Source organism: Castanea sativa, chromosome 9 (genome assembly GCF_040712315.1).
Source record: "Castanea sativa cultivar Marrone di Chiusa Pesio chromosome 9, ASM4071231v1".
Taxonomy (NCBI): domain Eukaryota; kingdom Viridiplantae; phylum Streptophyta; class Magnoliopsida; order Fagales; family Fagaceae; genus Castanea; species Castanea sativa.
In genome coordinates, this window is record NC_134021.1 from 24,088,219 (window position 1) to 24,160,307 (window position 72,089).

Below are 72,089 nucleotides of genomic sequence, written 5' to 3' on the forward strand. Positions count from 1 at the left end.
AAATTTATGCAATTATATTTGAAACCTAAAAACCCTAGTTTAAGAGAGAATATTAGAAAAGGGGGATAAGAAATTTGAGAGTGTGAGAAAGTGTCTCTTGAAAGCGTCAAAGAGTGTGCTGAATTTAGAGACCCAGTCCCTATTTATAGAGGTTGGAATGCTTGAAAAATAAGCAATGATGCCTAGAATGCAAATCAGGACACGTCCTTCTATGAAAAAGTCGAAAAGGATGTGTTAAAAAGTCGAAAAGGATGTGTTTGATCGTCACCTGAACTCTGTCGGACCAAAAAGCTAAAGTGTGCCATTCGGCACTTTGAAAGTGCCGATCGGCACTTCAAAAGTGCCGAATGGCACTCTTGAATGCCAATCATGCTTTCAAGATCAGGTGCCTTTTGGACTCATTTTTTAGGGTTTTCCCACATCAGGACATGCACTTAGACTCATTCTCAATTCGTATTTTAATTTTTGAACTCTTTTCTAGACAATTCAAGTATTTTTAGTAACAATTATCTTGTAGATAAGTACCCTAAAATAAATCTTGATAAAGTTTAGATTATCTACAATTTTATTGTTATTCAATTATCCCCTTTATTTCTATGCAAGCAATCCTATTTTAAACACTAATTATCAACCAATCACAAAATTATTTAATTAATTTTAATTGTTTAACCAATTAGAATTAATTTAAATTAATCATGCGTGGTCAACTCTACCTAGACACAATGCATGCTGACCGTGCAAATTTGATCATGTGATATCTTTTGATCCGACGATCCAATTTGGAAATTGGACATATCGTTACGACCGTTAAAGCCTCAAGATCATTTTTATGATATGCAATGAATAAATTAATGCATGTGATGCAATGATGATTTTTAGGGCACATGGAAGGTCATTCCAGTCATCTTCATTGATTAAATTATGGGTGCAAAATCAAGTGTATACATCCATCCATAACAAACAAGGTTCAAACATCTATGAAAAACTCAGGCGTTGGACTTAGTCCTAGATACAGTATAAAAACGAAAAAATAAAAACCAATTTATCTATAATATATTATAAAAGTTGGATTCCACAATTGGTAGATGCATACAATGATTACATGTGTCGCTATCTCAAAGCATACTGTGATGACACAAGACATTCCCTTCCTTTATTTTGTATGATTTTGACAAACTATATCACGTGACATTAAAGATAATGCTAGAAATACAAATTATTTTACAAAAATTTTTACAAACTACTGATGTGGTAAATGATTATTGATAAATGAAAAGGTCATATTAATGGTGGGCCTTGATGGAAACCAATAAGAGGTTGGCCACATCAGTGTTTTGTAAAAATATTGTAAAATAGTTTGTGTCTGTATCATTACTCATAATAATTGGTATATGTAACTTTTATTGATGATGTGTCTGTTATGTATCAATATATTTCTTAAAATACATTCAAAAATTTATCGTGAGCTTTATGCTAATTACACCCAAATTAATATGCCCATACAATGATTACATATGTCGCTATCTCAAAGCATATTGCGATGACACAAGTCATTCTCTTCCTTTATTTTGTATGATTTTGACAAACTATACCACATGACATTAAAGATAATGCTAGAGATACAAATACAAACTATTTTACAAAAATTTTTACAAACTGCTAATGTGGTGAATGATTATTGATAAATAAAAAAATAATATTAATCGTGGGTCTTGATGGAAACCAATAAGAGGTTGGCCACATCAGTATTTTGTAAAAATATTATAAAATAGTTTGTGTCTGTATCATTACTCATAATAATTTGTATATGTAAATTTTATTGACAGTGTGTCTATTATGTATCAATATATTTCTTAAAATACATTAAAAAATTTACCGTGAGCTTTATTTTAATTACACCCAAATTAATATGCCCATCAAGTATCCACAATTAGCTACTTAAATGGCCATTCGCTTCTCTCTTTCATTTTTATTTTCTTAATTTTGGTTATCCATTTTGTTGTTAGAATTATTGCCTAATTAAATTGATGCTATGAGGATCACAATTATATAAAGACAATTAATTTATTACTTAACAGTTCATGGTAGTCCAAGTAAACAAAATGTTGTTGGTAAAAAATGTATGACAATTACTCTATTCCTTATTCTTTTCTCAATTCAACCGCGTTTTTTTCCTCATTTAATAAACCATTACCCATAGACTCTTCTATTTCCTCTTCCTTTGTTTGTTTGTTTGTTTGTTTGTTTTTATTTTATTTTATTTTATTTTTTATACAAGATAGAATTCTACTCTAACCTAATCTAAGTGTATATGTGTATGGAGCTCCCTCCTAGAAACTTAAACCTCGGCCCTTGCCCCCCACACCCCATAAGCATTTATACTTGTGGAGTGACCACCGCACCAAGGGTGCGCGCTGGTTCCTCTTCCTTTATCAAGGCTACACGCTTATACCTTTTAGGAATTAACCTTCACGACCCACAATACACATAATATTCACCCAAAATTATTAGAACCAACCATTGCTATTCTCCATAACACTTCTCATTTTGATACACACGCACACTTCTTCTTCAAATACTCCGTTTCTTTTGCCATCAAATTCTATGTGAAGTTGTTATGGGAGCAAAAATAGTGAAGGAGAGATGGTTCTTCTTAGGGTCATGAAAGGTATTCTCTCTCTGTTTCTCTATTGATTCCAGTTTGTAAATATCTAATATTGTTTGTAAATACCTATACATTGGTTGAATATTATGATTTCTCAAGATAAACTGTTAAGGTAAGATTCTAACGATAGTTAATTTTTTATATATAGGTGAAATGTTAATTTAATCAAATGTTAATTATTTATTGATAATTTGATAGTTGGGATTTGAACCTTAGATGTTAACTTTTTTATTTTTATTTTTTATATTATTATTGTTGCCATTCATATAATTGGTTAATTTTTATTTGAATTTCACTTGTCAATATATAGTTGGGATTTGTATTTCACATGTCAATATATAATTGTGCTCAAGTGTACTCAATAATAAATTAAAATGGGATTAAACAAAATAATAATAAAAAATTTCTTTATATAATAATAGATGATACAATTTCAAATAATTAATTTTTTTTTAAATGTGTCGACTTATATATATATATATAACAACTAGTAGAAAAAAACAATACATGAAGTCACCACGTAATGTCTTTCATTGAACAATTGGATATTACATTAAATAGCAAAATAACATTACAAGGTTTTGGTCCTAAATACAATCTAGAATTGTAGGTTCAAGTCCTAGTTACATTCTACAAAATGTGAAAAATTACATAGATAAGAAACTAGTATAAGAACCCTTGATCTAAGTTTGGAGGCTAAGTTACAAAATAGGAAATGATTAGACACCCACCTTGCTCATGAAATTGGTCTTCTAGGCTACTAATGTGACCTAGAGTAAACCAAAGGAAAGATGGAACTGATTTAGAGAAAACATGAATAATAGAAAGTAGATGAAGAGATAAAATAGGGCTATAGAGAATGATTTTCTAAAATAGATATATTAATTTGTAAAAGATAATCTACATTAGATCATACTTAACATAAGACTACTGGCTCAGATTAAGACTTATTGACTAACTAAAATTCTATACAAACTACAGCATAAAGCACTAAACAATAAACTGGCCAAGACTTCAAAAAAACATTAAAGACAGCTTTGAAAAATCATACCTAGCTATCTACATTAGTCTCCCTTGGTTTCAAAAAACTCGACCTTGAGTTCAAGTTCAATTTCTTCCCTTGATCTATTAGATGTCCAATCATTCATTTCCATCATTTTTTTCCTCAACGATAAAAGTGGAACCAACATGCTACTTGTCAATCTTTTCTCACTCATGATAAAGCCTGCTGAACGAATTCTCATTTGTAATTTGTTTTTCCATGAGACTAATGCTAATAACAAATCATCATATTCATCCATTAATCCTAGATTTTATTTCCTCTTTGATTTACATAGTACAAAATCTTCACTTTTTTTTTAGAACAAAGACCCTTATGATGTGTTTGGTAGAGTAGATTTTAGGGAGGATGAAAAAAAAAAAAAGAGAGAGAAAATGAGGAGGGAAAACTTTTTAGAGAGTGTTTGGTTGGAAAGGGGAGGGGGAAAAAAAAGGGTGAGGCTCAGGTGTTTTCTTCCTGGGCCCACCATAAAGTTTTTTTATTCAAAATGAGGAGAAAACTATTGGGGGAGTTTGATTTATTAATTTGACCAAAATGTCCATGTGTTTTGTCCAGGTAGTACCATTGTTTTAAAAACTGGATCGGACTAGTCGGTTCGACCGGTTCAACTGGGAACTGGGAGCTAGTTCGGTCCGGTAAAACCCCTAAAACTAGTGAAAACTAGTCAAAAATTGGTCAAAAACTAAGTTGAATTAGAAATTTTGAAAAAAACGGTTCGGCTCTCGGTTTGGTTTTTAAAACCATGGGTAGTACGTTGACCTTTTTTTTTTGCTACTAGACGTTTTTTTTTAAATTTATTTTTTATGGGGTGTGGCGTAATAGTTCTTTTTATTATTTTTTTCTTTTTTTTCTTTTGTTTAACTATAAGTGATTTTTTTTCCTAGATATGATTTTTATTTTTTAATAAATTGGGATTTTTTTTGTCACTTTTTTGTTTTAATTGGGTATTATTTTTTAATAAGGGTATATAAGTAAATTTATACAAACTTTTTTTTTTCCCATTCTTTCACTTTTTCACTCCCAACGGAACAAAAGTGAGGGAAAGTAAAGTGAGGGAAAGTAAAATCTTTTTTATCCTCCCATTATTTTTTATTCTCTCACTTTTCTACCACTCCAATCAAACTGACCCTTAATCTCCATTGAAGGACCAAAAATCAATATCAAATTTATTGATGATGCCAAAAAATTATAAGTAAATCGCACAGTCCCTATGTGCTTTAGAAAAAACCTACGAAACAAAGAAGAAGAAGACCTCACAGAGAGTACCAGTGTTGTACTGACCAAACACGCTCCGAATGTTAAGTTAGAGAACTTTTACAACTTTAAAGTGCCAAAGCTGGGGTAAATCATATGTACCTTAGTTTATGAGGGCTTTGAGGTTTTTATAGTAGCGTAGAGCTAATATTCATTTCTTGGCAGAGAGGGTTTTTCCTTGTAAGGAAGATCCTCATTAATACACGCATTTTGCGAGATCTTTTCCTCGCAGGGATTCCTTTGATTGGCTTTATGCATGATACATAAGACATTTCCGTACTCAGACATTTGTGGAGATCACGCTAAGCCACGTTGAATCCGTCGGCCTCTTCACCTTGTCGGTCACCCGCCTTGTCCAAAGACATCCCGTCAGCTTCATGGAGACTCTGTCAGACTCCTTTGGCCGTCAGTCATATGGTATCGTTGCTTTGGACTTCGTCTATTTGTATAAGGGCGATGGATCCAGAGGACCTGTCGGCATCCATCGGCTTCTCTTACGTGTCATGTCTTGAATCTCATTATGAGAGTACCCTTATCATTTATCATTATGAAATATATATTTGTCAACCCTAAGTAAATTTACTTGTAGATTTTGCTCCTCAAGAGGCAAAGTCTTGACACCTAATTGCTTTATGGCTACAACAATGAATCTTACCGTTGAATAATTATGTTTTGTAAAATCAACAACTTTTTATATTTGAACAAAGAAAGTCTCATCATCATATTCCTCAACTTGCTGTTTCCACAATTCATAATCTTCATTAGGGTACATATCATAGATTGGTGGAGAATTTCAATCCGCAATAGTATCTTCTTTAGAGCATTTTTCACCATTCTCCAAATATGTTAGGAATACAATAATCTATTGAACTCACAGCAATAGAAGAATAAAGTAAAATGTACATCAAAATGTGAAATAATTAATAAGTGTGTTTGACAATTTATAACCTAGTTTTTGCTTAAATTACCTACTATTTTCTATTTATAAGTCCCACACCACTTTCTATCTGAGTTTTATTTCAAAAATTTCAAAGCTTTTGATAAATCAGGACCGTCTGATATCAAAAAACACCGGTTCGGCCGGTTCTGACGCCAAAACACTGTCTGCGTCGTTTCCTCAGACAAAAAACGACGTGGTTTTGTTCCAGAATAAAAACTGTGTCGTTTCCCACGCCGTCTCACTCTTCAACCCCAAACCCAATCCATTTCCAAACCCTACTCTCTCCTCAACTCTCTCTTCAACTTTCATCTTCGCAGCTTCAAAGGAATTAGGGTTTCCACTGTAAGGAATTTCCTCTCTTTTCTTTGCTGTGGCTTCTCATACACACTTCAACTTCAATTCAAATATCTCAGTATTTATCATTTCCTGAATATGATTTTTATGCTTTTGACTTGCATTGCATTGTGGTCTTAATATGAGGAATTTTTTGTTGTTGAAGTGGTGGTGGAATCTTCACTGATTATGGGCATTTACAAATGTATTTGTAGTGGTTGGCATTTCATTTTCTCTATTATGGGAAATTGGGAATATGAACAATATTGGGTTTTTCTTGAAGTGCAGGATTATTTAATCCGATACTAATATTTTGGTGCTTCAACCATGTCATGCGAAAGTAACTAATATTGGAACCCAGATTGCTAGAAACTGGAGAGTGAGATTGTTCATTTTTGTTTGGGATGCACACTTTGTAATTTGTACTTAAGACATTAGTACTTTGTATACTCAGTGATTAATACTCAATAAGGGATGCGCTTTGTGATTAGTGCTTAATAGATTGATTTACTTGGTGCACAACCTTACTCTTAAAAACGTGACAAATTGTTCATTTGTTTGTGATTTTGTTGGGAACTATTTGTTGGTGAAATGGTTGTTGTTGGTCTGCAATTGTTGAGTGAATTGGATTTTGCCTCCGCCTCATGCTTCTACAATTGGGTCTAATAGTAATATATTTGTGAGGGAATTTGGAATATGGTTCCTTGTTTTCTGATGTGGGGAATTTGGAGGGAGAGGAATGCACGGACATTTGAAGGAACCAAGAGGTTGATTCAAGACTTAAAGATGTCTTTCCTCCAAACCTTTTTTGGGTGGACAAATGCTTCGGGGAATTTTCTTTTATATTCTTTGTCTGATTTGCTTGATAGATGTAGTCTTTATATTTCTTAGTTTTATTTTTGTTCTTTTGCCACCTTAGTACACGTCCTGTGTGCTTTGGCCTTTTGTATTTTTTTCTCTTTCAATAATGTTTATTACTTATATATATAAATTTGTGAGGGGAATGTGATCCAACATGAAATCATGTAACTGAAGAGGTTTATTGAAGTATTATTATCTCTCTAGTTTATTGAAATATTATTCTTTTTCTTAATGGGGTTGATGAATTCCAAATTCTTTTTTTGGATAAGTAATGCAATTTTATCGATATCATTAAAAGAGTCTCCCAAGTATATAGTTGGGGCTAAATAATCAAACATGCAAATTACTTGAATCTATCAAATAAAAAACAGAACATAAAGGCCGACAATGCAGAGCTGATATCCAGTTCAATAAAGTTTGAAAGAAAAATAATTTGGGATTAGGCATAGCTCTCTCTGTGTCCTCGAAACTTTGATTGTTCCTCTCTCTCCAAATGTACCACATTAAACAATGCAAGGCAAGTTGATGAATTCCATTAATATGAGCATCAAACCATGCCATCTTTGAATACTTGTACTGGAGATCTTGCTGTGTTTGTTGTTAGATATTCTAGGACAGTTGGAGTCTGCTCTAAAAGTTTTTAGGGCTCACAACTATGCTTTTTATTATCTGGGAAACTTATATTTTTATGTTAGCTTAACCTCAAGGGCTTGGCTAAGTGGTTCTTAAGGTCTCATGATATCCGTGAGATCTTGGATTCAAAATCTCTTGCCAGCATCTTGGGGCCACCCCTAAGGGATATCTATCTATAATAACCTGGTGTGTGTGGAATGGGGGGACTGCACATGTCGAAAGGAATAGTTAGATACTCGAAGAATTCTGGATACCCTTGTTTATCAAAAAAAAAAAAAAAATTATGTTAGCTTGAGCCAATTTCTCCTTATAATAACCCTGTGTGTGTGGGACAGGAGGACTGCACATGTCGAAAGGAATAGTCAGATACTTAAAGAAGTCTGGATACCCTTGTTTATTAAAAAAAAGATTTTTATGTTAGCTTGAGCCAATTACTGTTGGTTCAGCATTGAACCAATTCAAAGATCTTAGCTTTTCTTGTCTGAAATTACTCACTCGAGCTGGGAAAGTTTTTATGGTTATAAATTTGTAAAAAATATAGAAATTTTTTGAGAGCATATTATAATCCAAATAACAAGTATGGGTCCTGTCAAGCTATATATTGTTGACTAATCTTCCAAAAAACTGTTTCATTATGAAGATTTCAAGTTAAAAGTGTGTGATGGGTTTGATATCATGCTTGAATTATTTGACTGGGGGAAAGTCTCATTTGCTTCTACATGAGCTGCCTTTGGTCATTGTTATTGATTGATTAATTGATTTCTTTTGGAGTTTCTCCCTTCTTTCTCTCTCATGATATGTTGTAGTACCTCCTTTCGTCTCTTGATGGAGTATCTTTATTTTATGTGCTTGAGATTACCAAGACGTTAATGGTAGTTTTTTATTTCAGCTTTTGAGGAGCAGATGGCGTCAACTTTCACAGCCATGTCTTCAGTTGGCTCCTTGGCTGCTCCAGGTTGCCGTGTTATGGACAAGAAATTTGCTTCTTCTTCAGACAAGTTATCATCTTCTGCTTCCATTTCTTCGTTCTCATTTGCTAGGAGACAAAATGTGATGTCACAAAGAAATCGCTCTCCCAAGATTTGTGCCATGGCAAAGGAATTGCATTTCAACAAGGACGGCTCAGCTATTAAGAAGCTTCAAGTGAGTTTCTCATTAAGACTATGTTGGGTGTTGATTTATTGCGATGGGTTTTTGACTTTTGTAATTTGTTTTTTCTAGTTTCTACAATCTATCACTTGTTTTGTTTCAGACTGGTGTGAACAAGCTTGCAGATTTAGTTGGTGTTACTCTTGGTCCAAAAGGAAGGAATGTTGTTCTGGAAAGCAAGTATGGCTCCCCAAAAATTGTTAACGATGGTGTTACCGTGGCCAAAGAGGTTAGTTTCTATTCCTTTTTTTATGGTGATAAGGTGTTTATTGAACTTCAAGAAAGACATTTCCTTTTTTAGTTGGAATTTGTTGGTGTCAGATACTTGATTTCCATTATTGTTGAAACTAAGGATCAAATGAACTTAACATGCCTAGCAAAATTCTGATGAATAAATTTTTATGCAATGCTATTCATCTTCTTACAATTTCTCCCTTTTATGTATTTTTTTTGCTCAATCTATTATGAAACCAATACCATCTTGTGTGAGATATTGATGTATTTTGGTCTTTCCCCTCTGAAGGTTGAGTTGGAGGACCCAGTGGAGAACATTGGTGCTAAGTTAGTGAGGCAAGCGGCTGCCAAGACTAATGATTTGGCTGGTGATGGAACAACAACGTCTGTTGTTCTAGCACAAGGTCTTATTGCTGAGGGTGTCAAGGTTTGTATTTTGATTTATGGGGCACTATGTTGTTTGAAAATGTCAAAATCCTGTTTAGTTCACTTCATAAAAGAGACAACAATGAAGAGAAAGCCATATTATCTTTGTTCCCTATTTTTCATTTCTCTCTCTTCATTTAGGAAATAGGAACATAGTAGAAAGATACAGAAAACGTTTTTTTTTTTTTTCAATTTTTTTAATAAGTGATGATTTCCTAATCTCATCAAAATGATATAAAATTCCAGGTGGTAGCTGCTGGTGCAAACCCTGTTTTAATTACTCGAGGCATTGAGAAGACCGCAAAAGCTCTTGTGTCTGAGCTTAAGTTGATGTCAAAGGAGGTAATGTATGTCTAATTGAGTTTTCCGGTTTCAAGCATCAAGATTGTGTCCCACCATATTTTTTGTGCTTGGTTTAGTCAGTTTCTAATAATGTCTCTTAATAACAATGACATCGGTCTGCAGGTTGAAGACAGCGAGCTGTCTGATGTAGCAGCAGTTAGTGCCGGAAACAACCATGAAGTAGGAAATATGATAGCTGAAGCCATGAGTAAGGTGGGTCGTAAGGGTGTGGTGACCCTAGAAGAGGGAAAAAGTGCCGAGAACAGCCTTTATGTTGTTGAAGGAATGCAATTTGATCGTGGTTACATTTCACCTTACTTTGTCACAGATAGTGAGAAAATGGCAGTTGAATATGATAATTGCAAGGTGTGAATTCTATCAAAGCTGACCTGTTTTGTATTTTTAGCTTTTATGAGTTTATCCCTCCTGCAAATATTGACATTGGCAGTAATATATGGTGGCTTTGATAATTGATGTGTGTGTGTTTTAATGCAGTTGCTTCTTGTTGATAAGAAAATAACAAATGCAAGGGATCTTATTAACGTTCTTGAGGATGCTATCAGAGGTGGATACCCAATTGTGTTAATTGCAGAAGACATTGAACAAGAAGCTCTAGCAACTTTGGTTGTGAACAAGCTGAGGGGAGCTCTGAAGATTGCTGCACTGAAAGCTCCTGGTTTTGGAGAGCGCAAGAGCCAGTACCTTGATGACATTGCTATTCTCACTGGAGGTATGTTCACATCATCTTCTCTTTTGGGTTAACCTATCTCTGGTTCTATTCCTTGCTGGTCGCTCTATATTAAATCGTCAAGTGTTTCACTGTTTCAGTGTATTCTTCAGTGCTATTTTTGTCACATATTGAGAGATTTCTTCATCTGGCTTGCAGGAACTGTAATCAGGGAAGAGGTGGGGCTTACGTTAGACAAAGCTGAGAAGGAGGTTCTTGGCCATGCTTCTAAGGTGGTGCTTACCAAGGATACTACAACAATTGTTGGTGATGGAAGCACACAGGAAGCGGTAAACAAGAGAGTTGCGCAGATTAGAAATCTTATTGAGGTATCTATCTTCCGTCCTCTCTCTCTCACACACAAATAAGCAGTGTGTGTGGGGTTCATTCTGACTGTTTCAGGCCAACTAAGTTGACATTCTCTTGCAGGCTGCAGAGCAAGATTACGAGAAGGAAAAACTGAATGAAAGAATTGCGAAATTATCAGGTGGAGTTGCTGTGATCCAGGTAAGTTACCAAAAGTAATTGTAATTATCATCCTTGTTTTTTTTTTTTTTTTGGGTTGAGTGAAAATCTGAATTTTTGAACTTCCTACTGAACACAAGGTTGGTGCACAAACTGAGACAGAGCTCAAAGAAAAGAAACTGAGAGTCGAAGATGCTCTTAATGCAACAAAGGTAACATATGTTACAATTGGAAAGTACACCAGTACAAATAGGTTTTAGGTTAAAGGCAAGTCCCTTAGCAGTTTACAATTTCAATGATTTCCAGGCTGCTGTTGAGGAAGGTATTGTAGTCGGCGGTGGATGCACCCTGCTCAGACTTGCATCAAAGGTGGATGCTATCAGGGACAGCCTTGACAATGATGAAGAAAAGGTAAGCTATTTACTGAAGGTTTAAGTCTTGGCTTTGGTAAAATTGTGGAAGTAATGTCTAAGCTATAGTAGTCATAAACTTGGTTGAAATCTCACCAATTTGTAGATATTGTTAAATTTAAGATGAGCATGTTCTTTTGATCTCTTTAGATAGCTTTTTAGTCTGAAGCTGTTTGGATTAATTGCAGGTTGGAGCAGATATTGTCAAAAGAGCTTTGAGTTACCCTTTGAAATTGATTGCCAAGAATGCTGGTGTTAATGGAAGTGTGGTTAGTGAGAAGGTATTCTTACCATTCTTGTCATTTTGTTCTCTCGAGTTTTTTTTTTTTATAATTTTTTTTTTTAATGTTGTATTGTACTGACGGTATATTGTTTTCTTTAGGTGCTTTCCAGTGACAATTTTAAATATGGATATAATGCGGCCACAGGAAAATATGAAGATTTAATGGCTGCTGGAATTATTGATCCAACTAAGGTGAGTACCCCATATAGAACTTTACAAGAGAAGCATGAGATGGTTTTGACCTGCATTACATGTTCCTATTTTGGAAGGTTTTGGTAGTTGAATTTTAAGCAATTCATGATGAAATACATGCCAGTATCTTGCTAATGTGTTATGAGTGCGCAATCATATGAAGTGCTGATAGAGTACCTTGTGACAGTGTCTTAGAGGTCTTGGTTTTCTCTCCTAAAATCATGTTTCTGCTCTAATGCCCAATTTCATTGAGGAGAATGGGGTCTATTTTGTATCCATTATGTTTAATGTTAAGAACAGAAATAGAAACAGAAAATAAGGACTCAGTTATTCCTTCTGGTTAGGAGTATTGATATGACCCTTCTTTTGTGGTATCTGTTTAAATATGTAAGTGGTTTAGCTTCAGTTCTTTTGGTATAGTTAGCATGTGGGTTTACCGGGTTCCAAGATGAATGTTGATCAAGTGAATTAGTGTTTACTACATGGATGGTTCAAGTATTGATATGACCCATCCTTTTGTGGTATCTGTTTAAATATGTGAGCAGTTTAGTTAGCATGTGGGTTTACTGGGTTCAAGACGCGTGTTGATCAAGTCAATTATTACTTGTCATTTTTTTGAAAGTCTGGTAACTCTTGAAGCCATTTACTTTTAAATCTGAAACTTTTGCATTCTCTTACTTCAGGTGGTTAGATGTTGCCTTGAGCATGCTTCCTCAGTGGCAAAAACATTCTTGATGTCAGATTGTGTAGTTGTTGAAATCAAGGAGCCTGAACAAGTGCCTGCTGGCAACCCCATGGACAACTCAGGTCTGTAGTTGCTAATTTGAAACTATTAACTCTGCCAATGTTCCTCTGCTTCTCCCTTTCAAAAGTTGGTACTTACTAAATGTCTTTTTTTTTTCCCAGGATATGGCTACTAAGGTTGATTGACAATAGAGCTTTGCAATCAGCATTATGAGATGTAAGGGGAAAGTGAGAAGTGCAACCTGTGTGGTTAGCTAAAGAGATGTTAGTTTTATAGTAGCAGATGAGCAGACTTTTTTTTGTTTGTTTGTAAATTTAATTATTTGACAGCAAAAGACATAACAGTCTAGTGAGGTCAGCTTTCTGGAGTATGGCATGTTTTCAAGGTTTGAGAGTTAGGGCTGGCTCATAGGCTTAGGCCACTTGGGCCATTGCCTAGGGCCCCCAATTAGAAAAAGGCCCCAAGGTTTGAGAGTAATGCCATTTACATGAACAATCTTAGGCCCTTAATGCCTTCGACTTGTGGAAGATTTCCAGCATGATGATTGTCACTATTCTCCTTTTTGTTCAACTTGGCATTGAATTGTTTTTGCACATTGCACATCTCTCTCTCTCTCTCTCTCTCTCTCTCTTTTTAATGTTTAGGGTCTCATATGTTTCTTGATTCTTTCCCAAATTTTTATGTCCAAGAGCCTAAACTTGTGCCACAATTCCTGGTTGCTATTCTAATCTTGCCCTGCAACTGCAAGGCAATAGATGCACGCCTTATGGTTGGGTGAAATTATTCCCTAGGTGCAGTCTATTATAGGTTCTAAAACAAATAAGGCACAATAGAATAGATTGGTTGAGTGGATTAAGGGGAGAAATAATTTGGTTTGGTCGTAGGACCAAATCACAAATAATTTTGATGAGAGAATTAAATAGTTTCTTGAATGGACAAAGTTTAGTTACAAAATTAGTTGCAGCTTAAAGTTACAGTCTTATTCAATATCTTTTCATTAGAGGTGAATTTTGACAAATCCACTATTGGATTATACTTTATTCTTATATCTTTCATGTTTGTAAAATTTTTAGAAAATTAAAAATCAATAGTTATGTCATTAATAAATTATTTAAATTACAAATTTCAATAGTTTAAAATTATGCACAAAATATAAACTTATAAATCATATAGTAAATAATATCCGATTGATACAAAATTTGACATGTGTATTAAAAGTGTAAAGAACATGCAATTTAATGATTAGATTTTTGAAATATATGGTAATATTTATTTTATTGAATAAGGTTGTAGCTTTAGGTTATAATCAATCTTGTAGTTAAATTTTGTCATTCTTGAATTATAGTTAATTGATTAATCATTTTTTCTTTTTATAATGAGGGGCGGGGGGGGGGGGGGGGGAATTAATCAGCAGTAGCAATAAATATTGCCAACTAAATCCTTAAATATTATTATTCACAAATGGCAAGTAGAATAAGATCATATTAAAGCCTTTTCTTTTTCTTTTTATCATTTACACATAATTGGTATCAGAGCCTGTGCTTTGTAATCAGTTTCACTCTCCTTTGATTAGTATACTTTGATTATTGTCCTGATTAGTATACTCTGTGATTTACAGTTGACACAATAAGTGGAACCTCTGTATTTATCACATTAGAACACTGGATTTGATAATCAAGTATAACACTAAGGGGTTGTTCTCAAAGTATCAAAGAACCTATTTTTCTTGAGTTATCTTGTGGACGTGAGCCTAGAAGTGGCGTTTTAGTCCTGTCAGACCTTAGGAAAACAGTTCTTCTTTTTAGAAACTATCATGGCTAGTTCATCCTCAGCGGTTACAGATACCATTACAACTACGTGTGATCTTTCTCTTCGTAAATCCACTGCAAATAGACTAGACTACTTGTATGAAATCTCCCATGTACCTGAAGATAGTAAAATTCCTATTATTGATTTCCCTATTGTAAATCCTTACACAGTCTTTGATAAACCTCAAAATACCTTCAAAAAATCCATAAAAAAGTTTTTAGGTCCTTCTCATCCTTCTAGTGTAAAAGAATATGTCCAAACTTCTAAGTTTGACCAGTTCAACATTCCAGCTAGTGAAAAAGAAAACTTTATCACCCTTGCCCTTCCTCGAGAGTTTGTAATTCCATGGCAGAAACAAGGTTACACTCACCTTCATTTTGGTGCAGTAAGACTAGCACTCACATTTCATGGCAGAAAAGGACTCCCTATAGCTTCTAGAATTTCTCTTCTTGATTCTAGATTTTTGGAATACCATAATGCAGTTATAGGAACTGTCCAAACCACCCTTAATGCGAGAACAGTCTTTGTCACCATTTTCCCCAATTTTAATATGTCTCTTAAAGACCCTCACCTTTGTGATACTCTTAAAGTCCAAGTTCAGATCACAGGAGCCTCACAAGTGCATGATACTTTTGCAGCCACACTTCATTATCAGCTTGCTTACAGACTCCAAAATCATGCTTTTGACATAGCTATACCAGAGATAGCCCAGTCTAATGATGCTCTTTTAATCCAAGTTGACCCAGGCATGATGCCTATGTGCACATTTGTTCCAAGACAGTTGAATAAAGAGCAGATGACAAAACTCTTTCCAGAATTATGGATCACAAAATATGAGAATCTTCATCAGGCGGCTCAGCCAATCCAGTCCAACACTCCTTTCTTCATCAAAAAACAAAATGGTGAAGTTGAAGTTAGATTTATGGCAGCCACACCAGAAAAAGAAAAAGTGACAGTCTTTCCTACTCCAATGGCTATGATCCAACCAGTCTCATATGAAGGTCTTCCAGGTCTTCAAATCAAAGCATTTCGAGAAGATGGAAAACCTTGCTATAAAGGAAAATCATCCTCCGGCCATATATGGTGGGATGTTTGTGATTGTCTTGATTGTCAAGAAGAAGAAGTTGTTGAAGAAAAGTAGAAAAGACGAAAGAAAAAGTCTTCCCAGCAGCTTCTTAAAGAAAGATATGACGCAGGAGATCCAGAAGTTGACCTCCTTGGAGAACTCTCTGGAAAGTTTGATTACTATGTTCTCTATCCCAGATCCAGAAAGCCAAAAACTCCATCCCTTTCTCCATGCAGAGAGAATCATGATCAAAACCAACAAAACCAGAAACCACCACTAATTCCATATTACCAGAAAGTCCTCCCCCAAATACCAAAATGTCAACCCAAGCCTCCCAGTCAAACCTATACACAAAAGATCTTACCTTGTTACATGTTTGACCATGCTTCACCCTCCTATTCACAAAATTTTCCTTCTCTTGAAAGTTTTAACCATCCACAAGTCAATGTTAAACATGTTTGGAAAATCAAAAACCCTGTTGGAACCAATCCAGATGGAACCAAAAAACAAGTCTCCTCAGCTGAAGCAGCTCTAAATTGGCAAGCAGAAAATGCTGTTGCACAAAACCAGGTCCTTTCAAAGATCCTTAATAATCAACAAAAGATGACTGAAGCGGTAACTCATACCTTCTCATCTTCAACTTCTCTTATTGAAGACTTGAAGAAAAAAATACAGTCAGTTGAACAAGAATTGGCAACGATTGCCTCCACAGTAAAAGGTTTGTCTGTCTCCTTTCCCCTCATTGGGCAAAAAGAAAAAGAAAGAAAAAAATTGTTGATGCAACTCTAGTCTATGGAAAATTCACAAAAGGTGGCTACCCAAGCTCTTCCAGTGCAAGTCTACATGCCTTACCAACTGCATCAATCATTGTATAAAGATCTGTCCATACCTTTAACCTCCCAATTTCCCCCAGTCTCCCCCTACCAGAACCTCCAACCATTAACCATGACACATCCTGCTCATAATCCTTTTAAACCAAGTGGAATTTTGCCTAGCATAATAAGCCCGACACCACCACTCCAACTAGAACCTCAAACCAAACCACAAAATGAACCTCTTCTCATCAAAAAAGACAAAGAGCCGTTATACCAACCACTAGATCCAACTATTGATGCTTCTTCTAGACCCCCAGATATGAATATGTTGGCCATAAACTCTGATCCCCCAAACCCGATTTCATCATTTCATGGTGTACAGTTGAACTCCAAGCTCCAAATAATACTGTTGCACAGATCATTGCCAAGTTTGTCGTAAGACTTACAGGAAAATTGAGACAATGGTGGATTAATCTTGAAGAATACAAGCAAAGACAAGTAGCCCAGTGTAACATTCTAAAAGATTTTTTCACAATCATTCATAATGAATTCCTTGGCTCACTGGCCCATTACACTGAAGTAGCAAGAGAAGAATTCTTACTGATGAAATGTTGCTCTTTTGAAAGAAAAGATTTGGAAAAACATTTTGATCGAATGTCAAACTGGTACTACTCTTTTAATGGAATGGATGATGTCAATTCCAAGCACACTTTCCTTAACTCATTCCCAGAACCATTAGGTGATGAAACCCTCCGCATGATGAACCTTCAAAAAATCACCCTGCAGCAAGCCTCCTTAGGAGAAATCTATCAGCATGTGCTCATTGCTCTTGAAAAACTCTGCAATCAAAGAAAGTTTCTTTTAGAAATTGACAAGGTTCACAGCAAGCTTAAAGACAATTGTTAAAGGAAAGGTTTGCAGATCAAGTGTTATGACAAAAATTGTGCTTGTCCAACCAAGAGAAGAGATCATTTCAAAAAGTATTCTTGGAAGAAGAAACATCCTTAACAGAAGAAAAAGTTTTTTAGAAAAAAGAAATGGAAGTTCCTCAGAAGAAAGCAGTTCAAAGGAAAAACTTCAAAAGTTTGTTTTGTATGTAGAAGGCCCGGTCATTTTGCAAAAAATTGTCCAAAAAGAGAAAAAGCAGCAAAGCTTTTAGAGCAAGCCCAAATTCATGCAGACGACACCCCATTTTTAGATGTTGAATCACTCTTCTCACTGGATGATGATTACTCTCCCCAAGCCTTGGCAGTTATGGCTTATTATACCTCAAAGATGAGTCCGATTCAAACAATACTGATGATTCAGACCCAGAAATCCAAACCATATACACATCTCAGCCTCTTATAACTCCAATAACTGGCCCCACACCAATAGCTCAAGTTCACATCCTCCTTGATACTTATTCCAGACCCATCCCGATAATAGCTTTGTTTGATACAAGAGCAGCAGCAACAATTCTCCATCCTAAGATATTACCCGAAAACTTTTGGCTACCTCATCATCAGATGTTCAGAGCAGCCAATAGAGAAACATTTCTGATCACCCAGAAAAGTAAGCCCATTAGCATTCGAATTTTTCCAATTCTTACCATTAGACACCAAGCCCTTGGATCCTCACTCACAGGCAGAGACCTTCTCATAGGATTTGACCTCCTTCACCAGATAGCTAGTCTCAGATGGTCCTCAAAAGGACTTTTGCATAAACAACACCTTCTCACCTGGACCCAGGTATCTCATTTGTTCTCAATAAATCCCTTTGACTCTTTGAGATCCCAGATTATTAATGAATATTGTGCAACCACTCACTCTGAATTCCTCCTTAAAAATCCAAATCCTTTGTGGAAAAATTCATCTTTTTTCATAACCTTTCCCTTCAAAAAGAATGAAGATGTTAACCTCACAAAAGCTAGTCATAGAGGAATGAATCCAGAACATTTGTCCTTGGCTAAACAGGAGTTATCCACCATTCTTTCCGAAAACCTTATTGAATCCACAACTTCTCCATGGGCGTGTGAAGCTTTCTATGTTAACAAGCATGCAGAACAAGTTCGAGGAAAGCTTAGATTGGTAATCAATTACCAAGATCTTAATCATTTCCTTGTAGATGACAAGTTTCCTTTGCCAAACAAAAGTGCCATTTTCCAAAATCTCTCCAATGCCAAAGTATTCTCAAAGTTTGATCTCAAAGCAGGATTCTGGCAATTAGGAATCCATTCAGAAGAAAGATACAAGACAGCATTTTGCATCCCAGACCACCATTATCTATGGACTGTAATGCCTTTTGGCCTAAAAAATGCTCCATCTCAATTCCAAAAAGCAATGGTAACGCTGTTCCAACCGCTTTTGTCAAATGCATTGATCTATGTAGATGATATTCTCCTATTTTCAAAAGATGTAGCATCCCATGAACCATTGCTTACTAAATTCTACAATTTAGTAAAACTCAAAGGATAATGCTTTCAGAGAAGAAAATGGTCATAGGAGTATCTTCTATTGACTTCTTGGGCGTAAACATTTCAGATAGAAAGTACACTTTGCAGCCTCACATAGCAGTTTCTCTTAGTGAATTTCCAGACATGCTCACCAGCACCAAACAGATCCAGCAGTTTCTTGGAATTGTTAACTATATGTCAGATTTCATCCCAAAAATCTCCAGACATAGGGATTGTTTGTATAAATTGTTGAAAAAATCTCCCCTAGAATGGAATCCAGTTCATACAGAAGCAGTCCAACAATTGAAAAAATTAGCAGAAAAACTTCCCCCTTTGTAGATTTCAGGAACAGGCAAAAGAGTTCTACAAACAGATGCAAGTGATGAGTATTGGGCAGCAGCTCTCTTTGAAGAAATTGATGGCAAAAGAAATATTTGTGGATATAAAAGTGGTGCATTCAAACCTTCAGAGCTTCATTACCATTCTACTTTCAAAGAAATCCTAGCAGTCAAACATGGTATTGAAAAGCTCCAGTTTCACTTCCTTGGCCACAACTTTCTTGTAGAAATGGACATGTCCTCTTTTCCTAAAATGCTCCAATTCAAAAGAAAAATGCTCCCACATCCTCAGTTACTCAGATGGTCAAATTGGTTTTCACAACGGTCTTTCCAAGTCAAACACATTAAATGTACAAATAACCTTATCACTGATTACCTTTCTAGAAAACCTCCAGTCCTTCATATCACAATAATTCCTCCACCCTTATGTGTATATCCAATAATAGATCCATCCTCATCCTCAGGCCCTTCTACTTTAGCCCCTAATGATATCATGAACATGGTAGAAACCCTTCCCCCAAAAATAAAAGACCAAATAAAGACCTTGACCCTTTAAGCCAGATCCAAAAGAATCATTAGAGTATTCCATGATTACCTCAAAGAACACCAACGTCATTTCCTTGCCCTTTTCCCAAACATTGAGCAACCATGGAAAACTCCATTTGCATTTTGGCTAACAAACTGGACTGTTGTACACTACCTTTACATGTGGTACTTACTTAATGAGTACTACTTGTGCCTCCATTTTGAACCAGAATTTTATTCATACATTTTCCCTCGAGAAAATAAATATTTTCCAAATTCTGGTATGAAATTTTGAAAAATGATGCTCATGATGGCCAATGGTTCAAGTATTCCAGAATCGATCACCCCCGTTTTGGTCGCAAAATTACCTCTGCATGCATAGTAACCAAGCTAAACTCCAAAAATAATGTTCACGCAGAAAGAATTTTCCACTTTCCAGATATACATTGGGTAACTAATGCTGATGGTACTCTTCACACACATGTGGACGTGTCTTGGATATCTTGTCACTATTCCCTCACAATGGCAGAATCTCTCAATCAGGAAATCTTACCAGACATAGTACCAGCCAACCCAGATGTTTGCAGACAGCAATGGCCACATGAAGACCATTGGGAAATGCCTAATCCTTTATTTGGCTATGATGACCCTTACTACCATAACCATGATCCTGATGCAGATGTCGATGAAGAATGGTTTCAAGGTAGAGATGGGTAGGATGACTAAAGATAGATATATAAGAAATATATATTCAAAAAAAAAAAAGTGTTAGGAGCCCTAATTTTTTACTTTTCAAAGTTACTATTTTGGCTTTTCTTCCTTTCCTTCTAATTATTTTGCCGTAGCTATTCCTTTAACATTACAACTATTGTATAATATCTTTCGTACTTTTCCACAACATGATGATCTATTGTCAGCAATATATCTGGAAGCGAATATTTTCTGCACTGCCATCCTTACATCCGGAAGACAATTGTCACTTCAGTTCCAGGACCCCCACTCCTTTGGACACATGTCAAGAACAACTCGGCCCTTACAACTCAAAGATTATCCTCTGAATGTAAAATATTTTTGTCTCTTTTGTAATTTATTGCCTATAAATAGGCCTCTTGTTTCCTTAGTTCGGCAGAGTTAGAGAATTAGAGAGGAAAAAGAGAGTTAGAAAGAGTTAGTAGCTTGTGTAATATTTCCTAGTTTATGTCTTCTAGTCCTGTAAAAAGCTTGTTTAATCTAATAATATCTATCAGTTTGTTGTATCTTGTTCTATGTTCTATTCTATGCTTTCAGTTTATTTTCTATAGCATCTTAGTAATATATGTCATTAATAAGCGTCCATGATCTTCTTACACTCTCATTGTCCAGTTAGTTTGTTCGTTTTTTAGTTATTGTTTATAGTTTACGTGTCTTCGTCCTTACTCCCTTTTTTTGTCTGAGTAGCTTCCTTGTTCATCCTTACTCCCCTTTTTTTAAGTTTGTCCGTCCTGATAAAGTTTTCTTTTTCACTAGCTGGCAATTAGGAATCCATCCAGAAGAAAGATACCCTTTTACAATTGTCTTTAACAATAAAGAGCAATTAACAATTATTATGGAAAAGAAACGGTAGGTTCAAATCTCATTGTATTTATTAAAAGAAAAAAAAAATCAACAATAACAGCAGCATAGACTTCATCCAAGCATGATAATTCTTAACTTGAACTTGCTAGGAAATTTTGACATTTGACCTCTTCAATCATGTCATATAAATCAAAGTTATAAATGCTATATCGTATCAATCATATTGGTTAGATTTTTCGTACAAACCAGTAATCCTATAAACTTAATCTCTTTAAAAGATTTCGATTAAAATACTAAATTATTTCAGCATGTTTAGATTGACACAAAATTATATATATTTTTTGTAATTTTTTTAAACATGGAGGAATAATTTCTTTTGAATTGGGTGCTTTATATATATAGTAAATCCCAACTCCAACATTCTTCTCTGGTGATTATCTATCTTCCTTCCTAGCTTTGTTGCTTTATTAGTTCTGGCTACATGGGACCCCACTGACTACCCCCTAAGCTTTATGTTCATTAAGTTGTGTTTCTTCGTAAAGAGATACTGTACGTGTTCATCAACTCAAAATAATTTCATTACTAATTACTACTTGGGAGGTCGCCTAAGGGAAAAGATGGAACTCTGAGGAAGGAATATCACCAATATTCTTGTGGATGTGTGAAAAATGAAAAGTAAAGCACAGTGTGATTGTCATTTTGAGACAAAATTCCAAATTTCACTCAAGCAACCTAGAGGAAGAGTCGTTTTGTGTCTAATAAAAAAGTGACATGTGGCAAAAAGTTGCCAAACTGTCATCATCTACATTGGAATGAGGGGCAACTGATGAGCATAAATCATCTACTTTTAATTGTACAAAAGATCTTGTCCACTTTTGTATAAACGAAGCAAGGAGGGATGATCATCATCAAGTTGGAAAGGAATAATTTGTTATTGTATTCAACCCACTTTCCTTGAATGTAGACATGAATCCAAAAGCATGTAGATTTCAGTTAGTTCAATTAGTAAAGTATTTTATCGTTGAATAAGAGATTTGAGATTCAAACTTTGCCTACACCAAATCTTACTCTAATGATAAGAACAATCATAATGGAATAGACGCTATAGATGGACTTCTATTGTATTTATAAATTTTTAAAAAAAAATGCTTGGCCTTCGCCCACAATTGTAGCCATACCTTTCACACCCTAATTACAAGCAATGGTTGAAATCATGGGGAGTAATGGTTAGCAAAAGCTCTATATAAGCACCATACATTTTCACAGCTAAGAATGAGAAAATTGTATCTCTGGTTTCTCACATTGATACACTTTCAAATTCTATTATTATCAGTATTAATTTGAATATCAAAAAAGTTTTGACTGATATCACATCGATATCACTCCAAGTTAACTTGTAATTTTTGACATTACTGTATATCTTTAGTGTGATGGTCACTTCACAAATATAAGTATTTGTGGGGTATGGGAGGTAAGGACCGAGATTCAAATTTCTAGGAAGAAACTTTACACACATTTACACTTAGATTATGTTAGAGTATAAATTCTATTTAGTATAAAAAAAAATTTTAAAAAAAACTTGTAATTTTTGACAGCTCTTTCAAAACACATTTGAAAGAGTGACCCACCAAAATTCTCTGTATTAGCAATTAAGATTTTTGCATCATCAATTAATAATAACATTTTTGACAGGTCTTTCAAAACACGTTTGAAAGAGTGAACCACCAAAATGCTTTTCATCGTCATTAATTATTATTATTATTATTTTTCCTTTTGGTAAACACTTTGCATCAATAATTAATAATCACGTAATGAATAGTGAAAGCATAAAGCTAGAAAACAAATCTTGACAAAGACTTTTTAGTTTTTAGAACGTAGACAAGCCGTAAACGTGGTGGACCTTCATATGCCCCTTCATTCATTCTTTTACAACAGGCACATAATTCCAAATTTCCAATAGCCTAGTGCGAATTGGCCCAATTCCCTTTACTTTTCACTTTCTACACTTTATTTTCAATTGGACCGTCAGTTCTAATGCCAACAATATTTCTTCTAAAAGTGTCCCATAAAAAAAAAATATATATTTCTTCTAAAAGTGGGTAGGTCACCTGACCTCTCGCATTTTAGCATCCAATTATTCTTGACTTGCCATCAATTACATGGACCCCAATCTGTATTTAATGCCCTCTTATTGACTAGGAATTGAAAGACTTAGAATCCACCTGCTCATCCATCAATTCAATTGACCATTAATTCATGTATGAATCCCAATTTAATGTTAGCTATTGACCCAAGCATTGAACTTGCTAAGGTCCTCCTCCCCCTATCCCCAAGGCAAAGGGCAAGTAGGGGCTTTTTTTTTTTTTTTTTTCTTCCTCTCTCTCTCTCTCTCTCTCACACTAGAAATTATTTGGATGTACAGGTAGTTATATAATAGGAGTCTTGTCTTTTAAATTTCCCTGCACTATTATTTGCAGATTTATTCTTTGGAATTTTGTTCTGCAACAAAATACTTTGGCTGATTTTACCCAACTTGGAGCCAATCGCATGCATTAGTGAAACTATTTAGAAGCAATAATGATGACTCCACAATCCACATATCCATCTACAAAGAAAGAAAAAGGAAAATGGACTATATCTAGCATAAAAACATTATGATGACTCCACATAATTTTTAGGGCCCAAATTTACTTTTGAGAAAGCACATTATTGTCTTTGCGTGTCTCGTACTGCTTGAACATCTCTTCCTTCACTTTCCGGGCAAAGTATCTTCTTCAACTCATTAATAATAATTACTATTTAGTGCAGCACATTATAAAAGATAATCTTAAAAAAATCATTAAATCTTAAAATATATATATATATATATATATATATATATATATATATATATATATAAAGGGGTAAATGAATTGAACTCTCAACTTATCAAATAAAAAAAATGGTTGATTATTTAATATTTAATAAATGTGTCAAACTTAAGCCTGTGTTTAGGCCCAACTACAAAGTCCAAAGATAATATTATGTTTGTGAACAAGCTCTTGAGTATAAGGTTTAGTTATAAGTTACAATTAAATATAAAAGCCTATTTTGTAATAATGTTAGTAATTAAAAATTTTCTATTTAATTAGTTTATATAATATAATTGTATATTATTAGCATAGATATGTTAAGGGGTTAAAAATATTTAGTCTTCCTGTCTAAATATATGGAAAAAGTATAAATTTTTTTTTGGAGAAATAATTACGATATGCTGCTAAACCTAACCCTAACCCTTTCCCCCCTAAACCCTCAAACACTTTGTACATGGGGATGTGTCAATTCAGATACAAGGCCTTAGGCGGAAAAAATATAAGTTGATCAAGCAGATTGTGAACAGGCTTTAGCTTGTTCAATAAAAGAATGAAACAAATTTGAATGTGTAATACAACTTGATGATAAGCTCGAGCTCAATTTGTGTTTTAAAAAAATGAAGTTTGAACTTTTAATCTTGAATGTGTTTGATGTAGTTACCAATTTTTTTAAAAGAAAGTTTATGGAAACAACAAAATCTCACAATAATCTTGTTATGAGTTGTGATGGGCCACGTGTAATATTTTTGTTTTATTTTATTTATTGTCTTATGGTACATCTCAACTAGTGCCTTATTATTATTATTATTATTATTATTATTATTATTATTAATTTTTTTTAACGTAATTACAATAGAAGTTTAACTTATAACGTTTACTTTATAAAAGCATGATAAGATTTTATTGTGTTGAAACTATTTTTTTACTAAAACTTTTTATTTATTTTTTATCTGAGACAGAAATCCTACTTTAGTATAATTTAAGTGTATGCGTGTGAAATTCTCTCTTAGAAACTTGAACATCGGCCTTTGCCCCACCCTATCCCACAAAAATTTATATTTGTGAGTGACTATCATGTCAATGGTGCGCGATGATTCTCGCTACAACTTTGACTACAAAGTCCATTTTAAAATTTAATATTGATGGGTTAAGATAGCTTGATCCGGTTAATTAATTCACTTACCCAAATTGATTAATTAGGTTCAATTGCATGCAAAACGTGAAGGCATCAACAAATTACTAAATAACCTAAATGCAACAGAATTAAATTGACAAGGTGTTTTGTTGACAAATGGAGAAAATTTTTTACAAGGCAAAAACCCCACCGGGTGATTTTAAGGTCACCACTTCTAAGAATCTACTAATCAACAATCAAGCGATTACAAGTATAAGGAATCTTACCAACTACCCTGGCCTATCCCGAAATACTAACTTACAGTTGAATCTTCGCTCTAATACCCAATTGGATTTGATCTTGTAGTAGCCTTCTTTTCCTTAATGCACAAATCTCCAATCTATGACTAACCCTTTGCATGGATTTTAGTACGTGACTAACTCCAGTAACTTGAATGATGTTGTTGGCTGCAAAGTTCTTTACTTCATCAAAGATCTGGAAGCACTTGGTCACGAAACCCTATAATATACAAACACAATAGTTTCTCACAGAGAAAAAAAACATCTCTTGGATTCTATATCTGTGTATTGACGGTTTTCAAAACAAGCCTTATATATGTTTAGGGTTGTGAGAAAAGAAATCCTAAACAAATACAAAAACCTGGGCCAAAATTCAGATCTAAAAAACTAAAAATCATAGTTCTCGATAGATCGAATTATTTATCAAGCTTCACATTAAGTCTTGATAGCAGACATCTATCAAGCTATCTATCGAGATTTAATGAACAGCTTTTCTTCATTTGTTTCTTAGACCAATCTTCATGTTTTTTAACACAAACACTTGATATGCTTGAACAACATATTTCTTGATGTATCAAACCCATCTTAAATTTATAAAATTATAAGTAAAGTGCATTTTCTCAAATGATCAGTCAATTACATAAAAATATAACCCTAACAAATATCATGCATATCTATATGTCATGTGTGCGTTGGCATGGTGTCACTTAACAAATGGGGACTTTAATATATCAGAAGATCCCAAGAAAAGAAAAGAAAAAAAAAAACGAAAAAACTCTAGTTTAAATCATAAACTTTTGGTAATTAACTAATCGTAAAATGTTGTGTCATTGACTAGTTCTTTTTTTTATTTTTTTATTTTTTTTTTATTTTAAATTGACCACGTATGGGTGTATTAAATAGACCGTTCGAAGAATTTTCTGAGAGGACCACAGTCCACAAGTATGCCTTTCATGGTGATTTTAAGTCATTCCAAAATTAAACAATGCGTAAAACATTCTCTCTGCTTTTTATTCTTTCTTTCACACAGATATTTTTGCCCGTGCTCAATGCTCAACCCATGATAATGATTTGTTTATAACTTTAACTTTTTCCTTTAAAGTTTCTTTTTCTGCCTAAAACATAAAATAAACCATTGTGCTACGCAAGTAACAACAATAATAGAATATATAGGTAACAGCACTTGCATCCGTGCTTTTTATTTATTTATTTATTATTTTTTAAGGTTGTGTGGTTGTTTGTGGTTTGGTTGTGCATGGAGGCCGAAAATTAGTTTTGTGTTTTTTGTGTTTGGTTTCAAAGCATAAGAAAATCTTGTTGAATGTTTGTGTTTTGTAAATTTTTATGAGCATGTCTTTTTATTTTGTAAATCTGAGTGATTTTATGGGTTTGGTTGCTAAGAAAATGCATGAAAAGAAAAGTAAATTTTTAATTTTTAATTTTTTGGGCAAGCTTAGTTGGGGAAGAAAATGAAGAACACATAGTTCTGAGTTGTTCATGTTCTTCCAAAAAAAAAAAAAAAATTAGATTAGAAATTTTTATATTACTTTTATCTGAGGTGGCTTTTAAAAAAAATTATATTGCAGATGTAGCATTTTTTAAAATGTAAATAATTTATTTAATATTATTTTAATGGACAAGTCAGTATTTACTGTTAGACTGTTTGCCACGTAGGATAATTCTATTAAATGAGTAACAGTTATGACTAAAACGGAATGCATTTTTCAAAATGAGGACTAAAAATAGTGAAAATAAAAGATAAAAATTAAAGTGAGAATCACATAAAAATGTAGGGACGAAAATATAATTTTCGCGTAAAATAAATTGGTAAAATTAGTAAAGCAGTATTTGAAAATACTAAATATATATATATATATATATTTTTTTTTTTTTTCACCACCTAATTCTCTTTAGAATGATTAAAATACTAAACGTATCAGATGCATATATCTCTGACACAGATATCCCACACATGGAACGCGTGAGAGTGAGAACCATATCTCAGTAACATTGAGACATGGGTCTCATGAGTGTGGCGCAAGAGATCCGTTCGAAATGATATTTCTCGTGGATTGTAATTCCCCAAAACTCAAGGTGTCCGTCTAATTTAGACCATAATTTAAAGGTAGCTAGGCACAAACTAAGCTCATTTCTAAACCTTTCAATTAAAGAAGCAAACGCCAAATTCCTCACCATGGCCAAGATCAAGATCAAGACCAAGACCAAGACCCTCCTCATTCTCCTCACCATTTTTTCTATCTCAACCCTCATCACCGCCAAAAAAAACCATGGCTTCTCAAGAATCTTATCTCCGGCTAAACTCGGTCTAAAGCGTGAGAAACTGAGCCACCTCCACTTCTACTTCCACGACATAGTCAGTGGGAAAAACGCCACGGCGGTGAGAGTCGCCGAGGCTCCGATGACAAAGACATCACTCACAGGTTTCGGAGCCGTTGTTATGATCGACGACCCTTTGACTATGAAGCCCCAGCTGAGCTCAAAACCCGTTGGCCGAGCTCAAGGAATCTATGCTTCTGCTTCGCAAACTGACGTGGGGTTGTTAATGGTGCTCAACTTTGCTTTCACTGAAGGCAAGTATAATGGCAGTACTCTCAGTGTGTTGGGGCGCAACACTGTGTTCTCCGATGTCAGGGAAATGCCTATCGTTGGTGGGAGTGGGCTTTTCCGATTCGCACGTGGGTATGCTCATGCTCATACTCACACACTTGACTTTAAAACTGGTGATGCTGTTGTGGAGTATAATGTTTACGTCTTTCATTATTGATGTGTGTTTTTTACTCCTTTTTATTTTATTTTTATTTTTGTACGGCTAATACTTTAATTATCAACTCTCTTTTTTTTTTTTTTGGGGGTAAACCAAGCAAGTATCATACAACTAAGGCACCACAAGTCTATTACAAAAATAGTCAGTTTTATCACTAGCTAGGAGGTCTTCCACCACTAGCGGTGGATTATACAAAATAAGGTGGTCTGAATGCAAATTAGCTCCCAACTTAGCTAATCTGTTAGCACACCTATTTGCCTCCCTAAAAACATGCGCCACTGTACAGTTAAGGAACGTCTTCATAAAGAATTAGAAGGCTTTGGGAATTAACTAGTATTACAAAAGGAAAGTTGAGGATTTTGTATCGGTAGTCTGAGAATGATTATGATGTTTATGTGTGGTTTGGTTTCACCATTTGATGTTTATTCATGAAGAGATTAATAAAGGGTAGAAAACTTGAAATCCCCTCTCCCATTTTGTTTTACAAAAAAATAAATTAAAATTTTTCCTATTAATATCCTTATCTTGATTCATGTGATAGTTTTGAGATATTTATATAATATGTGATTTTTTGGTTCATGTGATAGTTCCGTAATAATTATATCATATGTGGATTTTCGGTTCATGTGATTTGAACATTAAATTCTCTTCTTTAACTATTTCCTTATATTGGAAAACAAAAATTTTTACATCTCACAAATTATGAATAATAACATAACATCCCACAAGTCATGACTTCCATTTGTTCTTTCTGCCCGTGTTAAACGTTGTAATGTTTATTGGAGCCAAACTGTGTTAGGGAATGACTGTTTGTGGGTGTCAATCAATCCATTTGTTAAGCGCTTGAAGTCTCGGTTATGAGAACGAACAAATTCAATAAAAAATGTGGTGTAAAACTTTTATTTATGAAATATTAAAATTCATATGAAGGAATTCCCATTAAATTACATATTTTGTTTGGTATTATGAAGATAGAACTCATTAAATTACCTAATATGATAAAATTTTAAAACCCAAAGGCAAATTTGCTATTGCAATGTATGTCACCTACGAGGCGGCCATAACCATGCTCCCCGTTAACAATGACTGTCAAAGACTTTTCCAGCACAATCTTAGTCAGATCCTCCTTTGCTTCTTTCCCATACTTACGGCATTCAAGTCAATGCGCACGTGAGAGTTGGGAGATAACCATGCTTACACGTTCAATTGTAGCAGTACTATATATCAGTATATATTGATATATAGCAGTATAATATTTAATGTAGAGTGTAAAAGATAAACTAAAAGTAAAAGTATAAGAGGGGTGAAATATACCAAGAATCACTTTGTCCGTCATGTTTTTAACAAGAACAGGAGGAATTGTAGCTATTTCTTGATATTTCTTGTTTTAAGTCGAAGTTATCATTTCAATTGTAGCAGTACTCAGTACAATATATATATCACGTAGAAAACATAACATTTTAAGGAATAAAAATGAGGGATGAAAAAAAAAAAAAAACCTTGAATTTTGCAGAGAAGTAATGAAACGTAAATCTAACTTTGGAAGCACAACTATCAAACAAAGATATAAGGTTGGAAATAGATTGGCATAAATTAGAAGTACATAATGATATTTGAATCTTACTACTTAAATTACTTTTTTGCCTATTCATAACAATCAATAACAATTTACCACTTAAAATTTGTTGTGAAAATGTTGTAGACATATCTCTTTGTGTTATTCTTTAAAGAACCATTACATCGGTTCATTTGTCTATGTGACACATATATGAGCAATGAATGAGACACAGATATATTATATATATGAACAATGAATGAGACACATTTTTGTAGGATTCTCCTCTCAAAATAGATATATTATATATATGAACAATGAATGAGACACATTTTTGTAGGATTCTCCTCTCAAGAATTGTTGAGTAATAAGTATTGTATTGAGATTGAAGTAGTGTCATTATTATGGTTCACCAAAATTAAGAAAGTTTAATTGGACATTTGACGAATTGAAATCCAATTTGGATTCTAATTGGATTTTTCCCCAAATTTTGGCTTTATATATAGCCAAGTAGGTAAGCATATGCACAAATGCAATTAAAAACAATCATAATTACACACATATATGAGTTTAAATTATACTTTTTTTTTTTTTTTTAGATAACAGATAAAAAAATTTTATTCACAAGTAAATAATCCGTGTACAAAGTAAGAAACCAAGGCACACATCCCAGGCTAGCTAGTAGCCATACAATGAAAGAAAAAGACTAGGCTACCTCTCGACTAAACCAGAAAAAAAAAAAAATGCCGAGAAAAAACAAGCCTAGATCGTAGAACCTGCTGCCTCATATTCATGTGTTTTCTTGAGTAGCCGAAAGCTTCTGATATGTCCCTAACAGTGCTAAAGCTCCATCCAAAATGATCTTTGGTTGTGTCTGAATTTTCTCAAAATATGCTTTGTTTCTTGCATTCCAAATTGCCCAAGACATAGTGGCCCACTGTTCCAGCTCCTTATTTGATAGTTTCTCCACCATCTGGCCAAACAGCTGGAAAAAATCTTGCACCCCATTGCTGCATTTCTGCACTCTTCCTCTTTGAGTTAAGGATGTTGGGGCCATTTTTCGTTCATAGCCACGTGTTGTCCTTTGGAAGGGTGACCTTGCTAGACCTGAATTTGTCTAGAAAGTTGAGTCAGGAGCTCTACATTGGGCTGCATAGTCTAATGACTTTCAGTGTATTTTTAGGTTTAGAAATGGGTAAAACTCAAAGTCTAAGAACTATGATAATGGTAAAAATAAAGTAAATAATAAATTTTGAATAATAGCTTTGATTAATGGTTATAATAATAGTTGAAATAAAGTAATATTTATTTAGCATAATTGCATTGCTTAAGTTATGAGTTAAGGTTCTTAATAACTTATATTGAGTGATGTCCAATATTAGGGAATAATTAATTGTCATATGTCCAACAATGGGATGAGTCCAAAATAGTTCATATCCAACTGTGGTACAGTTCATGTTTAACATAATAAGATATGTTTAGTAAGAGTTTATGTTCAAATATTATAAGTCCAGCAAAGGTTTATGTTCAAATAATATATATGTCTAGCAGAAGTTTATGTTCAAATAATATATGTCCAACAGAGGTTTATGTTTAAATAATATATGTCCAGCAATGACAGATCAATTTATTATTATATGTGTTTATTAGTGAAACACTAGTGAAATCATGTATTAAATAGTAACATCTATTAAAGTAATTTGTATTTAAATGTGAAGTAATCATGTATTCAATAATATAAATTTAGAGATATGGAAACATAATCACTTATCTTTGTATAATTTTTGTAGCTCCAGCTGTATAGTATTAGTGAGCTGATAACATTCTAGCAGAATGATTCCGACGGTGGAGGGGTAATATGTCATGATAAATCCTTCCATAATGACTTTAAGATTGAAGGGGAAAAATGGGTGCAACTAGAGGGAGAGATAATATGTCCAGCAGAGTGCAGATGCCGGTTAAGTTTGTCCCCTTTATCATGCACTTAAATGAATTTTCCCTTGATAATGCTATGTACAACAAACAGGGACTAGCTATGTACAACAAACATTAGCATAAATATTATTCTTTATTGCCAAACATGGTCAGAGTTTGATCAATATAATCTCTCAAAATCTAGAACATTATGTTATTATTATTATTAGGGTAAATTCCACTAATATACCCTGAGGTTTGGGCTAATACCAACCAAAACTAAAACTTTTCAAAAGTAGCCAATTTGGTTCCTAAAGCCAACTTAATCTCTAAACAGTTAGTTATTTTTTCTCAATTGCTTTAGTGACTAAATTAGCTTTAAAGACCAAATTGGTTAGTTTGAAAAATCTTGAACTTAGTTGGCATTAACCCAACCCTTAGGAGTGTGAATAGAATCTATCTTTATTATATTATTATTATTATTATTTGGTTCCTAAAACCAACTTAATCCCTAAATAGTTAGTTATTTTTTCTCAATTGTTTTAGTGACTAAATTAGTTTTAAAGACCAAATTGGTTAGTTGTGAAAAATCTTGAACTTAGTTGGCATTAGCCCAACTCTTAGGAGTGTGAATTGAATCTATCTTATTATTATTATTATTATTATTATTATTAAAAGGATTAATGTGTTGATTTCTTTCAAAAGAAGATACTATAAGTCCTTTTAGGAACGACAAATTTAGTTTAAACTGAAATTTTTTTGTTGAAAGTATTGTAAATAAAGTTAGAAGATAGTTAAAATAGTATAGTGAAACTCATAAATAGTACAAAAATAAACTCAATCTAATAAAAATAAGCCAAGCAAACAAAAAATTTGGCTTTTAAAGTCAATGCGAAACGCAGCCTATGTATCATTTCTCTGGGGTGAATTGTAATTCCTCGAAACTCAAGGTGTCCGTCTAATTTAGACCACAATATAAAGGTAATTGCTAGGCACAAACTAAGCTCATTTTTAAACTTTTCAACTAAAGTAGCACACCATGGCCAAGACCAAGACCATCACCTTCCTCCTCATTCTGTTCACCATTTTCTCTATCTCAACCCTCACCACCGCCAAAAAAACCCATGGCTTCTCAAGAATCTTATCTCCAGCTAAACTCGGGCTAAAGCGTGAGAAACTAAGCCACCTTCACTTCTACTTCCACGACATAGTCAGTGGGAAAAACGCCACGGCGGTGAGAGTCGCCGAGGCTCCGATGACAAAGACATCACTCACAGGTTTCGGAGCAGTTGTGATGATCGACGACCCTTTGACTGTAAAGCCCCAGCTGAGCTCAAAACCCGTTGGCAGAGCTCAAGGAGTCTATGCTTCTGCTTCGCAAACTGACCTGGGGTTTTTAATGGTGCTCAACTTTGCTTTCACTGAAGGCAAGTATAATGGCAGTACTCTCAGTGTGTTAGGGCGCAACACTGTGTTGTCCGATGTCAGGGAAATGCCTATCGTTGGTGGGAGTGGGCTTTTCCGATTCGCACGTGGGTATGCTCATGCTCATACTCACACGCTTGACTTTAAAACTGGTGATGCTGTTGTGGAGTATAATGTTTATGTCTTTCATTATTGATGTGTGTTTTTTACTCCTTTTTATTTTAATTTTGTTTTTATTTCTGTACGGCTAATACTTTAATTATTAGCTCTCTTTATTATTATTATTTTATTTAAAGAATTAGAAGGCTTTGGGAATTAACTAGTATTACAAAAGGAAAGTGGAGGATTTTGTATCGTTAGTCTGCGAATGATTATGATGTTTATGTGTGGTTTAGTTTCACCATTTGATGTTTATTCATGAAGAGATTAATAAAGGGTAGAAAACTTGAAATCCCCTCTCTCATTTTGTTTTACAAAATAATAAAATAAAATTTTTCCTATAATTTCCTTATCTTGATTCATGGCATAGTTATGTGATAATTATATTATTTGTGATTTTTTAGTTCATATGATAGATCCGTGATAATTATATCATTTGTGGTTTCTCGATTCATGTGACTCGAACATTATATTCTCTTCTTTAACTATCTCCTTATATTGGAAAACAAAAATTTTTACGTCTCATAAATTATGAATAATAGCATAACATCCCACAAGTCATAACTTCCATTTGTTCTTTCTGCCCACACAAATTTTTACATCCCACAAAATTATGAATGGTTGTTTGTTGGTTTTTTTTTTTTGGGTTTGTGTTTTTAGATTGAGTTTGTGTTTTTGTTTTAGTTCAAGACACACTTAGATCTTAATTCATGTGATTTTTAGTTTTTAATTCTGTTTTTAATATATTTTTTATTTCGTTAAAAATAATAATAATTTTTTAAAAAAATTTAGATGTTGACGTGACATTTTTTAATGCCAAAATAAAAGTTTTTATTATTATTTTAATAGTTCCTTCTGCCACCTAGGACTTTGCTGTTAGGGCACTAACAAAAATGACTAAAATGGATGGCGTTTTTCTAAATAGAGACTAAAAGCGATAAAAATAAAATCTAAGGACCAAAGTAGGAATTGTTTGAAAATGTAAGGACGAAAATTTGGTTTTCACCTTTCATTATTTGTGGTTCTTCATGGATGTGATTCGAACCTTACATTATCTTCTCTCACTGACTCCTTATATCAGAAAACAAAAATTTCTACATCTCACAAATTATGAATAATAGCATAACATCCCACAAGTCATGACCTCCATTTGTTCTTTGGGCCCGTGTTAAACGTTGTAATGTTTATTGGAGGCAAACTGTGCTAGGGAATGACTGTTTGTGGGTGTTAATCAATCCAGTAGTTAAGTACTTGGTTATGAGAACAAACAAATTCAATAAAAAACGTTGTGTAAAACTTTTATTTTAAAATTTTAAAATTCATATAAAGAAAATCTTATTAAATTCTTATTATTATTATTATTATTATTATTATTATTATTATTATTATTATGAAGATAGAACTCATTAAATTACGTGAGCATCCATATTGGTAGAACTATAAATTTAGCAATATGACTTTACAAATCTACTTTATCTATTTTACATCCTCATTTACAATACACTCAACATCAATGATCTATATTTTTAGTTATTTGATTAAAATAATATAAAAAATTCATGAAAAAGTAGTGTGAACACAACTAAAATAGATTTGTTTTTATTAAAAAGCCGTGTGAAGTGTGCACACAACAATTTAATAATGTGTGTATATATATATATATATATATATTTTTTTTTACATATGAGCTCCCATGCACAGTTAAAAGTAACTGTAGAACTGAAAAATATAGCTTTGGCTCCACCAATATAGCTGTTCTATTGACAGCTCCTCTGCTTCTTTCCCATATGGCATTGAACTATTGAAGTCAATGCGCACCCTGAGAGTTGGTCTTCATACGTATGTTTGTGAAATCGTCTTCAAAAATAAGTTGCTCCTAACTGCAATAGCTGACTCCAAGAAATTTTTTAAGGGGCCAGTAGGAAAGAAAAAAGGAAAAGGGTTGATATCCAAGCAGTGGTGGCTCTAATAATTTTTTTAGGAGCTAAATAAGAAGATGAATCTTGAGTAGCTGTTAATCTTGCTGTTTACATAGTTTTCTTATTAAAAAATTGTCTATAGTACGGATTAAGAAAAGTATAAAAGATAAACAAAGGCAGCTTGATGCAGTTGGGGGCCTTAGACGAAAATTGATTTGAGACTTTTTATATATTTAAATATGATATTTTTTGAAAAAATAAATTTTAATACTACCTAAATTATATTATCTTATTTTAGATGCAAAATTACTAATTAAATACATATAATTTTTTTTCTTCAAAAAATCTATAGACAAAAAAATTTACAAAACTTTTCACAGTTATTGATGTGGCAGAATGGTAGTGGTAACTAGTAAGTAAAAAAGTAATGTTAATGATGGACCCAAATGAAAACTAGTAAAATTATACCAACTCAACTATTGTGAAAAATGTTGTGAAATTTTTTGTGTATTGCTTTTTTTTTTTTTTTTTTTTTTTTTTTTTTTTTTTTCGTGTGAAAATTAAGTGTTATATGCACAACATATTCACAAAAAATTCTAAATATTAATTTGTAAGGTTCTAATTTGAACCTACTACTAAACTTACTTTTTTACCTACCAATAATAGCTAGTAACGACCCGCCACTCAGAGTTTATTGTGAAAAAATGTTATGGAAATAACATTTTTCTCATTTTTTTTTTAATCTTTCATTTGATAAAAATATATTATTTTATTTAATGGCTAAAATGACTTTATTGGTTAAAATTTAGAGGCCTTTTTCTACATGGGCATTAAGCAACCGCCTCATTCGCTTATATAGTAGAGCCAACCCTGAAGATAAACTATAAGCAGTTCATTTGGTATATTGTTTCTTAGTATAATGAACATACTAATTATGGTTGCTAAGATTAAATTTTAAAAATAATCTATTATTTCTAAATACAATACCACCGCATACCCTTAGGGAGTTTTATACACATATATACTTAGATTAGAATAAAGTAGAATTTTTATCTCAAATTAATAAAAATTTAAAAAATTAATTATTACTGTTAAGTGAACTTAAATTATTATTGCTTAAAATATTTTATCAAATAAAAAAAAAACATATTAATTATTACTGTAAGTGCACAATTGCACCTGGACCTAAAAACACACGTGGGCTCAGACCCAATGAGCCTTAAACAATTAAATTTTGTAGAGTGTGGGTTCACAATCTAGTTTAGTGATGTTCGAAACTTGATGAACAGGCTGGAATGTTATAGTATTTATAAACAAGGGACAAATAAGGCAAAATGAACCTCCTCGGACATTAGCCGATGACTATTTATGTATTATTTCTTTTTCTTTTCTTTTTCTTTCAAAAGTTACCGTCCTCAATGTTTGTCTAGCCCTCCCCCTTTTATACTTCTTCTTCTTCCCTCTTTATCCACGTGTAACGCAAATTACCCTATTAAACACCTGTCCCATCCACCACCCTCTGGAAGTCTTCAAATGATAGCAAGAAGGCTGACTTTTACTATTCAGGGGTCATTTTCCCATTAATGCGGCCAGGGAGGTAGGTGTAAGGTCTTTAATGTGGAGGTAGCAGCCTTTTTCTAAGATATTTCTTTCACCCTGTGATGTCTAGAGGGTATTTAGATCCCCCTTTTAACCAACAGTTTGTCTAGACCACTGCCTTGATCTTTTTGACGAATCCCAGGGTCATCGCTGGTCTGTCTGAGGAGAGATTAGTCCTCGGACGAATCCTCAGACTCTCGACTCATGGGCCGACTTAGGTCCTTTTAGTCCCTACAATTGCCCCTCAAAACTTTATTTTTCCTCATCCGAGGAGAAAAATAGGGTTTTGATCCGACCAGAACTCCCTTCACACGTTTCGTACATCACCATGCGTGTGGGGGTCATTTCATTGCTAGAAAATGTCGTTTGACGCTTCGATTTCCAGAATGCGCGCATTTATGACCGCAAGTTACACCATGTTCCCACGTTCAACAGTGAGATGAATATCCAATGGTCCTTGTCACCTCCTGAAAATTTGGGCGGGACGCATCCAATTTCGAGGCCGCCTCCCGCATGTCATAACGCCTGAAAATCTGTGCCTTCATTCATTTCTTCAGAATTCTATCACGTCAGAGCATCAGTCATCATCTTTTCTCTCCAGAAACCTGTGGAAACTCGCATAACTACAAACTCGTAAGTCCTTACTTTCTTTACTTTTTTCTCCTGGAATATTGTCCTCGGCTTCCTTCTTAACCACATTCCTTCTTGAAGCTTGCCCTTTCCTTTCTCTTAGATGGGTAGATTTAAGTGTTTAGTTGATACCGCCGCTAGGATGGAAGGCTTTAGGGCCAAATACCATATTCCCAGTGTCGTGGGTTTGAAATACTGTCCGGCGGAAGCCGTAGGTGGTTCTAGGAAGACGGGAGAGGTCATTATCCCCATGATTGCCTTCATAGAAGGTGGGATGACCCTCCCTATGAGAAGCGTAACTAGGGAATACCTTCGCAACCACAGGTTGTGCCCAGACCAATGCGCACCCAATGTATTTAGGGTCTTAGGAAGTGTTGACGCTCTAAATGAGCAGATGGGCTTGAACCTCACTTGGCATGATGTTGTCTTTATGTATGAGTATCACAAACTTAGAAACGTAGGTTATTACATTAAATCCCGGTCTAGTGTAGTTAGGTTAATTTCTTGTCTGCCCAAGTCTAATAAAGGCATGAAGGAGGACTACCTCATCGCCTCAGGCAACTGGCATGATGGCCTTCACTGCCCAGTCGTATGGAGAGACCCAGGTGTGACTCTTTAGGAGTTAATTTCTCTACCCCAAACTTTAATCTCAAAATATTCTAATATTTATTTCCTTTTACATATTGTCCATTTCGATTTCTCATATGCATTGCAGATCTAACCATACTTGGCTTCTTTGGTATTCTTTCTTGTAGATAAACAACTCGTGCGCCCCCGTCTGAGCCACTGCAACGTTGCTGACCTAAACCGCGTACTGTGCTCAGAAGTGTTTGTGAGTGAAGACCTGCAACTTAGAGCGGCTCACCTAATACTAGGGTACGACCCAATATCCTCGGATTTCCAGGAGATAGAGAACGCGATTATCGCGGGGGATAGGAGGCGCAAGAGAATAAACGTAGCAAGGCCGTACTTTCTTGCCGACCACGACATCCCCGACGACCTCAACACCATCCTATACACGCGACCCATCGCGGCGATGCCTCTCTCGACGCACTCTCAAGCAACTGCTGTCCCTGAGGAGCAAGTGTCCTCTTCGCACACGTTGGACGACGAGATAGACCAGTTTTAGCTCGAGGACGTCGAAAGACCCCGAGGAAACCAGTTTGTCGTGCTCTCTGACGAGGAAGAAGAGTTTGCCGAGGCCTCCGGAGTTGCATGTTTAATAGTTGCCCGGCCTGACGACGATTCCAAGGAGGAAGAAATGGATGTGCTTCAAGGCCTTCTAACTAAGAGAGGCGAGAAAGTCGCCTAAAAAAGAGCGGGAGGGTCCCAAGTTCCTCCGTCCTTGCCACCTCCCCCTCCTCCAGCAGATCCTAAACCTCCGGTTGAGGAGCCCAAAAAGAAAAGGAAGGGGGAGGCCGAGGATGCTGGTGGCGAAAAATAGAAGAAGCCAAGACAGCAGCCACAACAAGCTCAGCAGCAGAAACTGGACAAAGGCAAGGGACGTGCTCGTTCAGTTGAAAGTGGGGAAATTAGGGATATGGTCGAAGTGCGCCGAGCACCGGCTACCTGGTCTCCAGATTTGAGATTGTACGGAGCACCAATCTTTTGCCAGTCCAGCATTAGGGCATTCCAACAAGGCCATACCCACCACCTGGCTGAGGCATTGAAACGTCCCCTTCTGCTGCCCAAGGATATGGATGCCTTGGAAAAAATGAGCCAGCCTCAGCTGTTCCTTTCTTTAAAAAGGGAATTGGCCCTGGTAAGTTTCACTTATGAATATTTCATTTTCATAATATCGAATTATTAGTAAGTATTTTCCTGCATCTAACTCTCTGATACTTTGTCACAGGCCATTCAAGAGGTCTTTGCTGCCGAGAAATTTGTGGAGGATTCTCGGAAGAAGGCCGGAATGGAGCAGGAGATTCGGCTGGAGACTAAGAAGTCCCTAGGCCAAGCCCTCGCAGAAAATGAGAAACTCTCCTCTCAGTTGGCCAACTTAAAAAGAGAAAGAGACGGTGCCGAGGCTAGCCTGAGAACGATGAGGACTCAAGTGGAGGGGCAGCGCAAGCTTCTCCATCAAAAGGATGACGAGCTCACTAACGCACAGAAGGAACGCTCTGACTTGGAGAAGGAGCTTGCACAGATGAAGAAGGAAGCTCGCACCTTTAAGGAGTCACTGGAGGCCGCGAAGAAGGCTAGCTACAAGGAAGGGGTGACGGTGACATAAGACCAGTTGACAGAGGCGTTCGCGGCCTTGTGTCGATAATACTGTCAGCAAGTCTAGGGCAAAGCCTTAAATGCAGCAGGGGTTCCTCCAGCTTCCGAGCTGAGGAAGCTTGAGAACGTTTGGCTTCCCCTTGACATACAGGAGATAGATGAGGCTCCTGCTGTCGCACCTGCCCCTGAGACAGCCACTTCTGCTCCCCCTCCTGCGATTCCTGAACCCATTCCGGATCCTACAGAACATACAGGTTCCAATAAAGAGAAGGAAGGGTGTGGAGGTGCCGAAAAGGACACAAGCTAAAGTGTGGAGCCCACCGTCCCTCCAACAACTACAACAGACAAAGGGAAACAAGTCCTGTCTGCCTTTGAGTTGGAGCTGAAAAACACTGAGGCTACCAGCACTTCTCAGCAAGACCCCCTTCCAAAAGTTTAAGGTCGGGCCTAGGGCTTCTCTCTCTTTGTAATTAAGATTTTGCATGTAATGTATGCCAGAATAATTAATGAAAGACAGTTTCATTTGATTTTCATTTGACTTGTATTTATTTTATCTTTGTGTTTGCCATAAGAATTCCTCTCAAAATATATCTCATGAGTATATCAAGCACGAAGTAATAACGAACGCCTAACAGGCTAACTTAACTTTTTGCTAACATTTGAAAAGTAAAGTGTTCAAGAACCTACCAAAAACAAACTTGGTTTAGATGATAAGTAGTGCCACACTTTGCAAACCCATGTGATACTTAGAATTTGTAACTTGGAACACTAATTTTAGTAAAGTGTGGGGTCTGAGGATCCTACCTTACCAAATTTCTACTTGATACTTAAAGATGTATGACCTAAAAATTCTATTTAAACATGATTCTGTTTAACAAATGATAAGACATCCATTTCTACAAGGTATGTGGTCCAAGGACCATACTTAACCAAATTTCTGTTTGATATTTAAGAACATATCAATTTCCACAAGGTACGTGGTCCGAGGACCATACTTAACCAAATTTCTGTTTGATATTTTAGAACATATCAATTTCCACAAGGTACGTGGTCCGAGGACCATGCACTACCAAGTTTCTGTTTGATATTTTAGAACATATCAATTTCCACAAGGTATGTGGTTCGAGGACCATGCACTACCAAGTTTCTGTTTGATATTTTAGAACATATCAATTTCCACAAGGTACGTGGTCCGAGGACCATGCACTACCAAGTTTCTGTTTGATATTTTAGAACATATCAATTTCCACAAGGTACGTGGTCCGAGGACCATGCACTACCAAGTTTCTGTTTGATATTTTAGAACATATCAATTTTCACAAGGTACGTGGTCCGAGGACCATGTACTACCAAGTTTCTCTTTGATATTTTAGAACATATCAATTTCCACAAGGTACGTGGTCCGAGGACCATGCACTACCAAGTTTCTCTTTGATATTTTAGAACATATCAATTTCCACAAGGTACGTGGTCCGAGGACCATGCACTACCAAGTTTCTCTTTGATATTTTAGAACATATCAATTTCCACAAGGTATGTGGTCCGAGGACCATGCACTACCAAGTTTTTCTTTGATATTTTAGAACATATCAATTTTCATAAGGTATGTGGTCCGAGGACCATGCACTACCAAGTTTCTGTTTGATATTTTAAAACATATCAATTTCCACAAGGTATGTGGTCCGAGGACCATGCATTACCAAGTTTCTGTTTGATATTTTAGAACATATCAATTTTCACAAGGTATGTGGTCCGAGGACCATGCATTACCAAGTTTCTGTTTGATATTTTGAGAGTTGTAATCGATAAGCCCATATACATTTATAATTTAAACCACAAACGACAAAAGCACCTTTTATTAATAATAATACCTTTGAAGGTTCTTTACATTCCACAGACGTTGTACAACTTTTTCATCTAGATTAGCTAGTCGATATGACCCTATGCCTACTACAGAAATAATCCGATATGGTCCTTCCCAGTTCGGCCCTAATTTACCCCAAGCTGGGTTTCTAGCAGTACCTATAACTTTTCTCAGAACCAGATCCCCAGGCGCAAGTGGCTTAAGCTTCACATGGGCATCATACCCTCATTTAAGCTTCTGCTGATAATAAGCCATTTGGACCATAGCTGTCTCTCGCCATTCCTCGACTAAATCTAGGCTCTTCTCCAAGAGGCAATTGTTATTTTCTGGGCTAAATGTACTCGTCCTTAATGTGGGGAAACCAGACTCTAAAGGTATCACTGCCTCGGCCCCATAAGTAATAGAGAATGGCGTTTCTCCTGCGGATCTGCGCGGCGTAGTTCGATACGTCCATAGAACGTGTGGTAGTTCTTCTACCCATCTGCCATTCGCATCGTCCAGCCTTTTCTTGAGTCCACTAACTATAACCTTGTTAATGGCCTCGGCTTGCCCGTTTCCCTGAGGATAAGCTAGAGTGGAGTATCTATTAATGATGCCCATGTCACCACAATATTTCCTAAAAGCTCTACTATCAAATTGAACGCCATTGTCCGAAATGAGTGTATATGGTACCCCAAGTCTAGTGATGATGTTTTTCTAGATGAACTTCTTGGAATCGACATCCCTAAGATTTGCCAGGGGCTCAGCCTCTACCCATTTGGTGAAGTAGTCGGTTCCCACAAGCAGCCACCTTTTGTTTCCTACAGCCTTCGAAAATGGTCCAACTATGTCCAATCCCCATTGAGCGAAAGGCCAAGGACTGGAGAGAAGGTTAAGGACTCCTCCGGGCTGATGGATGTTAGGAGCAAACCTCTGGCATTGGTCACACTTTCTTGCATAGTCTTGAGCTTCCCTCTGCATATTGGGCCACCAATATCCTTGAGTCAGGGCCCTATGAGCTAGGGATCTTCCCCCAGTATGGCTCCCACAAATTCCCTCATGCAGTTCTTCCAAAAGTGCCTCCGTTGATTCGGGGTGCACGCATAACAAATATGGTCCGAAGAAGGACCGTTTATACAATTTCTGATTCTCGGACAACGAGAAACGCGGTGCCTTTCGACGGATCTTGTCTGCTTCAGACTTGTTGTTGGGAAGAATGTCGTTTTTCAGAAAAGATATCATAGGATCGATCCAACTAGGTCCAGGCCTTATCAAATAAATCTGGGCTGCACCAACAATGGTAAGAGCTGGCGCTAGCAAATCTTCGACAAGGATAATCCTAGGCAAACCCTGAGCCGAGGACGTCGCTAAGGTAGCCAAAGAGTCTGCATGTGTATTTCCACTTCTAGAAACGTGAGACAAGATAAAGGAATCGAATTTAGATTGTAAACGTTTGACTTGGGTCAAGTATTCTTGCATTCTTGGGTCCCTAGCCTCCATGGTCCCCGTCACCTGGCCGACCACTAACTGAGAATTCGAGAGCATGTGAACTTCCTTTGGATTCCGAGGTGGCTGTAAGGTTTGAATAGCTCTGACCTGTGCCGAATTCACCTCTATCCCTCTATGAGTAACCATATAACCCAAGAACTTCCCAGAACCCACACCAAAAGAACACTTCGAGGCATTAAGACGCAACTTGTACTTTCTAAGTACCTGAAAAGTGTCGTCCAAATCTTTCACGTGTGCAGATATCGTCTTACTCTTCACTACCATGTCATCCACGTATATCTCAATGGTCTTTCCAAGCTGCAATTCAAACATTCTGGTCATTATCCTTTGGTAAGTAGCCCCAGCATTCTTCAATCCGAATGGCATCACTTTATAGTGATAATTCCCTATTGGAGTAATAAAGGCAGTTTTCTCCTGATCTTTCGCCGCTAATGGAATTTGGTGATACCCCTAGAAGGCATCCAAAAAACTCATCCGAGGATATCCGACGGTGGTGTCCATTAGATGGTCGATGCGTGGCATTGGGAACGAGTCCTTTGGGCAGGCTTTGTTTAAATCTGTGAAGTCTACACATACTTGCCATTTTCCATTTTTCTTTTTGACCACAACCGTGTGCGCCAACCACTTCGGGTAGAAAACTTCCTTAATAGCCACAGCCTTCTTGAGCTTGAGCACCTCCTCTTTAACGATTTCGAAATGCTTCTTGGAGGAACGCTGAGGGGGCTGCCTTCTTGGAGGAATAGCAAGATTGACGTTCAAATGGTGACAAATGAAGCTTGGGTTAACCCCCGGAGCCTCGTAGGGGTCCCAAGCAAAAACATCGGTGTTATTCTTTAGGAACTCCACCAATTCCATCTTCTCTTGGTGTGGTAAACATACCCCGACCTGGAAGAACCTTTTGGGATCATCCAATATCTGAAACTTCTCCAGGTCTTCGCATATGGCCTCCTCTGCTGTCACCACGTCGGGCGCATTCGGAGTCGTTAATTGCTATAAGTCTTTTACAGTTGAGGTCGAGGACTGTGCCTCGGTCTGATGCAGCACTGCGGCCGATATGCATTGCTTGGCTACCAATTAGCTGCCGAGAATTTCTTCAACGCACTCCCTCGAAGGGAACTTAACCTTAACATGCAAGGTGGAGGAAACAGCCCCCAGAGTGTGCAGCCAGGGCCGGGCAAGGATGGCTGTGTATGGGGAATATGCATTGACCACAATAAAATCCACCTCAACCGTCTCTGAGCCAGATTTCACAGGCAACCGAATCTGTCCCTTTGGTATAACGGCCTTCCCTTCAAAACTTATTAACGGTGAGTCGTAAGGGGCGAGGTCCTCAAATTTCAACTTCAGCCCCTTAAACAAGTCAGGATACATGATATCCGCGCTGTTGCCTTGATCAACCATCACCCTTTTTACATCATAATTCCCTATCCTCAAAGTGACCACTAGGGCGTCGTCATGGGGTTGGATGGTCCCAGCCTTATCTTCCTCTGAAAATCCCAAGACGGGAACATTCAACTTCAATCTCTTCGGCCTGGAGCCCCCCTCCTCGGCTTGGGAGTACGAAACTGCCATCACCTTGGTGGGACATGAGCTAGTCCTGCCAGGGGCAGCGAAGATAACGTTGATCGTTCCCAAAGGAGGCCGAGATGAATTATTCCTCTGATTATTCGAGCCAGACTGACTGCCCTGTCCGCTAGGTTGGTACAGGTGCTGCTTTAATTTTCCTTCGCTAACGAGCTGCTCCAAGTGGTTCCAGAGGGTCCGACAGTTCTCGGTAATATGAACTACGTCTTGATGGTACTGACAAAAGAGATTTTGATTCCTCCGGGCAGGATCCCCCACCATCTTACTGGGCCATCTGAAGTAGAGTTCCTTACGGACCTTCTCCAGTAGCTGGTGCACCGGTTCTCGGAATACAGTATTAACAGTCTGAGGTGCTGCCGAGCCAGACTGTCCGGAGTAATCTCTTCTCGGCTTGTTGTTGTGATATCTGTCCGACCTGAAATCCCTTCTCTCCTGCAGGATAACCTTCGCCTTACCCTTCCCCTGCTGTTGGTCTTCCTCGACCCTTTTGTATTCGTCAATACGGTCCATGAGATGACGTACACTCCGTACGGGTTTCTTGGTCAAGGACTTCCTCAAGTCATGATCGGTTGGAAGGCCCATTTTAAAGGTATTGATCGCCACCTCATCAAAATCACCATCTATCTCGTTAAATATCTCCCAATACCTGTCGGAATATGCTTTCAACGTCTCGCCCTCCTTCATAGCCATAGACAACAGTGAGTCCAACGGTCGAGGAACTCTGCTGCAGGTAATAAACCGTGAAGCGAATGCTCTGGTCAGTTCCCCAAACAAACCTACAGACCCGAATTTAAGACCGTTGAACCACCTCATAGCAACAGGTCCTAAGTTAGAAGGGAAGACTTTGCACATCAGGGTCTCATTATGAGAATGTACCGCCATTCTCTAGTTAAAGTGGCTCATATGTTCCACCGAGTCAGTCCGACCATTATAGATGGTGAAGGTGGGCTGGGTGAACCTCTTGGGGAGCCTCCCCTTCTCAATTCTGCGTAAGAATGGCGATTTGGAGAGTTGGTGCAACGCCCGGGTCATGGCATCGTTCCTTAAGCCCCTGGAGGGGAGCTTCCTGTTCCTACGACCTTGTGGGTCATCTTTTTCGCAAGAGGATGTCTTACTGGGGGGCGACCATGACCTCGAACTGTAACTACTTCCCAGGGCTTCTCCCGAAGAGGTATTAGATGAGGGTGAAGCACGCCTCCGCCTGACGCGACGCAGCTTCTTCTTAAGGTGATCAATCTCCTTCTGCATGGCATTAGCATCATCTTCGTGGGTGGCCCTGCCTCCACCGTGAGTGTTACTTGCTCTAGGATGTTCGATGTGAACGCTACCCTCTCGATCCTCCCGGCGTTCAAGACGTTCGAAAGGATCCTCAGGCTGCGATCCCTGAGATTCTGCATGGTACGAGCTTAAGCCTGCCATGGTGTTCGAGCTCTTTTTCACCCTAGATTCCCACAGACGGCGCCAATTATAAGTGCACAATTGCACCTGGACCCAAAAACACACGTGGGCTCAGGCCCAATGAGCCTTAAACAATTAAATTTTGTAGAGTGTGGGTTCACAATCTAGTTTAGTGATGTTCGAAGCTTGATGAACAGGTTGGAATGTTACAGTATTTACAAACAAGGGACAAATAAGGCAAAATGAACCTCCTCGGACGTTAGCCGAGGACTATTTATGTATTATTTCTTTTTCTTTTCTTTTTCTTTCAAAAGTTACCGTCCTCAATGTTTGTCTAGCCCTCCCCCTTTTATACTTCTTCTTCTTCACTCTTTATCCATGTGTAACGCAAATTACCCTATTAGACACCTATCCCATCCACCACCCTCTGGAAGTCTTCAAATGATAGCAAGAAGGCTGACTTTTAATATTCAGGGGTCATTTCCCCATTAATGCGGCCAGGGAGGTAGGTGCAGGGTCTTTAATGTGGAGGTAGTAGCCTTTTTCTAAGATATTTCTTTCACCCTGTGGTGTCTAGAGGGTATTTAGATCCCCCTTTTAACCAATAGTTCGTCCAGAACACTGCCTTGATCTTTTTGACAAATCCCAGGGTCATCGCGGGTCTATCTGAGGAGAGATTAGTCCTCGGACGAATCCTCGGACTCTCGACTCATGGGCCGACTTAGGTCCTTTTAGTCCCCACAATTGCTATTAAGTGAACTTTAATTATAATTACTTAAAATATTTTATAAATTAGTTTATGTCTTTACTTTGTAAAATTCTTTTATTTAATGATTCAACTTATCTTTGACAACTATTGGTTTTTGTAATTGTATTAAGAAAATTTTTGTTGTGTTAACATTTGTTTTTATCTTCACTCAATTATTCCCTTATCCCATACTCTTTGTCTATTTTTTTCTTCTTTATAGAATCACTTATTGTCTAATTATTTAATTTTCTTTTAGTGTTAGCATTTGCACTACTAACTGACTGACAGGCCCATGCCCCCAATCTCCACTTAATATATAACAAATTAAAAACACGTTCAAATTCAGCCACTCCACTCACAACTTCGGTAAACAGTATAAATTAATTGTAATTTTATTTGAAAGAATAAATTGTTAAGAGGCTCATAATCAAGCTTATTTCAGTTGGACTTAAAAAAGATTTAGGGTCTGAGACTCAAGGTGTTCAAAATTTTATTTTAGAAAATAAAAAAAATGATATCTACTTTTTTTTTTTCCTAGCTCAAGAGATTTGAACCCCTTCGACCAAAGCTAATGCCACCCCTACGTAACTTATAAGTCAAATCCCCCTTTTCTATGAAAGAGTGGCTAAAAATGAGTTGGTTGGGTTATTAAATTAGAAGACCTACTTTTGGGTTTTTTTTTTTGATAAATAAAGATTATATGTTAGGAACCTAGAGGTTCCTAATGAAAATGGGTATGAATTGTGGGGAGATTGATGAGAATTGTAGGAAAATTGACTTAATTCGAGATAGTCACACTCCAGAAAGAAAGAGAGAGAGAGAGAGAGAGAGAGAGAGAGAGAGAGATGCACTGATGCATTAAGAAATTAGTGTATTCTTCATTTCATATCTAATGTTGAATTACAATCATGTATTTATAGGAGATTAGCTCTAATGTCATTGGTCCACATGACTCAAGAAATTGGCTAGTTAATTCAACATATGCTCTATAAATTAAGTCATGTGTTAAATGAGCTACATGTGCTCAAATCCTAACTAACTCATTCTAATCTCAATCAAACTAAATAGAGTACAACAATTATTTCATATTCTTAACATTATATTAAGAGTGGAGGAGGGTCGAGGGTCTAGGCCTATTTTAACTTTAGGACAAAAATCTCAATTAAGAAGAGAAGAGATGGTTATAGGCTCATCCCATTTACAAATAGAAGTCCAACAAGCTAAACTGTGAGAAAAGTAATTAAGGTTTCAAAATGCAAAACAAAATTCCCAACTCCAAAGGGATTTCAAAAGTGCTTGCAAAATGACAACATTTATCAAAAAGTTTATGTTGTTGTTGGAATTTTTTATTTTTAATATCATTAAAGGAAGCCTCCAGCTAGAAGCCTACAACACATGTTCCAATAAGCAAAACAACATAAGGATCAATTCAAGCAGAATACACAAGGAAATAAGATTATACAGCCATTGTTCCCTAAAACTTTAACCAACTCAGTTGTAAACAAATCAAAGCATAAAGGATCCTTCTTTGAACATGATTTTCACCTATTCAATTCATGGGCAACTTTATTTACCTCTCTAAGAAGGTCCCGACGGAAGGAGCATTCTTTGTAATCAGACACCATGTTTTTTATGTCATCTATAATTTCCTCAAGCTGCCAATTTGGGTACACATTTGGTTTCACAATTGCCTCCACACAAGCTTTTGCATCTCCTTTAATCACCACTAGTAAGAACTTCTTTTGCATCGAAACTACTCTGACAGTCTCTTGAGAGAATTTTAAGTTTTAACTTCTTCTCCACCGGGATCTATTGTGTCAAAATCAGTTTAGTTATAGCTGGTACGGTTTCTCCATTACTTTTCCTTATTATCACAGCCATATATAGCAGCCATTTTTACACTTAAGTAGCATCACAATTACATTTATACTGATCTGGTTGAGGCTTCGTCCAAGCCTGGTTGTCTTTAACTTTTGGCACAAGCTCTTGGATTGTCAGTGCAACCAAATGAATCTCAAAAAATTTAACCATTCAATATAGGACTTTTTGTATGTTCACAAACTCGTGTTGACAACTTGACATACACATTTATTTCTCATATTCCAAATAAAATATCGTTTTCAGTATAACTTTTGGCAATGTAGTTTTCTCTGTTTAGCCTTTCTCGAAAAGGAAAAAAAAAGTTTTCTCTGTTTAGTTATTATAAGGTTGTATATAAGAAAAACAGGGACCCTCTTTGATTTCGTATCTCTCTCTTTACCTTTTTCTGATATTCATATAGAAATTAGTTTATTTATTTTTTTAAGATATGATAGGGAATTCAACTTATGAACAGATATGTGGCCCTTTATATCATCATCATTATTATCATGTTCTTCTTTTTGTGATGAACACATATTTGGACGAGGAACTATCTGCTAGATCTCTAATGGCAAGCGCACGATCCTGAACTAAGGCCACTTCTTTCATTAAATTAGTGGGTAGGTCACCTTTGACTTTAGAAATTTAATATGTTTTGGTTTTGCTCACATGATATCTAATCATGTATTAAATTATTAGTTGCCCCCTTATTTTATGTAATTTGGTTAGCAATTCTGATTGGTGTCTATGAATTTTAGGTTTTCAATTACCAATTAATTTGTTTAGTGTCTCGTTGGTTGTGCATTGCATATTAAATTGGTAAATTTACTCGGTTAGCTGCGTATGTCAGCAGTTCTTGAACTGCTACATTAATTTTGTCAAAGCTTCTCTATTATAAGATTATGTTTGAAGGTACAGAGTTTTCAGACAAACCCTTGTTTCTTCACCAAAACACTTCGAACTTTTCTCCCCACCATGGCCAAAACCATCTCAAAGCTGGTACATACAAGACTTGACCTTTACCTATTTTGATAATTAATGGATATTGGATAAACACTAAAAAGAAATTAGGATTGATCGAGGAATCCTTGACCTCTACAGATTACTCTACATAATCATTTTATTCAAATAAACTACTGCTCCTTTTATACAAGATAAGCGCTGCATTTTAGGAACAAACTATCCTAATAAAACTCAAACACTAGCTCCACTAGCTGTTACCCCCCAAACACTTGATAAACAAAATCCCTTATCCTACTAAAATGCAAATACAAATGCAATTAATCCTAATATTATGCAACAACTTATTCTAATCCTAAAATTAAGCAAACATCCAAATATTCTGCAGCAAGCATAACGTTAAAATCTGTAACAGAAACTCCACTTCTTTTGCGCGTAACAAAAGCCCACTTCCACTTTACTCATATCCTTTGCTGTTTTCTTCTTCTCAACCTATGTCACTGCAGAAACACCCGTTTTCTCTCTAAATCTGTCTCCTTCATCACTAGGACTTAAGCAAAAGAAGCTATGCCACTTCCACTTCTACTTCCATGACATTATTACTAGCACCAAACCTACTGCTGTACGAGTTGCCAGGCTGCCACAACCGACACTTCCTCGACGTCGTTTGGAGCTGTGTATGTGATTGATGACCCTTTGACGATCCTGCCCGATAATACCTCGAAAGTTGTAGGAAGAGCACAGGGAATTTATGCCTTAGCGGCGCAAAGTGAAGCAGCGTTGTTAATGTTGTTGAACTTGGCTTTCACGGAGGGAAAGTATAACGGTAGCACTCTTATTGCCCGTTTGGAAGTTTAGAGAGGGAGGGGAGTAGAGGAGAAGAGAGTAGTGAAGTGTGATTATTCTCCACCTTGTTTGGATGTTTTTAAAATTAGTAAAGGAGAAGGGAGTAATTAGTCATTTCTCTTGTTTTGATGTTTTAAAAATTAGAATGAAAAAGAGAGAAAATAATTTAAATAGACAAATTTACCCCTATTTGAAAATGGATTTGCAACATTGGTCTATGATTAATTTGTTAGATTAAATAATTATTTAATTAACATTTTCATTCCATCAAATACCACTAATAAAAATATAAAACTACTATTAATTATTATAAAATAATTTTTATTACCTAAAAATAATAAAAATAAAAATCCTTCATAAATTTCTACAATTTCCTTGCATTTCTCACCAACCAAACAAAATACTAGCTCCACCTCAGTCTATCATATGGCATCCAAAAGTAAAATTAGAATTCAAAAATTTTCTGAGCAACCAAATAGTTTTTGAGCTCTACTGAAGCAATAGATCTTCGTCCGGACTGTCCCCTTTGTCCACGAGAATATCCGTCAGATGCTTCGTTAGCCCAATCTCGCTCCTTGACTTGTTGTTCTCCCATGAACCGCTCAAACTCGCTCCGGATCCAACACCGCACAACGACATCAACAAGGAGGAGGAGGAGTCTTCATATTCCTCGCTGTCGTATTGGTTCACGCGATCTTGATTGTCGATCTTCTCGTTAGCCATAGCAAATCTCTATGAAAAAAATATATAAATTTTCCCGGAAAGTTCGGATCAAATCTTAATTTGAAACCCTAGAATCGAGGCCTAAATCTTGAAGAAATGATGGTGATAAGGCATATGTGCGTGTGAGGAAGAGAGAGAAAAAGTGAGTTTTGGATTTGGGTATTGGATCGTTGGATCTATTCAATTAGAGACTTTGTGTAGTATTCAGTTTTGGGTTTCTTTTTTCTGTTTGGTTGCTGAGAAAATATTGGATAGAAACTGTAAAGATACTAAATTTAGTAGAAATTGTGTTTGGTTTGTAAGAAAGCACTGGGAAGATTTGTCATTTGTAGTGTTAAATTTTCTCAGAAAACTTATAAAGACTATTTATATAATTGGTTTGTAATTTTGTTAATTTAGAAAGGGTAAATTAGAGAATTCATTTGGTCAATAATTTATCTACTCTACTCACCCTCCAAATCTCTCCAATTTGGGGGAATTAAAAATGAGGGGTTAGAGGTAGTTGAAACCCCTCCAAACTCCTCTCTCTCATTCTTTAAAAAACTTCGAAACAAGGTAATTGAATTACTCTCCCTTCCTTTACTCCACTCTTCCTCCTTTTTTTAACTTCCAAACATGCCATTAGTGTGTTAGGGAGAGACGCTGTCTTGTCCACCGTGAGAGAGATGCCAATAATTGGTGGGAGTGGTGTTTTTCGGTTTGCACGTGGGTATGCTTAGGCCAGGACTAACATGTTTGATGCCAAAACTAAGTACGCTATTTTGGAGTTTGATGTCTATGTCTTACACTATTGAGCCATACACATGTTACTTGACCATTTGTGTTTTTTATTTTTTTTTTTTAGGTGGAAATAAAATACCAATGGTCAAATGTATTGTCAGATAATTGGGGATGTATAATTTTGTGACAGATATATAATGCGTTGGGTTATTCACAAGTCGGTTGGGGTCGGGTTTAGGGTCAAACTATTACTCGACCTGATCAACTCGAGTCTACAATCATGCCATCCGCCAATTGTGGCCATATAGGTCATTGACCACTACAGCTTCATAATTCCCTAGATTGTTTGAGACCACCGGGTCATGGAGGAGATCTAATTAATTTCTGGTAGAGATCTGATGGATCTCGTCCTTAAATCTTTTAAAAATTGGTCAAGATCTGGTTTGATCTAATAGAGATGTCACCGAATCTAACTATAATATCACTACATTTAGTGGAGAAACCAACGTATCAACAGAAAACAACACAATTTAATAGTGATAATATGTCAGATTGGTTTGAATTTGATTTACTTGCAAAGACCCGCCGTCGATCGTCACAGTCACCCAATAGATTGATTTTTGGTTTAGGTTCGGGACCCTTCTAGCGGGTTGGGTTTCTCGAGTAAGTGGACAACCCTAATAATGCTTGTTTGTCTCATTTGATAATATCCAATGAGGGTAATAAATAACATAACTTAGAAGATGCTTTATAACATATTTTGGAGGCTACTATGGTTTTAATTTGAGATTTTTCTATTGAGATTTTTGTTAATCATGTCTAAATTAAAAGATTTAAAATTGAATAATTATATAAATTTTTTTGACAAGACTATTTATATTTTCTTTCAATTAGGTTCATTTAACATGTATGGTTGACCATTCTAATAAAGAAAAAATGGTTGACCATTGTTATGTTCTTCTCACAGACTATCACTATTTATTTCCCCTCAATAAGTAAGATTTAAAATATAGAATTTTTATTTCTATGTGGGATGTAAAGTGAAAACTTGATTTAAATTGGCCATCTATTTTTTGATTTGACGATAAACTATACTTATCATTAAAGTTTAGGGCCAAATTTATTAGGTATAGTTTCTTAAATGTCATTTGAATTAGGTGATCCATGAGACCAGAATTTTATGAGGCATTTAGTTGAACAGGTGGCATGCCTCGACAACTTAGCATGGGTTTGAAGATGTATTAGTTGGTTCTATTGCTTACAAAAACATGAATTTTAATTTGGGGAGTGGCTCGTGTAGATCATATTTGAGTTTGACACCATGGAATAAAACTGCAGGCCAATCAAGGTAAAAGCAAAAATCAGAGAGCAGAAAATAGTATAAAAACACAGAGAGAGAGAGAGAGAGAGAAAGAGAGAGAGAGAGAGAGAGATTTTAATCTGAAGATTGTAGAATTGTCAAAGGCATGCCCAAGAAATATGAAGTCGCATGTATCTTTCATTTATGAAATTATATCTAATGAGATATAGGGTTTGAAACCTGAATTTGCGACCCCCAAACCCTGACAAAATATTCCATGTGCAAATGCAATTTCCTTTGAGAAGGTCACCAAAAAAGGGTTTGATAAATTCCTTCATCAAATTTTGGCTTCTCCCCAAATCTTGTCTCCAAATACTTTACCCAAACACACATTTAGGTTTTTTTTTTTAAAAAAAAAAAAAAAAAAAAATTAAATTCAACCATGTGTTTGCATTGCCTAATAAGTCACATGATTGAATTTGATTGTTGTAAAGGCATTGGACAATTTAAACACATGTTTGACTTTAATTGTTATTAAGGCATTGGCCAATTTAGCCAAATGGTTGAATTTAAAAACATGATTAACTTTAATTGTCATTAAGTACAATATTGGGTTTAGACATATATGCTCTTCTCGAGAAGAAAACTTCATCATAGCATGTATTTCATATTACATATGCTTGATTAATTGAGAATAGAGACGAGTAAGTAGTGAAAGAGCACCTAGAATTGCATTCTCTCTTTGGGCAGAACTTGACGGTTTTTCTTGGTGGGGGACAAAATAAAATTTTACTATAAAAAATAGATATTTGTATTGTTAATTTCCACTTCCATAATATGCTTATACTTTATTCTAGTTATTAGATGGCGTTACGTTAAAAGTTTAAATCTCTTCAATATTTAAAATATTTATTTAACATTTTTCCCCTTTGAGCTAAAGAAATTCATAATTTTTAGGAGACCAAAGCCAAAACTTTTAAATATATATATATATATATATATATATATATATATATATATATATATTCTTAAGAGATAAATACATTTTTTTCAAAATTTGGGACCATGCCCCCCTCCCTCCAAGTAATGTAGCTTGCAATTGGTCATGGACTCTGATAATAATGGGGGCAACAAACAACATCAAATATAGGTCTGTTCTTGGTTCTAGCTTCCACTTACAATATGCATGTTTGTTTGAATGCTGATTTGATGATTAAGGAATATATAATAGGTCCTTTTATTCTGAATTTTATTAATAGCATTAAACCATTGATGGAGTTTGATGAGGCTATGATTAAACTGAACTTAGATAGATTTTTGGACCTTTATCATCATTTTAACTAGGAAGTATGGACACTTTATTTAAGGTGCCACACTTATGTTCTATCTATGTCATACTGTCGTATCAGCCATTTTATATTATAATTTTTCAAAAATTATTCATGTAATTGTATTGTACCTGTACCCATATCTGTGATTTCTAGTCATCATCTCCTACTTCTTCTTCTTCTTCTTCTTTTTTACGATGAATTGGTCCTTCTATCTTATGAAGAACCATCTGCTCTCTAATAATCCGCTTTTGCACGATCCTGAGAGCCACTGACCCTTTCATTAAATTAGTGGGTAGGGGTCACCAATTTGACTTGTAAATTTGATACTATACTATTAAGTTAATTGCGTTTTATTGACCCCCTCATTTTATGTGGTTTGGTTAGTGATTCCTTTAGATCAGTTCTGCGTTGGTTGGGCATATTCACCACCAACTGAGATAGTACTAAAGAGCATTACCAATTTGACACACCAAATACCAATATTCATACCTCGTGATGGGAATGCTCTAAATGCATTATTCTAGAATAAAAGACGTTAGCCCTTGAATTAATGGGAATCCGTGCATGTCAATGATTGTGTATTACATATTTTATTGTTGCCAAAAAAAACAACACTAATTTACTCGGTCAGTTGCGTATGCTAATATTTAGTTGTTGGAACTGCTATATGTATTAATATTTTCACGCTTCTCTATTATATAAACAAATGATTCATACCCATAATGATAAACTTTACAGAGATTTAACTTTAGCTTCTTCTCCAAAATACTACGTACTTGTCTCCCAACCATGGCCAAAACCCTCTCAAAACCCACATCCATTTTATTCATGCTCTTCACCATTTTCTTCTTCTCAAGCTATGTCATCGCAGGTGAAGCACCTGTTTTCTCTAAAAATTTACCTCCTTCATCACTTGGACTTAATCAACAGAAGCTAAGCCACCTCCACTTCTACTTCCATGACATTCTCAGTGGCCCCAAACCTACTGCTGTACGAGTTGCACAAGCTGCCACAACAAACAAATCTGCAACGGGGTTTGGAGCCGTGGCGGTGATCGATGACCTGCTGACTCTCCTCCCAGAAAATACCTCCAAAGTTGTTGGACATGCACAAGGAATTTATACCTTGGCGTCGCAGAGTGAAGCAGCGTTGCTAATGGTGATGAATTTTGCTTTCACAGAGGGAGAGTATAATGGTAGCACTCTTAGTGTGTTAGGGAGAAACACTGTATTCTCGACTATTAGGGAGATGCCTATCGTTGGTGGGAGTGGTGTTTTCCGGTTTGCTCGTGGGTATGCTCAGGCCAAGACTTACACGTTTGATACCAAATCTGGGGATGCTGTTGTGGAGTACAATGTCTATGTCTTACATTATTGATTTGAGCCAGAACATGTTTATTGAGCCATTCACATGTTACTTGGCTATTCATAATTTTTTTGTTTTTGTTTTTGTTTTTTCTTTCTTTATTTTTTTAAGTGAAGAATAAAATACCGGTGGCTGAATGTATTATCAGATAATTGGGAACGTTTGATTTTGTGAAAGATGCTTTAATAATCCAACCAGAACTTTACAGAACAAAAATTTGGAAGATGCTTAATTTATAACAAATATATTTCGGAGGCCACAATGGTTTTAATTTGAGATTGGTCTATTGAATTTTTTGTTACTCATGTCTAAATTATCATATTTAAAACAGAATAATGGTCTATAGAAAATTTTGAAATTTCTATTTTTTATTTTCTTCCAATCAAGTTCAACCTTTTTTATTCTAAATTTAGGTTCATTCAACATGTTTGACCATTAGCCCATTGCTCTGTTCTTCTCACAGACTATCAATGTCTATTACAATAGTTTAAATTTCTCCACTTTCACTCGATAAGTAAGATCGAAATATACAATTTCCAACTTTAAAGAAACTTAAATAAGATAAATAGTGAAAAAATTATTATTATTTTCTTTTGATTATTTAAATTCTTTCACGACGCTCACAGTAGGTATGATCGTTGATTGCACTACTAAGTTACCAATGTGAGTATAATTTAGAGTAGCACAAGAGATGTATGATGAGTAGTGTTCCACTCCACTATATGAAAGTGGGAGATGTGAGAAATTAGACCCATCTTGGCCCAATTAGGTCTCACAAATTGACCCATTAGGTTTACCATTTGTGAGCACAGCCCTACCATCCACATTGATCCTTTAAATATTTTGTAACATTAAGAAAAATTAAAGTGATGACAGGAAAAACTCTTTACATGCTCCTGTGCGTTTCTTCCTCTTTTGCCTCTTTGTGAGAGTGATTGGAGAAAGAGCAGCTAGACCTAGAAGCCTAGAACTGCATTGTCCCTCTCAATTTCCATCTTCGCTAATGATGTCTAGGCTGTAGATTATGTATGCTTTGATCTAGTAACAAGCAACATGCATGTAGCCGACAATTTTTGCTTAGGGTGGACAAATTTCAATATATAGGGTAAATAAGGTTGTATATAAAAAAAACAGTGATTTCGTATCTCTCTCTTTGCCTTTTTCTGACATTTATATGGAAATTGGTTCTTTTAATTTTTTTTAATTAAAGATATGATAGGGAATTCAACGTACGAACATATATTTGGCCCTTTATATCATCATCATCATTAACATATTCTTCTTTTTGTGATGAACACATATTTGGACGAGGAACTATCTGCTCGATCTCTAATGGCAATCGCACGGTCCTGAGCTTAAGGCCACTTCTTTCATTAAATTAGTGGGTAGGTCATCTTTGACTTTAGAAATTTAATATTTTTGGTTTTGCTCACATGTTATCTTATCCTGTATTAAATTATTAATTGCCCCCTTATTTTATGTAATTTGGTTAGCAATTCTGATTGGTGTCGATGAATTTTAGGTTTTCAATCACCAATTAATTTGTTTAGTGTCTCGTTGGTTGTGCATTGCATATCTAAATAGCCAAGTACATTTTGGTTTTGCATTGATGTTATCTAATCCTGTATTAACTTATTAATCGCACTTTCCTGAGTTAATGTTGTCAGTTTAGCGATTCTGATTGGTGTCGATGAATTTTTGGTTTTCAATTACCAATTAATTTGTTTAGTGTCTCGTTGGTAAATTTACTCTGTTAGTTGCGTATGTTAACAGTTCTTGAACTGCTACATTAATTTTGTCAAAGCTTCTCTATTATAAGATTATGTTTGAAGGTACAGAGTCTACAGACACAAACCCTTGTTTTCTCTCCAAAATACTACGAACTTTTCTCCCCACCATGGCCAAAACCATCTCAAAGCCCGATTCCACTTTACTCATATCCTTTGCTATTTTCTTCTTCTCAACCTATGTCACTACAGAAACACCAGTTTTCTCTCGAAATCTATCACCTTCATCACTAGGACTTAGAAGCTAACCCACTTCCACTCCTACTTCCATGACATTAACTATGATGCACGGACACGGACACGGACACGACACGGACACTGATACGGCGATACGGCAATTTTTGAAAAACAAAGACACGACACAGCGTGGACACGGCAATTAAATAATTAATTAAATTTTATATTTAGGCATATTTTTAAATATTTTTAGACATAAAATACGTTTATGTCTAGAATTTAAATTATGTAAGAACTACAAATAAGTAAACTAATACTCAAAGTAGTACAATAATACACGTAAAATGTTTAGAGTACAAACCAAAAGTTTAAATAGGCTACATTCAAAAGCTACAATATTCATTTTCAATTTATACTTTTAGTATTTATTTTAGTAAAATCATCTACAATATTTAAGTTTAACTTTAATAAATTAATAAAACTATAGCAATAACAATATTATATTATATGACAGTAATAATTAACAATATTATATTTGGCACATAATGACAGTAACAACATAAACGTTACATTATATCCCACTCTCACGCAGTGACAGTGAGTGGGATTAAAAAAAAAAAGCACGTTGTAAGTAACCCATTCACCCAATGACCCAAACGTTACCAAATGGCCAAATATCTAAAAGAAAAAAGAAAAAAAAAACAAAACAAAGAGAAGCTTAAAGAAAAGAGGTCGGACCTGACGTCCACACCGAGAGAGAGAGAGATCGGAAGGGACAGTGCACGGCGGCGACGTCTATGGAGCTCGCCGATCTGCCCGATCTAGCTCCGGCGATGGACATAGGGCAATGGCAGCGGTAGCAGCAGCGGGCAGAGGTCAGAGGGAGGGTGGGTGGGTTGAGAAGTGAGAAATTGAGAATCTGAGAGGTGGGTTTCGGTCTAACTTGTTGTTTCGGTCTAACTTGAGAATCTGTGATTTTCTTCTCTCTTTTTTTTTTTTTTTTTCACTGCTGGCGTGTCGGACGTGTCGGCGCTGCGTCGGAGCCATGTCGGCGCCGTGTCGGAGAAGCGAAAAAAAAAAAAAAAAAAAAAAAAAAAAAAAAAAAAAAAAAAAAAAAAAAAAAAAAGACACTGCTTGGACACCGGAGTCCGGCGAATCGTACTGGTTCCGGTGTCCGATACGTGTCGGACATCGACACGATGCCAAAAATGGCGTGTCGGTGCAACCCAGGACATTAATTCTTAGTGGCACCAAACCTAGTGTTGTACGAGTTGCCCAGTCTGCCACAACCGACACGTCCTCAACATAGTTTGGAGCTGTGTTTGTGATTGATGACCCTTAGTGATCTTGCCCGAAAATACCTCGAAAGTTGTAGAAGAGCACAAGGAATTTATGCCTTAGCGGCGCGGAGTGAAGCAGTGCTGTTAATGGTGTTGAGCTTGGTTTTCACGTAGGGAAAGTATAAAGGTAGCACTCTTAGTATGTTAGGAGAGATGTTATCTCGTCCACAGTGAGGGAGATGCCAATGTTGGTGGGAGTGGTGCTTTCTGGTTTGCACGTGGGTATGCTCAGGCTAGGAGTTACATGTTTGTTACCAAGAGCATTTCCATTAAGGATGCTAAAAAGGCTATATGCTAAATTTTACCATCAAAACACACACAACAACAACAAAAAATCCACTCCATCAAAGATTTTAAATGGCAAAATTTTTGACATACTGCTACAGTGAGCTTTTATCAATACAAGCTCATTGTAGCTGGATTGTAAAAAAAAAAAGTTTTTTATTCTCACAACTTCTCTCCTTTTTCAGGACTCCAATCCCACACAGTACCTTCAAATCACGTACAACCACTCTCCCAGATCCTTCAAAGACCTCCCTTTCCTCTTCCTCTTCCTCCTCTTTGTTCTCTGCACTTTCGTCTTTAGCATCTTCTCCATCTTCCACTGCAACACCAAATTCAACTTCTTGCACCGAATTCACTTTCGTATGACTCAAATTCAACTTAGTTTTGTTCATATGTGCAACATATCATTCATGTCATGCATAAAAGTGGTACAATGGTTACAAGAGTCTAGAAGACCAAACTGTCTGGGCGGAATGGGTGCCTAACACCTTCCCATTTCGTAACCTAGCCTTCGAATTTAGTTTCTTTGGATATGTAGACCTAGGCTTTATCTTTGTTTTTATTTTGGGTAGACTATAACTAGGACAAAAGTTATGTGATTATTAGGTAGTTTGTAACTAGGACCCAAAGCCATGTAATACTCAATTTGTCAAATATGTATTCTTTTTTATTATTTAGTATTTTTTTTTCTTATTTTTTTGTATAAAAAAATAAATGGCGACTCCACACCACTTACCTAAAAAGAGAAGTGCCCTTAAAAGCACTCTAAAAAATCTCTCTTTTTTGAGAGGCACTTTGGCAGTCTCTCACAAAAGTATTTAACAAGAAAATATCACCCAAAAAGCAGGTCTTAATATCCATGCATTAAAATATTTAGTACTAACACAAACCATGTGTTTAATACTAAATTTTTTTTTATGCAAGATAGAAATTCTACTCTAATCTAATTTAAGTGTATATGTGTGTGAAACTCCCTCCTAGAGATTTGAACCGTGACTCTTATCCCTCACACCCCACAAGCACTTATATTATAGTTGTGGAGTGATCATCGTACCAAGGATGTGGTGGTGGTTTTAATACTAATATTATAATATGTTAGGTTCTAAGGATTTAGGATCTAAATGTATTAGAACTTCAATGTGTAATGTTGGCAAACCATGATCAAAACTTAGAGTCTAGATTTAGGTTGCTCAAAGTATGTTTAATGTAAAGTTAGAATCGAGTAATTGCAGAAAATTACTGTTCACTTTCTTCAAGGTTCGATCGATCGAAAATTAGACTCAATCGATCGAAACTCATGCAAATTGTTTTTCTGCAAATTTTTCCAACTCAGCCCAAGCCCGTTTGACGTGTAGGGTTTATTGTTTTGCCTTAAGTATAAAAGGAAAAACCCTAGCCACGTTTTTATGTTGTTGTTATGCTATGTGTGTGAATCTCTTGTGAGATCTAGAGGTGTTTGCCTTCATACAACTTAAGGTTATCAAAATCTAGATTGATGTCGAGAGCTTGGTGATCATTTCAGTTACTGCATAAAGAATTTCAAGAAATACAAGTGGTATACTTGTGGATGCTGTGGATCTGAGAAAGAAGTAGTTCGTGGACTCGAAGCTATCACGTGGTCATGGTAGTAAGTTTTCTACTCGAGGTAGCAATAGGATGATAGTGGTCTAAGTCGCTATTGTAAAACTTCAATTCTTTCATAGTGGATCTTGTTTTACCTTGAGGATAGCTACGTTAAATCCTCCCTAGGATTTTTTACCGGTTTGGTTTTCCTGGGTTATCATATCGTGTGTTCTTTATATTTCTGCACTGCTTTACATGATATGATTATTATTGTTTTAACCTAGATCTGAATAATTTACTTAAGTTAATCATTTGGCTAAGAGTTGATCCTTGACCCCTGTTGTCATGGATACTTGGAAGTTCTTATTGCTAAAGTTTCAATTTGTCTACTTTTGGTTTGTGTCTCTTGTTGCTTTTGTTAAGTCTTTCCTTGAGTATCTTGGTATAATTATATGTGATGATTATACACGTGACACGTAATTCTTGTCTTTGGTATTTGGATAGTGGTTGTTCCAGGCATATGACAGGAAATAAAGCTTTATTCAAGACACTCTTTGAAGGAAAGATTGGGACAGTCTCCCTTGGAGATGGAAGCAAATTTGTGATCAGAGGCATTGGAACTATGGACATCCTAGGGTTGCCAGTTTTTGAAGATGTTTGGTATGTTGATGGGCTGAAGGCTAATTTACTCAGCATAAGTCAGATTTGTGATAATGGATTAAATGTTCTCTTCACCAAGTATGAATGTGAGATAACTGATGGAGGAAGTGACTGCATGTGTATTGGTGTTAGGACAGCTGACAACTATTATGGTATAATACCAAATATAAGCAACAAGTGTTTTAGTGCAAAGATCAATCAAGTAGACCTATGGCATCAACGGTTGGGACATGCAAGTCACAAGCAATTAGAGAAAATCTCCAAGTGTGATGTAGTTATTGGTTTGCCCAAGTTTGAAAAGATAGAAAAGTGCATATGTGGACCATGTTAGATGGATAAACAAGTGAAATCCAAACATTCGTCTCTGACTGAAGTTCAAACTTCAAGACCTCTAGAGTTATTGCACATTGATCTCATAGGTCCTGCCAAAGTTCAAAGTTTAGATGGATAGAAGTATATTCTAGTTGTTGTGGATTATTTCACTAGATATACTTGGGTTTTGTTTTTGAGAGATAAAACCAAGGCTCCCGAAAAGATGATACAGTTGTGCAAGAAATTGCAAGTTGAGAAAGGAACTGTGATAGCCCGAATTAGAAGTGATCATGGAAGGGAATTTGAAAACACAAAGCTAGCTACCTTCTGCAATGATCAAGGCACACATCAAGAGTTCTCTTCACCTAAGACACCACAACAAAATGGAATAGTGGAACAGAAGAACAGGGTTGTTCAAGAAATGGCTTGTGTCATGCTACATAACAAAAAGATGCCCAAGTCCTTCTGGGGAGAAGCAGTTAACACTGCTTGTCATACTTAACTGGGTGCATTTCAGACCTGATTCCAAGAAAACTCCTTATGAACTCTGGAGAGGAAAGAAGCCGGTTGTCAAATACTTTCCGATATTTGGCAGTGACTGTTATATTCTGCGTGATAGGGAGAACTTAGAAAAGTTTGATGCAAAAAGCGACAAAGGATACTTTCTAGGATACTCCTCCATTAGTAGAGCTTATAGAGTATACAACCTGAGAACTAAAATAGTCATGGAGTCTTCAAATGTGGTGATAAATAATGAACTGTATTTAGAAACTCAGTTAGAAAACATTCCCCCGGTTTAAGAAAAGACTGTGGAAATCGATGATCCTATTCATGATGATTATAATGGGAAGCATAGTGATGAAGAGCTACTACTGTTGAACGATGCTGTTTCAGTACCATCAAGTTTAGAACCATCCATCCCGGTTCATGAAACTCAAAAAAAAACAAAGTGAGCCTAGTCCTTCATCAGAACAAAAAGGTACCTTTACATCTCTGGTCAAAGGTCCATCTTCAAGAGTAAAGTTAAATCGCCCTGTCACAAATATATTGGGTAGTTTGAATGATAACATAAGATTGAGATCCAAAGCCTTGAATGTCATTACTCACTCATGCTATCTATCCCAATTTGAACCGAAAAAGGTGGATGAAGCACTTCAAGATGCTGATTAGGTTAATTCTATGCATGAAGAACTTCATCAATTTGTTCAGAATGATGTGTGGGAATTAGTTCTTAGACTAAAAGGAGTAAATGTGATTGGAACTAAGTGGATTTTCAAGAACAAGGAAAATGATCATGGTACTGTTATTCAAAATAAATCAAGACTTGCTCAAGGTTACACACAAATGGAAGGGGTTGATTTTGATGAGACTTTTGCACCGGTAGCAAGACTGGAATCTATTAGGATATTGTTGGCCATAGCAAGTCATTTGAATTTCAAGCTGTATCAAATGAATGTTAAGAGTGCTTTCTTGAATGGGATGTTACAAGAAGAGGTATATGTTGAACAACCAAAGGGTTTTGTTGATCCTCACAGACAGGATGATGTCTACAAGTTGAAGAGAGCCCTCTATCGTTTGAAACAAGCTCCTAAGGCATGGTATGATAGGTTAACCGTTTATCTCATTGAGCATGGATTCAAAAGAAGTTTTGCTGATACTACTCTCTTTATACGAAAGGATAATAATTATTTTGTAGTAGCTCAAATTTATGTTGATGATATTGTTTTTGGTGCTACTAATGATTCTCTTGCTCAATCTTTTGTAGATGAAATGAAGAAGATGTTTTAAATGAGTATGATCGGTGAACTAACTTATTTCTTGGGATTGCAGGTGAAGCAAACGGATTCTGAAATTTACATCAACCAAGCAAAATATGCCATAAATCTAGTCAAGATATTTGGACTCGATAAGGCTGCACATGCTAGAACACCAATGGCTGTTAATGCAAAGCTAACTAATGACCCTTCAAGTGAGTCTGTAGATGTTACATTATATAGAAGCAAGATTAGTTGCCTTTTGTATTTAATTGCAAGTCGTCTTGATATTGCCTTCAGTGTTGGTGTATGCTCTAGATTTCAATCTAATCCTAAAGTTTCACATTTGAATGTTGTTAAAAGAATCATAAAATATGTTTGTGGAACTTGTGATTATGGTTTGTTCTATAGCAAAGAGTCAAATTTGTCTCTTGTTGGATTTTCTGATTCAAATTAGGCCGGCAATGCCAATGATAGAAAAAGCACCACTGGTGGGTATTTTATATAGAAGCCAATCTTGTTGCTTGGATGAGTAAAAAGCAAAATTCTATCTCTCTATCTACTGCAGAAGTAGAATATATTGCTGCTGAAGTTGTTGTTCACAACTTCTTTGGATGAAAAAGTTTTTGATTGATTATGGGATAACAAAGGACACTATGGTTGTTTATTGTGATAATTTTAGTGCTATCGATATCTCTAAGAATCCTGTGCAACACTTTAAGACTAAACACATAGAGATTAGATATCACTTTATTAGGGATCTTGTTGAAAGAAATATTGTGGCTCTTGAGTACATCTCTACTGAACGTCAATGCTGACATCTTCACAAAACCTCTTGATAGAAGTAAGTTTGAGACACTTTGTCAAGTAATTGGTGTGATCTTGTGCCCCTGATCATCTTTGGCTTACATGGTCTTTGTGCTTCATCTCTTTGTCCTTTGTGACCATTCTTCTTTTGCTATTTTGGTTTGTTTTTGTTTTTTAGGATTTGTATTGCATATCATTCATGCATTTCATACTAGATTGTTTTTTTGTTTTTTTAAAATAAAAATAAAAAAGAAGAAAAATGAGTTTTGCATTAATTTTCTCTTGGTTTTGAAATCAAGGTTGGCCATATTATCTTTACATAACTTGTTTATGTACTTTGTTTAGCTTGGATGAGCTTATTTTATTGCACTTTGCTAGTTTGAGTCTTGTAGTGCATGTTGTGTGGGAGTTGTTTATAGTTTTTGATCGCATGATCTTGATCTTGAAGTCACATGCTTTTGATTGTAAAGACTAAAAAATCCTAAGAGAAATGCATAAATAACCATCTCATCACTGTTTACTAGCCAATCATGAACACCTTAGTGCATATCATAAGATTTTGTGCTTGAGAAAGTGTAGCACATGTACAAAAAGAACATAAGGTGTAGTCTCGGCTTATAATAAAATACAAATTGAAATAAAATTGGTGTGTACATTATCTTGGCTATTTTAATAAGTTTCCAATCAAATAAAATTGATGTGTACATTTTGAGGCAATTCAAGAAATTTACATCATTGCCAGCTTTTATTCTAGGAGATGTGAGAGTTGTATGATGTAACTCTTTAGGTGATAGTCACTTTCAAACTTATGTGATGAATTTTGTAGAAATTGTGATTGCTTACTATCTACTTATCACCTTACATGTATCTCAAGCTCTTGCTAGTTGCACACACTTCACAAGTTACTCTTTGCTAAACTTGGTACATATTATTGTGTGTGATCTTGTTGTGGCCATCCAAGATTGAAAGAATCTTGATTTTGATGCAAAATGTGTTTAAAGTTTGTGTTTTTGAGGATAAATTGGTTGGAAATCTGGTTTTTGAATGACGTGGGTCAAATTCAAGGGTTTTTGAAAAACTTTTCATCTCATACTCGTGCATTTCATTCATAAAATATTATGCTTTAAGGAGTTTCTGCATAAAATTGCTCAATTTTTCAAAAATTTGAATTTTTCAGATTTTCGATCGATCGAACCTGTTACCCAACCAATTGAAATTGCGATTAAAAATTTGGTTTGAATCTGTCTGATTCGACCGCTGCTCGATTGATGCTAGATCGATCGAATGTGATTTTCGATCGATCGAACCTATTTTTCAACCGATCAAAAATCGTTCAGAGAGTTTTTTAAAAACATAAGTTTTTCACTTCATTATTTCAAATTTTTTTCAAAAACTTTTTGGCTCTCTCTCTTTGACCGATCCAACTCAAGCAAACTTTTGTCGTTTTTCCTCAAATTTTCTTCAAGATTTTTGTATTCTAGCACTGGTAAGACTCTTTTACCCTTTCTTTTTTGGTTTTATTTCATTTTTCATGCATTTTAGGGAAAAATATGAACCTATTGGATTTTGAGGTTTTTAGTATTTTCAATGATTTCTTTCAAAATTGATCAATGGGGTTTTGTTGTTGGATGATATTAACATGTTATTCATGCTTTAATTTTATCAATTTGATGAATTAAGAAGAATTGAAATTTCTAGGGTTTGAAAATTTAGGAAATTGGGAATTTTGTTCAATTGAGATTAATTTGATGAAATTGGCTTGTGTTATTGTTTCATTTTGTCATTATATACTGTTATCCAACTTGTGTAATGATAAATTGATCAAATTGTTGGGTTTTTTGAAAGTAGGATTTTCAAAGTGCATGCATCATGTGTTAATATTGTTCATGCATCATATAGATTGTTATTTTCTATATTGTTTTTGCTCTAACTGTGTCTGATGCAGTCTGCCCTTGGGTTTTCCTATTTTTTTTCTTTTCTTTGTTTCTTTTCTGTCTGTCCTTTCCAACCTTAGCATCATGACTATGAAGACTATAGGCAATAGGAAACCCACCTCCACCTCTACTCTAGCTTTTGATAGTGAGAGGTTTCTAAGTGAGAAAAGCCAAGAGACCTATGAGAAGTTGAACATCCTTAAGTCTGTGTGGGCTGAGAGAAAAGTTGTTTTAGATGAGCATGATCCAGAGATTAGGAGAAACTTTGAGTGTAGGGGCTGGTTACCTTTGTTGGATATAGATCACCTTCCTCCGGTCACCCTGATTAGAGAGTTCTACTAGAACCTTTCTGTTCACTCCACTTCATCCAACATTCAGTTTGTGAAGAGTTAGATTAGGGGTGATGAATATACCATTACTCCTTCAGTAGTGGCTTCTGCTCTTGGGGTGCCTGTTGTACATCAGCCTGTGTATCCTTATGATGAGTCCCCTCCACTTGATAATATCATGTCCTATATCACTGGTACTTCTATCCAGTGAGGTTCTGATCCTCGAATCACTTCTTATGAGTTGACCGAGATTCATTATTTGCTTTTCTAGATTTCTTATCATTCTATTTGGCCCATCTCTCACTTGCACACCATTCCTATAGAGAGATGTGCTTTTTTGTATGCTCTTGTGATGGATGCTCCTATGAGTTTTCCTCATCTTTTCATTCGATCCTTGGTTAAGGTCCATAAGAGTAATTCTTCTGCTTATGCTATTTTCTTTCTTGTGTTTATTCATCAGATTTTGTTGCATCTAGGTTTAGATGAGGTTCCTACTTCTGAGCCTGTACACATTATAGCTCCTATAGGTGCTACCTTTCTTAGGCAAAGGGCTGCTTAGATGAGAGCTAGCTCTAAACGCCCTAGAGTTGAGTCTTCTTCGGGTGTTGCTCCTCCTTCTTCTTCTTCTTCTTCTTCAAGTGATCCCACTGCTAAGGAGTTTGTTGATCCGACTGCTGCTACTGCTGCTGCTAATCCTCCACCTTCTACTTTGGATGATTCTGCCATTCGTTGTATGTTGGACACTGTCATGACCGTTCAGGCGACTCATGGTCAGCTTCTGGTGAATGTCCTCACAAAGCTTCAGGCTTTACAGGCAAAGTTGGCAAGTTTTTGGTGGTCCCCTCCACCACCTCCTTTTGATGATGAGTCTTAATTGCCCTTTGACAATTCGTCACAAAAAAGGGGAGTACATATGGATGGAGATAGGGAGATTTTTGTTATAAGGGGAGATTTTTGTTTGTTTTGGAGCTTTAGATTGTATCTAGGTACTTCATCTTATATTTTTTTTTGGCTCATGATGATGTATATGTTAGGGGGAGACATTTTATTTACTATTTCTGTTTCTTGTTTCATATTGTGCTACATTAGCTTTTGATTTATATTGTGAGGTTATTCATGTTATATGTCTTTTATTTTATGTTATGTGAAATCAAGAATTTATTTTTTTTTACTTGTATTTTCCACACATGCGTTTATGTGTTTGTTGAGTGTTTTAGGAATTTACAAGTTGATTCAGTCGTGCTGCTGTCTACACTTGCAACTGATAGATAGTGGTTAGGTTGAATTGTTTTTTGGTTGGGCATTTTAATGTAATGGGTTGTTTGTGTAACTTTGAGCATTTTGTATTTTGTGTTTTGTCATGGATTGCCAAAGGGGGAGTTTGTTAGGTTCTAAGGATTTAGGATCTAAATGTATTAGAACTTTAATGTGTAATGTTAGCAAACCATGATCAAAACTTAGAGTCTAGATTTAGGTTGCTCAAAGTATGTTTAATGTAAAGTTGGAATCGAGTAATTGCAGAAAATTATTGTTCACTTTCTGCAAGGCTCGATCGATCGAAGATTAAACTCAATTGATAATTAGACTCGATCGATCGAAGCTTGTGCAGATTGTTTTTTTGCAGATTTTTCCAACTCAGCCCAAGCCCATTTGACGTGTAGGGTTTTATATTTTGCCTTAAGTATAAAAGAAAAAACCCTAGCCACGTTTTTATGTTGTTGTTATGCTATGTGTGTGAATCTCTTGTGAGATCTAGAGGTGTTTGCCTTCATACACACTTAAGGTTATCAAGATCTAGACTGATGTCGAGAACTTGGTGATCGTTTTAGTTGCTGCATAAAAAATTTCAAGAAATACAAGTGGTATACTTGTGGATGCTGTGGATCTGAGAAAGAAGTAGTCCGTGGACTCGAAGCTGTCACGTGATCGTGGTAGTAAGTTTTCTACTCTAGGTAGCAATAGGATGTTAGTGGTCTAAGTTGCTATTGTAAAACTTCAATTCTTCTATAGTGGATCTTGCTATTTTATACCGATTTGGTTTTCCTAGGTTATCATATCGCGTGTTCTTTATATTTTCACATTGCTTTACATGATATGATTGTTATTGTTTTAATCTAGATCTGAATAATTTACCTAAGTTAATCACTTGGCTAAATAACTAGGTTAAACAACTTGTGTTTTAAGGGGTCTAAAAACGTACATAATAGCATAATCCAAACTCTTAATACAATAATAACAAAATCACATTGGGTAGCTATTTATCAAAAATAATTTCCACTTTCTTCCACATATTGCGGGGTATGTAGGTTTAAAAAAATCTAAACTCATTGCTATCCCACCACTTATGAGGGATAAGGCCCGTGTGGAAAGAAGCAAGGGTGTGGCGGGCAAAAGTTGCCATCCCACTTACAATAGGCATGTTTGTTTGAATGCCAATTTCATCCAGGAATATAATATATAACAGGTCCTTTATATTCTGTGTCTTCATTAGTACTATGAAAACCATTAATGGAGTCTGATGAGGCCACAATGAAACTCAGGGGCGGCACCACCTTAATGCTACAGTGGTCCTAGGACCACCCTAACCTGAAATTATATATAATTTAATAAAATTTATTTATCTACCCTTCAAAAAAAATTTGGAAACACCCTCAGTTTTTTTTTATGCTAATAAAATTAAATTTTGCTCTAGAATTTGTTCTACATTCAATGGATGAATGATTACTTGGTTGTGTATATTGAAAGAGATGTAGCTTGTAGCATTGATAATGAAACTATCATGTAACAGTTTCAAAATATGAAAACTCGTAGAAGGCAATTGTAAACTTTATGTATTTGCATGTTTTTTTTATTGTTGTTATTGTCAATATATGAATTTCTCTCTTTATTAGATTGTATAATTTATGCTTCTTAAGGAATATTCTGAGAAAAATTTCTAGAGTCACCACTTATTAAACTGAGTTCAGACAGATTTTTGGACCTTTATCATCATCATCATCATCATCATCTTCTTCTTCTTCTTCTTCTTCTTCTTCTATCTTTTAATAAGGAACCATTTGTTCTCTAATCAGTAATCGCACGGCACGATCCTGGGGGCCATGGACTTTTGCATTAAATTAGAGAGAAAATGAGCTTTTGCCCTTATTTTTTAAAATAACTAGCAATATGTTCCTGTTTTGAAATTATTTAGGTCTACATCCCTGTTTTGAAACTCAATTTTCTCAAAATCGAGTTTCAACGTAAAACTCAATTTGTAGAAAATCGAATTAGAGGCAATCAAACTTTTTTAAAAAAAAATTATGGAACTCGAGTTCCACAATATTTTTTTTTTTAGTTTGATTTGGCATAACTCGATTTCCTAAAAATCGAGTTTTACATTGAAACTCAATTTTGAGTTTCAAAACAGAGACACGGATCTAAATAGTTTCAAAATACGGACATATTGCTAATTTTTTTGTAAAATAAGAGCAAGAACCCAATTTCCCCTTAAATTAGTGGGTTGGGGGTCGCCTTTGACTTGGAAAATTTCATATCTTTTGCTCTGTCATCTAACACTGTACTATTGAATTATTAATTGCGTTTTATTGACCCCCTCATTTTATGTGGTTTTGGTTAGTGATTCCTTTTAACTCAAGAGTTTTAAGTTCTGCGTTGGTCGGTCAAATACACCACCAACTGAGATAGTAACAAGTAACAACTACCGAATGCGATATTTGAGGATAAAACACGTTACAAGTTGAATTAATGGGAATCCATGCATATCAATGATATTGACATATATATATATATATATATTTAGATTGGGTATTGCATATTTTATTGTTGCCAAAATATACGTATCTACTCCGTCAGTGGTGTATGTTATTATTAGTACATTCACGCTTCTCTATTATATGAACAAACGATTTAAACCCATAATGATATGATTATGTGTAAAGGTTCCGGCTCACAACTTTACACAGATTAAACTTTGGCTTCTTCTCCAAAACTCTACGCAAGTTACTCCCCACCATGGCCAAAACCCTCTCAAAACCCCCATCCATTTTCTTCATGCTCTTCACCATTTTCTTCTTCTCAATCTATGTCATCGCAGATGAAGCACCCGTTTTCTCTAAAAATTTACCTCCTTCATCACTTGGACTTGAGCAACAGAAGCTAAGCCACCTCCACTTCTACTTCCAAGAAATTGTTCGTGGCCCCAAACCTACTGCTGTACGAGTAGCACAAGCTGCCACGACAAACACATCCCCAACGGGGTTTGGAGCTGTGGCGGTGATCGATGACCCGCTGACTCTCCTCCCAGAAAATACCTCCAAAGTTGTTGGACATGCACAAGGAACCTATACCTTTGCTTCTCAAAGTGAATCAGCATTGTTGATGGTGATGAACTTTGCTTTCACAGAGGGAGAGTATAACGGTAGCACTCTTAGTTTGTTAGGGAGAAACACTGTATCCTCCTCCATCAGGGAGATGCCGATCGTTGGTGGGAGTGGTGTTTTCCGGTTTGCTCGTGGGTATGCTCAGGCCAAGACTTACACGTTTGATACCAAAACTGGGGACACTGTTGTGGAGTACAATGTCTATGTCTTACATTATTGATTGGGAAAAATATATTATACACTGTATTTTACACACGGCAAAAATGCTGAAAATGTGACTATAAGTCGTGATTTTTAGTGTATTTGCGTGTAATAAACACGGCCCTTATTGATTTGAGCGAAAATATATTTATTGAGCCTTTCACTTGTTATATGGCTACCCATGGTTTTCTTCCATTTTTTTATTTAGTGAAAAATAAAATACCGTTGGCTGAATGTATTGTCAGACAATTGGGAACGTTTGATTTTGTTTAAGATATGTCATATGTATATGAAATGCCTATTTGTCTAATTTGACAATCCAATCTAAATTAATTTGGAAGATGATTTAATTTACAACATACTAGCTTATAACCCCATGCCTATACATGGATACACCTAAAGATATACAATAAGAATAAGATGGATAATATAATTCTTATATATATAATTGAAATGCTACTGATAGTAATTTTTATATTTTGTTTAATTCTTTAAAAAATTTGTAAGGGCATTATTAGGTATAAAATGTAAATTGTCCATATATATATATATATATATTTTTTTTTTTTTTGTGAAGCATTTTTTATTTTACAATTCATTTATTCTAAACCCTTTGATTTTTGTATTTAATAACTCAATTGGA

At 35.7% G+C, this 72,089-nt stretch overlaps 5 protein-coding genes and 2 pseudogenes across 5 annotated transcripts; all 7 read left to right on the forward strand.

Moving 5' to 3' along the window:
* Window positions 1–6,003: 6,003 nt before the first annotated feature.
* Window positions 6,004–13,314, forward strand: LOC142610224 (chaperonin 60 subunit beta 2, chloroplastic). The gene is made up of 15 exons (XM_075781981.1): window positions 6,004–6,261; window positions 8,636–8,889; window positions 8,999–9,124; window positions 9,419–9,556; window positions 9,802–9,897; window positions 10,021–10,263; window positions 10,393–10,627; window positions 10,784–10,953; window positions 11,054–11,131; window positions 11,230–11,301; window positions 11,396–11,500; window positions 11,688–11,780; window positions 11,882–11,974; window positions 12,658–12,781; window positions 12,881–13,314. The coding sequence occupies exons 2-15, from the start codon at window positions 8,650–8,652 to the stop codon at window positions 12,892–12,894; spliced, it is 1,827 nt and encodes a 608-aa protein (XP_075638096.1). The 5' UTR covers window positions 6,004–6,261; window positions 8,636–8,649; the 3' UTR covers window positions 12,895–13,314.
* A 14,178-nt stretch (window positions 13,315–27,492) lies between these two features.
* LOC142608607 (dirigent protein 22-like) lies at window positions 27,493–28,779 on the forward strand. Its single transcript, XM_075780301.1, has one exon. It carries the CDS (start codon window positions 27,720–27,722, stop codon window positions 28,308–28,310), a length of 591 nt encoding a protein of 196 aa, XP_075636416.1. The 5' UTR covers window positions 27,493–27,719; the 3' UTR covers window positions 28,311–28,779.
* Window positions 28,780–32,792: 4,013 nt separating this feature from the next.
* Window positions 32,793–33,666, forward strand: LOC142608608 (dirigent protein 22-like). The gene has a single exon (XM_075780302.1). The coding sequence runs from the start codon at window positions 32,819–32,821 to the stop codon at window positions 33,398–33,400; it is 582 nt and encodes a 193-aa protein (XP_075636417.1). The 5' UTR covers window positions 32,793–32,818; the 3' UTR covers window positions 33,401–33,666.
* A 15,982-nt stretch (window positions 33,667–49,648) lies between these two features.
* On the forward strand, window positions 49,649–51,996 carry LOC142609341 (dirigent protein 22-like; annotated as a pseudogene).
* A 3,302-nt stretch (window positions 51,997–55,298) lies between these two features.
* Window positions 55,299–56,136, forward strand: LOC142611152 (dirigent protein 22-like). The gene has a single exon (XM_075783202.1). It carries the CDS (start codon window positions 55,343–55,345, stop codon window positions 55,928–55,930), a length of 588 nt encoding a protein of 195 aa, XP_075639317.1. The 5' UTR covers window positions 55,299–55,342; the 3' UTR covers window positions 55,931–56,136.
* A 1,679-nt stretch (window positions 56,137–57,815) lies between these two features.
* Window positions 57,816–59,520, forward strand: LOC142608945 (dirigent protein 2-like; annotated as a pseudogene).
* Window positions 59,521–70,725: 11,205 nt separating this feature from the next.
* Window positions 70,726–71,616, forward strand: LOC142611036 (dirigent protein 22-like). The gene has a single exon (XM_075783042.1). It carries the CDS (start codon window positions 70,878–70,880, stop codon window positions 71,463–71,465), a length of 588 nt encoding a protein of 195 aa, XP_075639157.1. The 5' UTR covers window positions 70,726–70,877; the 3' UTR covers window positions 71,466–71,616.
* The last annotated feature ends 473 nt before the right edge of the window (window positions 71,617–72,089 follow it).

Excerpts from the sequence above, each read along its gene's own strand:
- LOC142611152 (XM_075783202.1), top strand. The coding sequence starts at position 55,343 with ATGGCCAAAACCCTCTCAAAACCCACATCCATTTTATTCATGCTCTTC.
- LOC142608608 (XM_075780302.1), top strand. The coding sequence starts at position 32,819 with ATGGCCAAGACCAAGACCATCACCTTCCTCCTCATTCTGTTCACCATT.
- LOC142608607 (XM_075780301.1), top strand. The coding sequence starts at position 27,720 with ATGGCCAAGATCAAGATCAAGACCAAGACCAAGACCCTCCTCATTCTC.
- LOC142610224 (XM_075781981.1), top strand. The coding sequence starts at position 8,650 with ATGGCGTCAACTTTCACAGCCATGTCTTCAGTTGGCTCCTTGGCTGCT. Across the intron at positions 8,890-8,998 it reads CAGCTATTAAGAAGCTTCAA|ACTGGTGTGAACAAGCTTGC; the intron begins GTGAGTTTCTCA and ends GTTTTGTTTCAG. Across the intron at positions 10,264-10,392 it reads TTGAATATGATAATTGCAAG|TTGCTTCTTGTTGATAAGAA; the intron begins GTGTGAATTCTA and ends GTTTTAATGCAG.
- LOC142611036 (XM_075783042.1), top strand. The coding sequence starts at position 70,878 with ATGGCCAAAACCCTCTCAAAACCCCCATCCATTTTCTTCATGCTCTTC.